The sequence below is a fragment of the Talpa europaea genome (assembly GCF_964194135.1).
Source record: "Talpa europaea genome assembly, chromosome: X".
Classification (NCBI taxonomy): domain Eukaryota; kingdom Metazoa; phylum Chordata; class Mammalia; order Eulipotyphla; family Talpidae; genus Talpa; species Talpa europaea.
The window spans coordinates 70640595-70712683 of record NC_140081.1 but is presented as its reverse complement, the minus strand read 5'-3'; the positions used below and the strand labels follow the sequence as shown (position 1 = coordinate 70712683).

The following is a 72089-nucleotide window of genomic DNA, read 5'->3' as shown; positions in this document are numbered from 1 at the left end:
GGGGCAAGAAGGGGCAGGCTGGGGCCGGGGGGAGAAGGGAGGGCTTCTCGCCGAGCTGCTACCTGGATGGGGGCCTGCTGGGAATAGCAAGCAGGAGGCGAAGGGAAAGCAAGGAGCGCTGCTCCTTCCTGCCTTATTTTAAGCCGGCCTTGCTAGAAGCGGCTTTTCGGCGTTTCTATTTGTTTTGCTTCCTGCCGCGGTGGGGCTGGGAGCCGCACTGGCTCTCCCACGCGACTCCGCTCCGCTGTTGGCGTAGATCATGACTGTAACCTTTGCGCAACTCTCCCCTTCCTCCCAGCCAGTCCCTGAATAGACTCGCGGGGCTACTGTAACCGCGTCGTGCCACGCTAGTCGGGCCACGAGAGCGGGTACCCCCTCTCTCGCCAGAGTGGCCGGACCCCGCCAGTTCAATTGTTTGAAACTTCCCCGCCCCCTGGCCCGCCTCTCTTCCGCCCCCGCACCCCCCAGTGTCCAAGCAGGCTCCCTCCCTTCTTTCCCCGCCCTCTACCCCGCCTCTCTCGCTAGTCCACCCCTGCTCCTGGGCGGTCCTAGCCGCTCACCGCCAGGAGAAAAGCCACCCATCGCCCCCTCCCCTACCTCCCATCCTTAGCCCCGGAGCTGCCTTCATCGCAGTCACGCCCCTTCCTTCCGAGGAGCTTTCTGGCTGCTGAAGCTGGTAGACCCCCTGATTTATTCCTCCATCTCTGCTCTCTTTCGCTTCATCCTCTCTTAGTTCTTACCGTCCTCTCCACCCCCGCCTCCAGTCTGTCTCGCTTCTGACCATCCGCTGCTCCACCCTCCGGCCCGGTATCCTGCCTGTCCACTGCCACCAAGAAGAGCGCGGACGGAGCAGCGAGGAGGGGAGCAGCCCGGAGTTGGGGCGTCCCCGGTGCCCATCCCTGGCCGCCGGCCCGGAACCGAAGCCACTTGAAGTCGTCACCTTGTCTGCATTGCCTTCAGGGGTAGGAGACGCGTGGTTACTTTTCGCGGGGAACTGGGGCAGGAATCCATGGTGGCATGAACTTGATTGTGCCCTCGGTGCGAGTGAGTCGATCTAGAATGCGTGTGGGAATGCCCGTGTGTTCTACTTTCTTTGCAGCAGCTGGCCGCGAGTTTTCCGAGATGTGCAGTTAAGTTAAATCAGTTAAAGAGTGTGCGCTCCTTTCCCGTCCTGCGGAGATGCTAGTGGGTACCACTACTTCATGGCACTTACTTTCTCGTCTTCCTGGGGTTCTTGGAAGTCTCTAGGTAACTGAGCACGAAACGAATTTAAACACTCGGGAACTTGTAGTCTACATGAAGCTCAGCAGGAATGTCTGAGCTTATCTCAGATGGCTAGAGGAGTTCCTCCTGCATGCTTAGGGTTGGGGTGGGGGCTCACACTCCCCTCCCCCGGGGCCCAATTCTTAAAGTGTTGGTGGGCGTGGGAGGTGTGAGGAAGGGGTTGCCCCTTCTCAGCTTTACAGATGTTAGTAACTCCTTTTGCCAGCTCCTCCTTGACGGTCCCAACCTATTCTCTGTAAGTGAATGTTTCAGCAGCAAGTTGGACTTTATAGATACATGAGAGTGAACAGAAGGAAAATGAGAGGGAAAGTGACAGTCTTGGTGCTGTGTGAGCAGTCCTTGGTAAGTTGCCACGGATAATAGAATAATAGTAATTTGCAGCAAGGGGCTAAGTACAAGTCAATGAAGGAAGAAGAGGAAAGCTTGTGAGAAATAGCATCTCCTGCCTCTAGCATATATTTTAGAAAGAATTCTCCAAAGCTTTGGAGTGTCTAATTTAGCTCTCCTCCCTCACCTGCTCCATACCCCCTTCCCCATGAGGACTGGAAGTTAGGAAGCAGTTTAAAACTTTTTTGACTATACCCCTTTTCTCCTATTCAGAGAAGAAGATAATTAGTCACCATAATCTTCAATAATGGAGGGCTAAGGGTATTGAAGTCTCCTTGAACTAGGCTTTGTGAAAAGTCCTTTCTTAGGCCAGTCTTTGTGAAGCCGCCTCAGTTAAAACCTTTCAGCACCCTCATTTAGTAGCTAAGAATAGTTTGAAATGCCATTTTGGACACTGGATAAATCTCTGCTCATCTCCCACCTATCTCCAGTTGGGCAAGCATGGCGAACTAATAAAAATGGTGGTGGTCAAATACCTGTTACCAAGATCTTCCCAAGCCATTGGTTATTTGGGAACACATTATTACTTATATTTTCAAATAATTTTGTTCACTGATGTTAATGGGAAAGCAGGAAGGGAGAGAAGGAACGTTACAGGGTGACAATTTTAAAGGCTATCGTGTTTCAGATCTGCTGGAAGGGAAAATTTGGCCTGACCAAATTACATTTTATAACTGGCCTGGGACATTTTAATAGCCAGGTGGTTGTAGAGTAGTGGCATCTATTTACAGATGATAACTCAGGTTCCAGCTATTCTGTATGGGTTTATCCGGTGTCATTTACAGACACTTTCTGGCACTACATCATACTTCATTTTAAGATACTTCTTTCTTTGGAAAAGTTTGTGACTCTGTAAAGTCATAGTGCTTTTCTAACTTAGACCAGATTTGAACGAAATGAAATCTCTCACCATGCTTGTATGTAGAGTAACTTCTACTTGAAAATTTTGTGGACCTGTTGACCTATTTCAGAGATGTGAGAAGGGAATTGTAAAAATCATATTTGATACTGTTTTGGATCTCAACATTAAAATCTCATTTCTGGTTTATGAAGTAGAATTTATTAGGTTAATACATAGCCGTAGCATTTTTTAAAGATTTATTTATTTATGCATACAAGAGCTGGGGTACAGACCAGAGATGCAGGGGGTGAGAGAATTCACCAGAGACAGAGTGGGGAACAGAACAGGCAGATTGACCTAAGTACACTGCTGAGGGAAGCAGCGGGCAAGACAGGAGAGGTCTGCTGCGCCATATGGGTTGCTCCCTGGCTGGCCCGGGGATCGAACTTGTGCTGCGGAGGCTGCGGATTGCTTCATAGTGCTGTGCTTAACCCCTTGTGCCACCAGGGAGGCCCCCATAGCCGTGGCATTTTGTGGGAAGTTTTCTGAAGGTTTGTAAAGAACAGATCAGCTTCTTTCTAGAATGCTTTAATAACCATCTATTGAGAAAGCAGAGGGTTGGATGTTATGACCTTGAGATCCCATTGAGTGCCAGAATTCTAAGTGGGTGCATCTGCTGTGGTGACTCTCCTGAGAGCCCTCTACCAGGGCCTTGCCTTCTTTAAACAGGGTGTCTTTGTAATTAAGCAGTCCTTCTCCCCCACCCCCTTTCTTCCTTTGATCCATCTTTTTCAGGCCTCCCCCCGACCCATTTGGAGACAAGCGGAGTTTCTCACACTCTTCTATTCCTCTCTGAAGATTCCTTTTCCTACCCCCCCAAAAAAGCGCCTGAAGTTGTCAGGATGGTTAGAAGTTGTTTTGTTTTGATGGGGTGGGGGTGTTACCATTGAGGAGGAGTAGAGGATATATTCCCTCTTGGGAAATGCTTGTGACCAGGTAGCCTCCTCCATGGAGACTGAGCATTCGGAATGCATGAGAACAGTCTATTCTTAGGGACTGTCTGGAAGAAATTGTCCTTTGCACCCATTAAGGCCAGCTTAAACCCACTGAAAGGGGTGGAGAGAGGTGCGTGTGGTCGTGATTGAGCCTTTTAGGATGGTAAATGGGTAAATGTTCCAAAATCTCCTATTACATCACCTCTTTCCCCCCTGGATTCAGTGGGTTTGGAGATCTGCTTGACAAGTTAATTAGCTTGGGACTAAACCAATTTGTTTAGAATTGTGCTCCATTGATTTCCTGTCCCCAGGAATTTTTGTTGGTCGTTTACTATGACGTGTTGTCTTTTGACTTGCTTACTTCTTCGTTCCTTGCTGCCTTTTGTGGACTTTGGTCCAAAATCTAGGGTCCCACCCCCAAGTCAAAGGTTAGAATTTGGTCCCAGGAAATAAGGGGGCATTAAACAGGCTGCCCATATTGCATTACTCTCTTCCATGGTGGGCTTCTGACCCCTTTTAACCCACAGAACACACAACACAACACACACAAAATGTGAACTAAAAAAAGGAAAAAGAGGAAAAAGTGGAGGCAATTTGCTTTATAAAAGAATCCAATACAGTTTCTTTACAGGAATTTGCTTTGCTGCTTAGTGCTTTTAAACTATGACTTGGCTATAAAAACTTGATATAACTGAACCTTTACAGAAACATATTTATTGCACAAAGGAAGACATTAGAATTTTCTCCTAATGATTATTGCTTGAATTAAGCAAGGCCATTATTTGGCCTTTGCAATCTTTTTTGTTATGTGGGATGGATTTAATTGTCTACATCACTCTGGCCTGTAAATAAAGTTGTTCATGTTTAGCCTCTACTTGTAACAATGGAGTTTGTTTTGCTCTCAGAGATTTGGTAGATCTCAGAATAGGACTATCTATTTCATATAGGTAAAAGATTTTATTTTCAGTTATTTTATTTGACTAAGCCAAGTATCCAGAAAATTGGTTCTGGTAATGAATGGCAACTGGTACCATTTTTAATCTAAGAATGGATCATAAACCTTCCTAGTGAGCTTGGTAAGAGGGACATGGGCTCTAGGCACACCTCCAACTCATTTGACTATCCTTGGCAGGTTTCTTCCTTTGCAAATTGTGGCAGGTCACACAGGGTGATTTTGAGAACCAGTTCTAAAAGTTTATGATTCTCTTGCTAGGTCTTAATTTCTGCTGTGAATGCAAATGATTCTTAGTAGAACGAGGTGCAACTGTTATAAATACAATCATGTAGTCTTCAGGGTGTGAAAACCAAACCTGTAAGGATATATCAACATAAATGTCTGTGTTTGCATCTTAACCTATGAGATTAAAAAGCTAAGACCCTGCCCAAAACTTCATCAATAACCCCGTCACCCTAACAGATCACCCGCTTTGATTTTTCCTCATTCCTTTCAAGTTCTGTTTTTGTACTTAGATGAATTTTACCTCATTAGGGTCACAGGACTGTACGATGCTGCTTTTAAATAAGAGCCACCTAAGACTTAGCTTTGTAAACCTGTGTGGAGGAGTGAAGTCAGAACCTGACTAAGATACGCTTGAAGAATTACATACGTCTGTTCCTCGAATGCCAGGAGAGGCTAACAGATTAATAAGTAATCCCTAAGCCCTTTCTGTGATTTAGGGTTGTACATGTGTCTAGCAAGGCAGTTAATTCTGTTTCCCTTGACCTCATGTTACACCTCCCCTATTCTTTTTAAGCAAAAAATCTAGGGTTTACTGCTTAGTTTTCATTAGCAGTGATTTTTTTTTAAGTCACTGTCTCATGATATCTCACCAAGAGGCTACAAATTTGGATAGACTGTAAAATCTCACAAATGAGAAAGAAAGCAGTCAATCACAGATGTTTTGTTTTATAGCTTTGAAATATGTTTAATTTAGACAAAAGTTGTATAGAAACTAAGGATTTTAGACAATGAAATAAAAGACACGTAGGGATAGAATGGGTTCTTCTATTTGAGGCCTTCACTGTCTAGTGAAAGTTCACTTACATGGTCCCTTAAATTTCCTTTGATGGTGAACATAAAGTATACATGTAATCTCCAATTTTGGACAGATTCATTTCTGGAAACCAGTGGCTCATCATAAATTACATTCAGTTCCTTTGACCAGCACAGAAAAGTGAAGTATGGGTTTTAGTACTTAGAAAGAACCAAGTTATTAAGTACAGGAACATTTTTGTAATATGTGTTCATGGGGAAAATGCAGATGGATATATTTGGTAATATCTCCTAAGGTAATTTTTTAGAAATCTTTAACTCTATAGGCTGCCCTTGACATTTGTAAAGTCACTTTCACTGCTACCCCAACTCCATGAAATATCGTTGGACTGGGCGACTTGAAACCGGGATCTGGGTTTCTCTGCCCAACCCTCTCTGACTTGCCATGTGACCAAGGGTAAATGAATTAGTTGCTCTGAGCTTCGGTTACCCTTCTGGGAAGTGAGGATATTAATACTTCACAGAGGTGTTTAGGTATGCTTCATATTGGGCACATGCTTTGAGGTCATTGGATGAAAGGTGTTTGTATGATGGTGGAGCAGGCTTATTATAGGGTCCTGAGCAGGTGTTCACGTTTAATGAGCTTTGCTCCCTTATAACATACAGTGCCCTTTGGTGCCACATTGCCTTACTAACTATAATTAAGATTGTCCCAACACTTATATTACTGACCCTCTGTGCCTAAAAAAAAAATTAAACATTTTCGTTCTATATGGTAAGTTGGAGTTCAAGTAAGAGGACGCTAGCATCTGCCAGGGTGATGAAAAATCACTTCAGAAATAGGCATTAGTTGGAATGTGCCATAGAGATCAGTGAGTTCTTCAAAGCTCTTGCAAAAGATTAAGAAGAATAAAGCAAATTTCTGTGTGTGAGTGAGTGTGTGTGTTTTAAGGGAGAAAGTTTCGAGTAATATTTGCTTGTGACACATACTGATGATAGCCAGTAACTGAAACCCAGCCATTGTGTTTTATACACAGCTGGCTTTTATTAATGATGGACTATTTATGCTTGCTGTACAATTCGTGGCTCATTTCCATGCGTATGTCAGAACTTAAATACCCCCCAAAGCAACATTAAGATAACATTAAATATAAATGTGGCCAAGCTAGAAAAGGTGGAATGGGGTGGAGGGGAGGTGTTCTCCCCCTTATTCTTATTGGTTTTGCTACAGATCACAGTAACTGCCCCCCTCCCCACTTTAGGCATTGATGCTGATCTTTTCTCCCCCTTTATGTATCCCATAGCGAACTTCACATTTTGATCCTTTCGATAATGACAAATGATCTACCCCCCCCCATAATGCAGATGAAACTGATGTATGTGTTTTTTAAGAGCATATTTTCCCTGCACATGCTTCTCATTATCCAAGAGGCCTGGACTCAATCAGTAAAGAAGCAGAGAAACCACATAATTGAAAGGAGAATGACGGTGGTGCATACTTGGAATATTTGTGGGAAGGGGATTGCTGACATCAGAAAATGTAGTGGCCTGAGTGTTAACAGCATTGAAGAGAAGTAAGCTTGCTGTGTTTCTGTGTATTGAGAATTATTTTTAAGGGGATAAAAATATGGGCCAGGTTTGACATCCTTTTATGAAGTTGCCCTGGAAACTTTGATGAAGGTTGTTATGGAATAGTTCAATTAAAACCTTCCCCATTAGGAAGCTAATTAGTACATCACTTACCCATTTTGGTTGTTTTCAAGGGGCACAGATTTGCATTGAATTAATGACATTTTTTCCATATGATAGCAAACTAAGATAAAAATCACAGATGGGGAAAATTATTTAGATTGCCTATTTTGAAGAAATCTAATTTCCTCTTTATTACATTTAGGTTTTCAGTTTAGATTTTTGTTTCACTCTGTTTATATATAGTGATCACATTTTAGTTTAGTAGCCAGTTTTACTTTCTGGATTGTGGACTGTAAACAAAAGCTTATTAATTTGGCTTTCCCATATGAATTGGAGAAGCACAATGAATGACAATAAACCATTTTATTAAGGTAACATTTGGGTTTTTTTTATTCTACAATTAGTTTCTTTTTGGGGTGTGTGTGTATGTGAGAGAGTGTGTGTGTGTGTGTGTGTGTTTGGGTAGGCAAATTGTTTTGGTAAAAGCCAACAATTTTTGGAGCTAAGAAAATTTTCATGACCCTTTACCCTCGAGAACATTCCGTCGGCCTCAGGCTCTCAGTAAGCCTTCCATTAGGGCAATGTAATGACATTTCTTACCTGGTGCTTTTTGTAGATTAAGTATTTCTCAAGACTGGATTAAATATTTCTCCTTAGCAGCCTGAAAGAGGGGTTATGACGGGAACCCCAGTGCAGGATTCTAGCACATTCTTTCTTATTTCATCTATTTTAAGGGAATGAATACTTGTTCATGAGGTTTCAGGGCCGTTTGCCCTAGGGTAGGTGCTCTCTGGCTACATATGCAATATGGCTGTGTGGTGCTCCACCTTTCCCCCATAATGTGCAGGGAACAGTCATTCTGCACATACATTCCCTGACACTATGCCTGGGGCGCATTCATTTCTAAGTGTGGGAAATTTGGCTGGGTTATAGGATTTGCAGTTTAACTGATTTCACTCTAACCCTTTCTGGGAAGACCGGGTCTAGTTTAAGTTTTGCAAAGGCAACTCTGTCAAGACAGGTTCTTGGGGCTTGCAAGTAGGCAGGAGGAGGAGGGGCTGCCTTTGGGGAGTGACTCAGGCCCTTTGGTATGAAGATATGAAACGCTGGCTCCTGTCCATGCACCTGCTGAATGCCACACCTGCAGTCTGCACCTGAGCCCCACTCAGACACAAAACCAGACTGAAGGCAGATGGGGTTCCCTTCCAAAGGGGTACAGCAAAACCGGGAGCACCCAGTTACGTTAGTAGAGCCCCATTGTGAATTACATTTAGCCCTTCCAGTGTTGGTATGGAGAAGGGGCTCAGACCTTTCCTTAAAGGTGCAACACTCTCACTTATTCAAGAGTATTTTGGGATGCAGAGGGACTTTGCTTTCCTAATGTATTTCTCTTGTGCATTGTCTTCTTTAAGAAAAAAACAAACAAACAGCTGGAGAGTCAGTTCTGTAGAGGTTAGTTTCTGGCAACAGAGTACAGGGCAGGAAGTCACAAGACCTGGGTTCTGATCCTGGACCCATCAGTGAGCCATAGCGAAAACCTTGGCTGAATTAGTTATCGTTAGCTATCTGTCCTGGACTTGAGCGTCTCCAGTTGTAAAATGGAATTAATCACAGCTGCCTTTATTTCCTCACAGAGCTGCTGAGAAGGACAAATAAGATAACAGAAGTGAAAGAGCTTTTGTCTGCTTAGAAGACTTAGACACTAAAGGTAATGATATTACTATTATTGCTATTCTGTCTTTCATTCCCTTCCTTCTTTTTCTGTGGCCTCTAGCAAAGTCTTTGGGAAGTTGTTATTTATTCAGTATGCAATTATTAAGCATATTTTATCTACCAGTTAATGGTTCAGGTGTAGGGAAAGGTACAGTGAAAAATCATGTACCCAGCTCATGTTCTCAAAGATCTCATATTTTAGCAATTTCCATCTCTGGAATTCATTCCTGAAATTTCTGCCTGGTTACTTAGAGGCTTGAAAGACAAGAATTGACCTTTATTTTTACCTCTCTGCATTGCAACTGGGGGCTTCTGTCCCTGGAGCAGTGTATTACAAAGTCTAGATTAAAGGTACATGTGGGGAAAAGCCACAGGGTAAATAAAGGAATTTTCTCTCTCACATTTGTGAAGTACCCGCTGCTCGAGTGATCACCTTTTTCAGGAGTCCAATCTTAGTATCATTCTTGGTCCTTTGCTCTACATATTCTTATAGGAGCCAACCCATTCTGACCTTAGCTGTCCTTATGTTAGTGACTCCCCAAGAAAGGTACAGCTCAGTCTATCTTTGATTCCTCCTTTTCCCACTTCCCTAATATCAGTTGGATATCAGATTCCATGTCTCTTAACCGGCTCATAGGTCTTTTCCTCTGGGAAGCTTTGCTTAAGTGGCCCAGAGTATTTTTTTTTTTTTTTTTTGCAGAGTCCTCTGCATTGCCAGAGCTGTCTGTTCACACCTCTGGTTTCCTGTTGGATTGTGTCCCCTCTGCTTGACTGGGAGCTCCTGGAGGACTGGATTCTGTTTTATTTCCCTTTTACTATCCCCTCCCCCCCAGCCTATTCAGTGCCTGGCTATAGTAAGTGCCCAATAAATAATTATGGAAAATATGGTGTGCTAAGTGCTGTAATAGACATGTGTACAAAATCCATTAGGGACAATGACAATAGAGGGTGAATTTTCCATACTGAGAATATTTGGAGCATGGAGAAAGATGCAGAAGAATCAGGGAAAAAACTTCAAGGGCAGAAGTGGAAAGCAGAACTGCCCTCTTCTGAGATTTTTACCTAAGAAGCCCAGGGAGAGATGCCTATTATGTCTACCTGTGCTAGGCTAGGGGCTTCCTGGCTTATTGCTTCCCCAGCCTCAGAGCTGGATGAGTTTTATGGTTGAGTCTGTAAATAAAACTGTGTCTATTGGCGTATTGGCCATTTAAGACAGGTGCCATTTAGTCATATAATATTAACAGGGCTGCCCTATCATGTGCCACTTTAACCATGGCTGAAAACTAGAGGTACACATACAGGCTCACTGGTCATATATGCTTAGTTCTCTATAGCAAAATGCCCTTCAAAATATACTGAAGGATGGTCTCCTGAAGCTAACAAATTTAATTTTCAGAATGCAGCAGGGTCACTAGAACTGAATGTCTTTAAGCTGACTGTCAGATTGTTCCAAGGGCAAAAATGAAACATGATATAAGCCATTACAGGCCATGAACCTGTTCTCACCCACCTGATGCTTTTACTAATTAGCCTCTTGGCCGGGTGGCAATTTGGGGCAAGTGCATGCAAGCTGGATTCACAGGGGAGCCCACATTCCACTCTGCCATTTCGCAAGCCACTGGGATACTACACTGCTTCTCTTGGCTTTTTTCCCTCCCAGAAGTCCTGCTCTGCCCTGGTGGAAAAATGGGAGCAGAAGAACGTTTCATTAAATGAGGGAGAGGTTTCATGGTGCTTTGGTGTTGCTAGTTTTATTTTTTAGTGGGTTGTCTAAAAACATTCATGCTGCTTGACCTATTAATTTCACTTCTGGGATTCTATCATTAGGAAACAGTCCAAAATATTGAAAAAGGCTAAATCACAAAGATGTTTTTGTAGCATTTAAGTAGCAAAAAATTGGAAGTGATTTAAATGTCTTAATAATTGGAGAATGGGTAAGTGAATCTTAACACACTCATTTAATGGACTACTATACCGTTATTATAATGTTTGTTATGAAGTCTGTACTGCAACATGGAGAAAGTACTTATGATAATATGAAAAGTAGGATCCAGAGTTATATGTACGCTGTTTCATTGCTTTGTATAAACACAAATGTACAACATACTAAAGGAAGTATTCTATAATGCTAAAAATGTTTGATTTGAAGTCCTGAGATTATGGGTGATTTTTTTTTTTTGGTCTCATAAATATTTGCAAGTTGTGCTTGTATTTCTTGTAAATTAAAGTAAAAATGAAAATCAATGTGGGCAGTAGTCCACCAGAGGTAGGCGATTGGCAAAACAGTCAATTTCTAGATATATTCTTAAGCTTACCAGTTTATTCTCAATCTCATTTCATGGACTGCTTATTCTTTTTCTGAGGCAAGATGAAAGAGACTGTGATAATGTGATCTATTCTCTTGGAGTGGGTGTGTGTGGAGGGATGTGGAGGGGTGGTGGCAACAGGATTCTCATTACTCAATATTTCAATGGCCTGTGCCCTTTAGGGTTAATCATCTCTGTGGCCTTGTAAACATGGGCACATTCATTGCTGTGGAGTGCAATGAAGTAAAACTGGGATCAAAAATGACCATACCTTTCACTTACCATCTCAGAAGCAGAAAACTGACCCTGATCCTCAGTAAGATTTAGAAATGCCAAAGCCTTACCATGGGTCTTAAAATAATTTTGTAATCTAATCTAGATAAAGATAGAGATAGAAGCAAAGAGGTGGGGCCAACTCAAAACCTTTTCTTAAGCTAGTGTTAGACTTGAGTAACAGCAAATGCCAAGTTGATATGATGTTGACAAGACCTAGAACAGGGGCCTGGAAACATTGATCGGTGGAGGTTCATGTTACTTTCCAATTCACCTGCATGTCTTGGCCTAAGTGGGAGAGATTTTGTGAGATCCTTCAGTCATACTTCCGGCTTAACCATGTACCTCTTACTTCCTTGAATTTTCCCTCCTGACATTAACAATTTTACCTCCAATGGTTGAAAAATGGGCGGTTGCCTTAAGCCAGGTTTTAAGGTCTTCGAAAACCAGTCAATGCGACCTAGTAAATATTTTAAGCATCTCGTATGTACAATATAATGATGCTAAATAAGGTGTTGTAGTAGAAGGTCTGTTGCCCTAGCAGTAATAAAACCTACATTCTGGTCCTGACTCTGACCATTTGTCAGCCCTGGCATATTCAAGGGTAGGAAGATGGGATTGGAAACTAGATGGTATCACAAGAGTCCTTCCAGTTTTGACCTTTGCTGATACAAAGTCCCCTGTACAATGCTGAGTTGAAAATAAAGATTTTAAAAAACTCAACCTACGTAGAATTGCTACAGCCTTCTAGAAAAAGGCCCCTTTGAAATATCAATAAAAAATTACAACTAACTTTTTTTTTGAGTGTTTGCTATGTGCCAGTTTCTGTGCTTAGCACTTTACATGGCTCACCTCCTTAGTCTTTAAAACAGCCCTGTAAAGTAGGAGAACCTTTATCTCTAATTTGCACATGATGAAATTGAGATTGGGGAGGTTAAGGATTGTCAACATGTGTGAGGTCAGTTAGTAAGCAGTTGATCCAGGATTTGAACTTGGGGGCCAGTGTGACTTCTAGGCTGTAGCACTTGACCCTGGTACTTCTACCGCCTGCTCATTGCCTGTTCACAGTTCAGGGATGACCTGCAAAGCAACCACTGTTTCTGACCAAGGAAGTGAATTAATATTCTGGGGTGCAAGACTATCGGGAAAGGTATTCTCTAGGACATGTCAGGTCACAATATGGAACAATCTAGAGACATGAGTGAATTCAGTGGGTCATTTTGCCTATCTCTTTGTGTGTGTGTCTGTGTGTGTGTGTGTGTGTGTATGTGTGTATTTAATGCATAAATATGTGCCTGTAGATATAGGGAAAACTCTAAACTGGCTCTTTTCCATATAGCTGGAAGTAAAATCATATGAAACAAGTTGACCAAGATTTAGCAGAGGAACAGGTTTCCTAGAATTAGATTCTTTATTCTGGTTGGTGGAGTGAGGGGTGGGGGCAGAAAGGGAGGATGATGTCGAAGGGATAGTAAGAAGATCTTATAAGCGTATTTCAGCATGTATTTGAAGATGGGCTTTCTGTCTGCCCTGACCACCTTGCAATCTTGATTTTGTTGGACTTGGCTTTGGAAACATCTGGGGTCTCTCTAAAGTGTTTTGGATCAAACTCCCAGGTGTATACTGGGAGAGCCCAGTGACTGCAAATGGAGTAAGAATTTGACTTAGCCTTGCTGCCCTGTTGTTGTTATTGGAGAGTTAAACATATAGATTCAATTTGCATTTTAAAAGAGCGAACCACAGAAATCTTTTCTTCCCCTATTAAGTATCCTTAGGTCAGCCCAGGAGAAACGAGGTTATTTTATTGATTGAAGATGATGTCAGACCCCTGGCAGTGGCGTGGTTAAAGCTGTGGGCAGATTAAAGGTTGCAGAGTTCATACCATTTTAGTTCTTGTACACGAGACAAGAATCTTTTCCTTTCCTTTCTCGAATAAATGGAGTAGTGTTTTCCTCCTTATTCGACTCTTGACATGTAGCTGAGCATAAGTTCTTTAAGAAAAAAAAAAACAAACAAACAGTAAACTGGAGAGGAATACCAAAGCTTTTTTTCTTAGGCTGACTTCTTTTCCTCTTTTAAACAGAAGCAAAAAAAGGCCAGCGGGTGGGGTGGTGGGGAGGGAGGATCTGTGTCCGGTTGACAAAAGTGATTTGGGTTTTGAAAAGGATATGGTAGAGCGAGGACCAAATTAAGGGAAGAGAGTAAGACTTTGGACAAGTAAAGTTTTCTTGGTCAGGAGCTGGGTGTGAGGCTCAAGCCAGTCAAAATCAGCATGAAGAATCTAAATAGTACTGGAAAAGAATTGTATGGTGATTTCTTGCCAGGGACTCAAGTTTAAAAGCCTGGGGCTGTTTTTTGTGTGTTTCAGTTGAAAAAAAAAGACAACTGTTTTGTATGGTATTGGACAATAGAAGTGCGGTGGTTATTTACCATAGCAGCTGTATTAACAGTCCAGATTTGATTCCAATTAGCAGCTGTTCCTCTGCTTTGAAATTGGGGGAGAAACCCTAAAATAATTACCTTGCAGATTGAAGATGATTTTTCTTTTGATTGTGATTATGTGTTGGGCCGAAATAAGATGGAAAGACAAATTTCCTTGTTTGTTCACTCTATATCTGTTCACTTTATTTTTGGCAACATTGCAAGGAAATAATGTTAAATTAATCACTGTGCGGTTTGGTGGATTTTTTTAAAAACACAAATGTTTTGGACCTGCTCCCAAAATACAGAGACGCTTGTGTGCTTCCTTTGCGTTGCCTTCCTCCTCAAATGGCATCTCTGGTGTGGATTAAAGCCTTTCCTTTAAGTGATAGGAATGAGGCATGGCTAGGCCGGGATAGAAAATATGAATGTGGATCTTGTGACCACCAACTCCTCACTTTTATAACATTTTGATTGGACCTATGGGGTTTTTCCAAGTGTCAAGAAGAAGTTAGAAATGAGGACTATCTCAAGTCCCTCTGTAGTAGGCATTTGCATCTAATCTATAATGGAGTCTAGTAGTTTCCATTTGCTGAGATACTAGGGCAGTGGCAGTGCTAAGAAAACAAGTGGCGGCATCTTCTCTTTGCAGAACAGGTGCTGCTGTGTATTTAGATGGGACGTCACCATTGTTACTCCAGTGAGACTGGCGGTCAATCAGATTGTAAGCTCTGTGAGGGCAGGAACTCCATGTCGTTTGTCTTTTGTACCCCACATTGTCTCTAGCATGAGGCTGGCAAGGGACTGGAATAGTCGGGATGCAATGAATCCTTACTCACTTGGTTGAAATGACATTTTGCTTTGCTTCTACCCATCTGAAGTTGGGGCAGTTAAAGTGGGAACTTCACTGAGCACTTTTTATGACCCTAAACCTACCTCCTGGTGTTGCCTTCCCTTCTGGGGTGTAAGGCTGTGAGCCTTACTAACCTGCTCCACTGCTGAAGGCAGTTTAAAAGTCGCACCCTAATGGTGACAGTGGTTATGACTTGTGTCATCACTTACCACTTCAACTCAGAATGGAAGCAGTAGCATTTTAGGGCTGTGTGGCCAGAGCAGGGCAATCTGTTCCTGTCTCAGACCTGAACATTTCCATCCCTGGGACACTGGGGACCTCCTGAACACAGCTGCTGGCCTGTGAGGTTTCCTTCTGCCCTGGTAGAAACGAAACGATTCTGCCACACATACAAAGGCAAGCACATGGGAGGACAAATCATTCCCTTGGAGGGACTGGTTTGCTTAACTGTTGGCCATTGGTGGCAAAATAGAAACGACGTTTTTATTTCTTTTCCCTCCCCATCCCGAACATTTCAGAGTGACCAGTGCTTGGACTCTTGGCGGCGCTTACCCTGAACCTGAGTGTTAGGGGAGAGGGAATCTGCCGTTGCGGTTTCTGGAGCTGCTCATAAGCAAGAATTCCCTATCCTGATCAAGGCTTTAAGCCTAAAAGAAAGCAGAAATAGGTATGGACCATCAGTGTGTGTGTGTGCGTGTGCGTGTGTGTGTGAGTCTGTGTGCGTGCACATGCCCATGTGTAAGGGTGTGTTCATGCTGGGTGGGTGGGTGTGGAATGGGAGGGGGTGGTATACTCTTCAGGGTCTGGGGCAGCTCTGTCTCTGAAATGCCTTGCTTTGCAGGAAGGGTTTCTAAGAGATTTTGCTTTAACATACATGCTCCTGTATTACGTTTTTGAGAGAGGAAAAGCAGCTGGCTAGTCATCTTTCCAGTTTCAGGCACCAAAAGAGATTATGTTATACTTGTCAGCCTTTCACAAAAGAGTCACCGGGAGGAGGGAGGCAATGGGAAAGGGGTCCAGAGGGCTGATTGCTCAGCCTTATATTATGCACGCCCCTAGAGAATATGAAAGGGGTTTAAAAAGAGCCTTTGGAAGGTTAACTCTGGAGTCAAAATGCTCAGTAGAACAACTGGCAATCAGGTAGCAGTAACCATGTGAGAAGTGTGGAAAGAGAGAAGATGACCTTTCTCCATCTACCATATACATCTCCGGGGTCACCCCCCTGCAAAACTAAAAGGAAAAGGGATCGTGTTTCCACAGATTGAAGGATACTTTCTAATATAGAAATCAGGGCCTGGGAGCTGGGACTGCAGAGTTCTCACCCAGGAACCCAAGGCTGGTGAGGTTGACCTTTATTGTGATTTGTGTAGCATAATGTCTATCCTCTAACATGACTTAAGATCTTTAGAGTGAAAGTTTCATTACTGAATCTCAGTAATGAATTGCAGTACTCAACATGACAGATTCTGGCCCAAATGAATTATGAGCTCTAATGAGAGTGACATCACGTCTAATTTTCAGACAGGAGAACAGAAGTCAAGGGAAGAGGAATCAACTGTTTAGGTTACCCTGTAAATCTGTAGCACAGAATTTGAATCTTGAGTTGTCTTACTGTTGATACCTGTTTCACTCAACCCATATTACTTAAGAAGTGGTGGTGGTGATGAGGGGGTTATTGATATCACACCCTTTCTTCAAGGAGAACCTTTTTATTTTTCAATTTCTAAATGTTATCAGAGGCACACGTAGAATGAAAGAATGCTTCCCCTTTAAACTTCCATCCAACAACAACAAAAATCTCCATAGCTATTCCTGGATGACTGAAAGAGAAACTTTGTCAGTAACAATTATCCCAAGCCCTTCATTTATTAAGCCAAGGAGCATCCCAAATGGACAATACAAAAAGGATTTTTAAGAAAATCTATTTCAGAGATTTATGAGAGCAGAGAAAACGAGTGGTGTCAAGCAGGGATCATTTCTATCTGATGCAAGTCAAGCTCTGTTTACCTTTTATTTATTTTAGTTATTATTTGGAATTTTTAGCTTCCTTCACATACTGCACTGCTTTACAGATATTGTCTATGGGGTAACTTCTCCGTACTATCCTGCCCCCACTGCCACATTTGGATTTTTCATTTAAATTGAATATAGAGAGGTGACTCTTGTAAGTAAGGACCTAGGAAAATTCCTCTCTCTGGTCATTCTGAATGACTGCTCCTGATTTTCCCCATTCCTCTTAGGAGTTAAGTCAAGATTGACTATTAAATTCATGCTAAAAAGTGAAAGAGGAAATAGCTTTTATGACTACAAATTTCTCATCATATCAGTGTTAGACCCAGGAGTTTCCAATAATGAATCTATCAATTCTTGAGTCAATTCTCTACTTCTCTGCAATGGAATCCTCGCCCCCAAATATCCATTTTTCTCCCCCTTTAGGGGACTGATTAATCCATCAACTGGGTGTTAAGATTCCTGTTTCCCCTCCCCAGGTCAAGGGCAGCCCAGGTGCCCAATTTCTCTCTCTCTTCACAAGGCACCGCCAGCAATAGAGATGAGAAATTCTGAAGAACAGCCAAGTGGAGGAACCACGGTATTGCAGCGTCTGCTACAAGAGCAGCTTCGCTATGGCAATCCCAGTGAGAATCGCAACCTGCTTGCCATACACCAGCAAGCCACAGGGAACGGCCCTCCTTTTCCCAGTGGCAGTGGGAACCCTGGCCCTCAGAGTGATGTGCTGAGTCCCCAAGACCACCACCAACAGCTTGTGGCTCATGCTGCTCGGCAAGAACCCCAGGGGCAGGAAATCCAGTCAGAAAACATCATCATGGAGAAGCAGCTTTCTCCTCGGATGCAGAACAATGAAGAACTCCCAACCTATGAAGAAGCCAAGGTCCAGTCCCAGTACTTCCGGGGACAACAGCATGCCAGTGTTGGCGCTGCCTTCTACGTCACGGGAGTCACCAACCAGAAGATGAGAACTGAGGGACGCCCATCAGTTCAGCGCCTTAATCCTGGGAAGATGCACCAGGACGAAGGACTCAGAGACCTTAAGCAAGGACATGTCCGCTCCTTGAGTGAACGCCTGATGCAGATGTCACTGGCCACCAGTGGGGTTAAGGCGCATCCGCCGGTTACCAGCGCTCCCCTCTCCCCACCACAGCCCAATGACCTCTACAAGAATCCCACGAGTTCCAGTGAATTCTACAAGGCTCAAGGGCCACCTCCCAGCCAGCATAGCCTGAAGGGCATGGAACACCGAGGCCCCCCACCAGAGTATCCCTTCAAGGGCATGCCACCCCAGTCTGTAGTGTGCAAGCCCCAAGAGCCAGGGCTCTTCTATAGTGAGCATCGTCTGAACCAGCCAGGGAGAACAGAGGGGCAACTGATGAGGTATCAGCATCCCCCTGAGTATGGAGCAGCCAGGTAAGAGAGTTCCCTTTCTGTCATTTCCTGACCTCATCCCCAGGCAGCTTCTGCTGTGTTGGGACTCTTAAGGGAAGGAATGGGTAGGCATTCGGTATAACAAACTCTGAAATGCATGGTTGGGCCCAGGCTTAGTAAATTTCCCGCCAACCTAAATTTCCAACCTCTTCAGCCATAATTAGCACCATGTTAACATTCCCTTGACTTTTTTGGCTGAACGTGGCCTCAGCTATCTAGTAGATCAGCAGTAGTACAAGTCTTGATTTTAGCAGCTATTCATTGTCCTGTCTCCTCGGATAGTGAAGGGTCAGTGTTCGTCTTCTATTATGTGTTAAGACCTTCCTTGAGGAGCAGAAGCAAATGATGTTGGACTTTAGTCTGGAACATCCTATCATACCCATTTATTCCCTTCTATGCAACTGCCATCACTTATTTTTGCTATGAATATTTTTGTAGAAATACTGTGATTCTTTCTGACACTGAACAAATACCCAGCTACTATTGTGTGTGTGGTGGTGGGGGGTGAGGAAGTATGTATGTGGAGGGTCAGAACATTATTTGCCTTGTATGTTCTTGCAGTTCATGGAGTTTGGGTTGCTTCATTTTTCTGTTGTATATATGTGAGTTTATATATGTGAGTTGTATATATGTTTGTGAGTTTCCTGTGTAATTTTTCTAAACATCTAAGTTAAATTCATATCATATCATATCATATATCAAAGTTTTGGCCAGATGTTAAAATGCAGAATGAAAAGTATTCCTGTGATTTCTGTACCACTTGCCATTAATTCAGGAAGAGTGTGCCATATATTCATTTCTTCTTAATTATACTTCTTAGTGATTCAGGGTTCATTCTCTTGTTGCTGTATTAACCAGCCTTAGGATTCTGTGATTGTATTTGTTCTGTTGTTACTATTGTGCCGAGTCTCTGCTCAGAAGTATTTCAGCATCTGGGGCCTCCCCTGGTGGCGCAGCGGTTGATTGCTGGGCTGTGAAGCTGCCCGCAGCCTCTGTAGTGCCGGTTCCATCTCCGGCCACCTGCGAGGGTTCCACATGGTGCACAGACCTGTCCTGCCGCGCCCGCTGCTCCCCTCAGCGGTGTACTTCGGTCCTTCTGCCTGTTCTGCTTCCTGCTCTGGCTCTGGTGAATTCTCTCGCCCTCGTGTGCTTCTGACTGTACCCAGTGCTTGTATAAATAAATAAATAAATCTTAAAAAAAAAAAGAAGTAATTCAGCATCTGTCATAATGATGGCAGTTATCTGTGATATTTCTGTCCTATTACCATGGGGAATTATGAAATTATGGATGGCAAAGAGGTTTGAAATTCCTGGACCTATGCTGGTCTTTTTCCATATTGGTGCCCAGACTTACGATCTCTTTGATATCCAAATCTGTGCCTCCTCTCCTGTCCCTGTCTCACTCATTTGGGAAAGAGCCTGTTGGTTTGAAGTTCATTGGGTGACACAGGAGAGAAGGCAGTCTGTGGGCGGAGTAGGGTGAAGGTAAGAGAATACACCTGGTATTTCCTGGTATTTTATCCCCCCCCACCCCCACCCCAGGTCCTGTTTTTCAGCCAGAGGCAATTCACTTTGGGCTCCACCCCTAACTTTGCCAGTTTAGGACTTTTTTCCTCAACCCAGGTTGATTTCCTAACCCTTTTCAACCTCCACTCAGCAGCTTTCAAAGGGCTCCTGCTTAAGTTCTGATAAGTGACTTGGAACAGGAAATGGGGTGACAGGGCCCTTCCGGTTTAAAAGAGAGCAAGAACCCGATTCCCATCTGCCCAATGAAACGGAAGACCCAGGGAGGGGTTGGTTTTTGGACTGCTTAGCTTAGTGGAAACCTGTCCAAGCCAACAAAATATCAATGAAGCTGGCAATTTTTTTTTCCCTCTTTCCATCAGTATGGAAGAGTCTGAGGGACTCCCTCCCACATGTGGATGGGCTAATGTCTGTTGTCTTGTGGGAGAGGAGTGTGTCGGCTAGGGTGTGGAGCAGAATCCAAAGCCCCGCTCAGCACATGGCCCGCCTTCCCAGGAAAGCTATTTTCAGAACTCATTCACCAGTATTGTTTGTGATCTGAAATGACTCCCACAGTGTTTGAAGCTAGATGGAAAAGCCTTTTGATCTGCCTAAATAAATAATAAGGAGCCCAGAGAGGGATTTTTTTCCTTCCCATACTGATTACACTATCAGAGACATTTAGCTGCATATATTTTACAAGAAGATATTTGCATTTTTTCCTTCCTCTTAAGTAATCTGTGGATCGTTCTCTCGTTCTCTCTCCAGAACGTAGAGCCCGTGCTGATACCCTCTCTCGAGCAGCATTTTATTTTTTATTTTTATTTATTTATGCCTACAAGAGCTGGGGTGTAGGCCAGAGGTGCAGGGGGTGAAAGGATTCACCAGAGACAGAGCGGGGAGCAGAACAGGCAGACTGACTGAAATACACTGCTGAGGGGAGCAGCGGGCGAGTCAGGAGAGGTCTGCTGCGCCATGTGCGTCACCTCCCTGGCCGGAGATTGAACTTCTGTTGCCGATAGCATCACAGTGCTGAGCCTTAACTTCTTGCGCCACCAGGGAGGCCCCTGGAGAAGTATTTTAACAAACAGTTTTGCTTGGGCTTTTTTTTCCTCTATAGGAGAGGAACAGGGTGCTTGGTGTTCAATGAATAAGCAAAATGACACTAATCAGAAGATACTGTGTGAAGTTTGGGTCTGCATCAAATTCTGGCAATAATTTTTTTGTTGGACCCTTGAATGAGGGAGTGGCACTTATTGACAAATTACTGGCAAGGGGAGGTAGTTGAACTGCTTTTCAGAATTATACTGCTTTTAAGTAGCGATATTTTTTTTCCTTCTTTATTTCCTTTAACCAACGAGGTGGACAGTTTGTGAGTACCTTTCCAACTAACTCCTGCTGGCATCAAACAATCAGAAGACTAAATTCTTAGTTCTTAATCCATAAATTGTAGATCAGGATGCAAAGCAAACTCTTTGAACAAATTGCTCTTCAAAATAAAAAAAAATACCTGTTTGCTTTTAAAGGTACAGTGAAATGCTAGAGAGTTGCTGTTAAAATGAACAAAATGGTATAAACAATCTTTTTATTACATCATCTTCCCTATGCCCTCCTCTCCAATTAAAAAAAAATAAATATCCTGAATGCTCCGAACTCCAGATGGGAAGCAAGGCCAAGGCATCTGAAGAATTAAAAATGTTGTGAATCTTTGTCTTTCTAAATGCTGAGCCTTTTCTGCATCTTGGGTTTATGCATTTATTAACTGCTTTTAAAAATGTAATCATTTCTGTTTATAAAGCAGCCACCTCCTTTCAATTGTTGAAATCATGCCCAGATCTGAGGTTTCTTGAAATCCTTGTTTAGTGGAATCTAAGGGTGACCTAACTCTGTAGCTCAGAGCAGAGCTGGTTGTGCAAGAGAAACAATCAGGAATTTGCAGCCTTCTCCAGGACTCAGATTCACCATCTCAGAACCTGGGAAAAGCACAGTTTCTGTGTGGAGAATAAGTTGAATTCCAGGCTCTTGGTGGCACCTGCTCTGGTGAGTGTGCGTGTGTGGACTTGCACACGTGTGGGACAGGATGGAGTGTGTGGGTGGGTGGGGAGGGCGGGGTCTCCCAGTCAGTGAGGTGGCTGCGTGGAAGGTGCTGTGTCAGCTCGAAGGACGGCAGGCTTTTGCTTTCTCTTTGTGTCCACACAAGCTGTCTCTTGGCTGGAGCTGCCTGGTTTGGGGGCGGGGGAGAATGCTGATTTTGGTCGTTGGCCTCTGTCCCGCATGTCTGCCATGTCCCCTTTTCTGCAGAGTACCCGGGGCCCAGTTTGTCTTAGGAAGGGGCAGGATGAAGGAAGGGAAGGGGCAGAGAGGCAGTTCGGGGTTTCCATGAGATCATGTGATTCTATTGTCTGCAGGAGGCTTCTTGTTCCCTGCTAATGTGTGAGTAGGCAGCTTTTCGGCTGCTGTACAGTGGGAGGCCTTAGGGATTGTGCTGCCCTGCCAGCTGCCACCTTTATTATTACTCTTACTGTATTGTTATTTAACCTTGAGTGTATTTTTGCCTATCTCTGACAGCCCCTCGTTTGTCCCCCACCCTTGTCATTCCTCAGCGCCCTTCTTTTAGCGGGAACTATGCAGGATTAATACTGTCCCCCTTTTCTCCTTCTGGTGAGTGAATGCTGAAGCCCAGAGGAGTTGATTGGCTGGAGGACTTTCTCTCCTTTTCGAACTGCTCAGGCCTTGCTTTGCGTTTGCCAACCTGCCAGGGACACACGGTCTTGGTTTTCCCAACGTCGCGGTGCATTGAAATCTGTTCCTTTTCCAGCCTGGGAAACCCGGGGCGGGCAGTGGTCATTCTCCATTTACCTCTAGGCAGAGCCCAGAGTGATGACCAAGGCCACTGCCCTCTTGGGCTGATCCAACCGAGTCCTTCTGGTGACCTCGGGGTCTCCTCTTTCTGGAAGCCCTTGGGAGGCTGTGTGCTGTCCGGGGCATGGAGGAGACTCTCAGTCCCCAGGCAGGGAGGAAGGCCAGTGGCTAACTCTGTTTCGGAGAGATGCCTGGGTCACTGGTGGGGCTGAGGCCGGCTACGGGGAGGAACCCCAGGCCAGAGCTGAGTATTTAGTCTTTAAAGGACTATCTTTGGGTTTCCAAATCCTGCCAAAAGGAAGATGGTTAATATGGTCATTTTTTTCCCCTTAAAATTTAAAAATTGGTTTGGAGAACATGAAATTTAAGTCCTTTTTTTCCTGCCATGGATCTCCAAACGCCCCAGCAGATCCCAGGGCAGTATATTTTAACTTCAGGGGTATATAAAAATCATGATAACTCTTACTCAAAAAGGAGGAAGGTACATGGTCAGTTTTACCTCTGAGGAAACTGAAGATTCATAGTATGGAAAATGGGGAAAGACTACTCTCAGTAAGTTTGTACACACAGCTCCCAGACTTAATTGGATGAGTGCTTTAAGTTCTAGGAAGGAAAGGTTTATGTGTGGTAGAAACTTTCCAGTTTAACCATGAGAACTATGTAAATTCTCTCCACAAGCAGTTCGCATGCCCTCATTAATATTCAGCAATTATTTATAGTGACACGTGTATGAAATTGCGAGATTGTGGGATGAACAATCAATGGAGCCGAGAGACAGATCTAAGGCTTAAGCAGGTTTGAGGGCTCCGGGGAATATCTGGGTTATTGGTATCCATGAGCAAATGTTTGGAATGATTTTGAAACCACAGAAAGCTTCAATCGTGAGATTCTCTTATAGGGATAGATAAATGAAATCTAATGATAACTGGAGTGTGTGTAGGAAGAATGTGTAATGCCAGTTAAAAGCTAATTGCTCCTGGTGATTTGCCCCAGTTTCACTATGAATTTTATACAATTTAGTGAAAATATTAAATGGATAGCCCCTAATTAAAGTCACTAACAGGGTCAAGCTATCTCTTTGGGAGGTAGATAAGAGGACGTTTGTAATTCCTACTGAGCTCAAAAATGAGAAGCGCGCAGTATTTTTGTAATTCCTTTCTGACCCCAGGAATGAAACAAGCTCATGCAGATTAGGTAATTTGAGCAAGGTTACACAGTTAGTAAGTAGTAGAAAAGGTCTCCAAACTCTGTTGGGCTGCAGATCTCATGCTCTTAGCCATCTGTCTTCCCGGGATTGAGAAATACCAACTGTACTACAAGCATCCCCAGGATGTGGGAGTATATGAGGTTAGTTGGGCTTGGGCTGGGGGTGAAAATGCTTTTTGTCTTCTGGGTACACTGATTGATACTTTTGGTAGTGATGATGGTAGAAGTAATCGATTTGATTCCTATGCTCTAGTTATTCCCTTAACGACTAATAGTCTGGTATTAGGTACAGAAATGGGAGAGCCGCTTTAAGTATTGTGCCAAAGTTGTGTTTCTGGGACTTTCTATAAGCGGTAGGCTGGAAATCTGAACATTGATGCATGGAAATCAATGCATTGTGGTGGTGGAAGGAGCCCGGAAAAGGGGACTCTGGAAACAAGGCCTCCCCCCGCATTAGCTCTAACTCGCTCTATATTATTTGGCACTCACTTCTCCGGTCAGAACCCGGTTTCCCTCTCTGTCCAGTGACAGAGTTGGACTAAATTATTTCCTTAAGGCCTTCTCAGTCCTTCCACTTTGTGATTCGGTAGATTAGATAAAGTATGATACTGTTGCCTATTATTCTCTACAAATCTTGGTATCCTTCCTACTAATAGGCATCATTAAATTATTAATAACTGTAATCAACAATAATTATTTGCTGTCTCTAATGTAATAAGCATGTACATAGCCTCAGGTAATGTTTATGAATAGATAAATTATCAAAGGGAATTGCAGATTGCAAGATGAGGGGTGATTTTGATTGTGGTTTGTGGTTGTCTTCTGGGTAAATGGCATGTATTTTCTAAATTTGACTCTGTATGCTGGACCATATATAGGATGTCAGAAAAAGTCTGTTTAAAATAAAAAGGTGAAAATTATCTTGTAGGACAATCAGTTATAATGCTCGGACTTGAACAAACGGTGAATAGGCATAGATCATTTCGACTTTCACAAGGCAAGCTTTGCGGTCATCTGGTTCGCTCCCCATGGGATCACACCTCTGTCTGTTGGGCCGTCACAGAAGGTCAGAGACCCTGTAATGTAGCCCTGCCTGCTCCTCATTTTGAGGGTGTCCTGGGGGCACCAGAAATCTCCTCAAGTTCTTGTTTGCGTCTCCCCCAGGGCCAACCCAGAAGGCTTAACCTGAGCATGTCTTTCTTGTTTTACAGGCCACCTCAAGACCTCTCTTTGCCACTGTCGGCTAGGAATTCTCAGCCTCACAGCCCTACGCCTTCTCTCACTTCTGGGGGTTCCATGCCCTTGTTGCAGTCTCCACCGTCCACTAGATTGTCTCCTGCCCAACACGCCCTGGTCCCAAACCAAGGAGACCACTCAGCTCACCTGCCCAGGCCGCAGCAGCACTTCCTTCCCGGTCAGGCTCACCAGGGCGATCACTACCGTCTCACCCAGCCCGGCCTCAGCCAGCAGCAGCAGCACCACCACCACCATCACCATCAGCAGCAGCCGCCGCAGCAGCCGCCGCCGCAGCAACCGGGAGAAGCCTATTCAGTGATGCCTCGGGCTCAGCAGTCTGCTTCTTACCCACCCATGCCTGCAGACCCCTTCGCCATTGTCTCCAGAGCGCAGCAGATGGTTGAGATCCTCTCAGATGAGAACCGCAACTTGCGGCAGGAGTTGGAAGGGTGTTATGAGAAGGTGGCAAGACTGCAGAAGGTAAGACCTCCATAGGGAGACAGTAGGGACTCCTTTAAATCTTCTTTGTTAAATATTCATGTAAAAGTTCCCACCTGTCATTGCCTGCATGACTGATGGGCAGGTTTTCGGGATTTTTCTATATGAAGGTTGAACTGTGAAAAAAACCTCCCGCCTGTCTTTCCAGAAGTACCAATTTACATTAATGTGAGGAGGGAAAAAACATTTATATGCTTTTCCCAGACACCCTGGCCCAATTAAGAAAACTTAATTGAGTGTTTTACCATCCCAAAGGCAGAAACACTTCTTCATAAGGTCAAGAACACTGATGATGTCTGTGTAGGTGAAGAACTACCAGCATTTTATTTATTTTTTAAAGATTTATTTATTTATTTATACAAGAACCGGGGTACAGGCCAGATGCGCGGGAGGGGGAGAGGATTCACCAGAGACAGAGTGGGGAACAGAACAAGCAGACTGACGAAATACACTGCTGGGGGGAGCAGCGGGCAAGACAGGAGAGGTCTGCCGCTCCATGTGGGACCCTCGCTGGCCGGCCGGGAGCAAACTCCTGCTGCAGAGGTTGTGGACAGCTTCACAGCGCTGCGCTCAACTGCCTGTGCCATTAGGGGAGGGCCCAGCATTTTATTTTTAAATGCATTTTTGATGATGCATTTTCTTCTTTTTTTAAAAGATTTATTCTATGTATTTATGAATACAAGAGCTGGGGTGCAGGCCAGAGGTGCGGGGGGTGAGATGATTCACCAGAGATAGAGCGGGGAACAGAACAGGCAGACTGACTGAAATACACTGCTGAGAGGACCAGCGGGTGAGACGGGAGAGGTCTGCTGTGCCTTGTAGGTCAGCTCCCTGGACTGGGATCGATCTTGTACTGCAGTGCCTGCCTATAGCTTCATAGTGCCTGGACTTTACCCCTTGCGCCACCAGAGAGGCCCACTACCAGCATTTTAAGATTTTTCTCTTGAGTATCTTTTCCCCAATACTGAACTGGAATCATAAATACATAGCCACAGTTGCTAGAAAAATCTCACCACTGAAGATAGATCTACCCAACCCTGTCTTGTTCGGCAAAGGACTTAGAGTACTTTCCTGGTGGGAGTTCTCAGAATAACTCTTTTTTAACATCCAGGCCTTTCCCCCTTTCAACTTTGGTCCTTCCCTGCAGCTGAAATTCAACATCTGCTCTCTTTCTCTGGTGTGTGTGGGGGGCAGGAGGGGCTTAGCACCACAGCTGGGTGACAGGTGACAGCCCTAGGCTGAGGAACTCGAAAAAGGAGTGTATGTTCCAGTGTATGTTCCGAGTTCACATTCTTCCCTGGGCCCCTCCTGTCTTTTGCAGCTGGAACTTTAGCTCTCTAGCGCCCTGAGCTAGGAACCTTAGCTTTTGGCTTCCAGTGGCTATTGGTGAATAGGGTTATGCCTTTGGCAGCCTCTTTGCAGCTTTTGTCATTGTGGAGCTCATGTGGTTTGATCTCCCTACAATGTGAACTGTTCAGGGAGGTGAGGTTGAAGGTGGGGGAGGGAGGGGAGGTTGCCTTTTATTGTTCAGCAGCTCTGTCCTTAGGAGACACCCGGGAGTGGAAATTTCAGGGGCCTGAATGAAGCTGAGAATTTATAAACACCAGACCTAGTTCTAAAGGAGAGAGGAGGGCTAAGTGTTTTTATGTAGCTAAAAATCTCCCTCCCACCCCCACCCCCCATGTTTCCAAATCTGTATGGGAGTTGTTGGGGTCCAGTGCAAACTGTTTTTCCCTGGCTTTACCCTCAATTCTTAATTTTCTCCTTCCTCTCATTTTAACTTCAATGACCCACCCCCTGCATGTAGGTACAAGGAAGGAAATATACACATCAGAAGCACACAGACTAGGTTTGGCCGATTACCTATAACAATTGGCCCCTCTGCCCCAAGTCTCCGTTCAGGGTGGCCCCGGCCCCTCTTTCATGCAGTAACCGAAGGATGAACCCAGATCTTTTCTAGGCCTTTTTTTGCCAAGGGAATCATGGTGAATTTTCTTTCTGAGGGTAGGGTGAGTCACGGGAGGAGGAGCAGTATGGGACGTGCATGTTGTTTGTTCCTCAGGATGGGGAAAGACGCCTCAAACAAGTGTAAGTGGCACAGCTTGAGTGTTGGGGGAACTGAACGCCAACCCAGTGCTGCCAACCCAGTAGAGTTGAAGCACAGCTGGGGGAGATGTGGCAAAGGAAAGTGGGGGAGAATAAAAAAAAGTGCTGGAGCTTCGAGAAGGCGTGAGGCTGGAGGGGGAATAGTCAGAGTAAGTCTGGAAACCCACAGCCACCCTCCCTTTCCCCTACCCCCACCATTACTTAGGCAAACCAGCCAATATGGTCTCCTGTGATTTCTTTTCCTGGAAGGTCCTGTTGATGGATGTATGGCTTGCTCTTTTGGAGGGTACACGGGAGTGGGGAAAGGCTTGGGACAGGATTTGGAAACAGTACTCTGAACAACTTGAGTAAAGGGACTGCCTTCCAGGTGTGGCTTGCTGTGGATAAGGGAAAGCCTTGCCCTGGAAAGGCTGCCAGAGAAGACCCACACCGAGCCTGCTTTTTCAAATGGAAATGTTTATTTTCTCTATCCAGCACTTGAATTTCATGCGAAAGCTTTATCAGGCTCAGGCCTTGCAGATCTTGTCTTTAAATGCCATTCACCAATTTTCACCTTCTGTGCTGCTATCTTGGTGCCATCTGCAAGGAGAAAAACACCCTGGAGTCTGCTCTTTTCTGTGGTGTAAGCCTCATTTGTTTGCAGGCAGTCCTGCCTCAGGCATAATTTTGGAGCTGGGGCCAGGTGGAATCCGAGTTGTTTGGTAAATGCACCTTTCCCCCAGTCTCCCACTGGGGGCCTGGTATTTCTCTCCATAAAATATCCCGAGCTTTGTTAAAGAGAAGAGTAGAAAACTGAGCTGGAATACACAATGGTTGGAGGAGTCAAATTTAATGTGAACATTTCTTAATAAGCCACGGGGTTTATTTGTCTTATACAAATTTTATGCAAATATCTCTGCTATTATCACATGTACAAGGAAGCTGTACTGGTTGCAGAAAGACTCTGGAGTCTGATTTCTTGTTTTCTTCCTGATTTGGGCCGACACAAGGGCAAGACCCTTTCTCTTGGAGGTTTTATCCTTTCCTTTTTCCCATTTTGCGAGATTTGCAGGGGTGTCATAAAACACTACGCTGGTCATGAATTCTGTTCAAAAATCCATATTGGTTTCCTTCTGACTATGGGATGAAGTTCAGATGCCTGGCATTATAGCCCTTTTATGATCTGATTCCAGTCTATCTTTGCAGCCAGGTCGTACCAGCTTCCCTCTGTGTACCCCACAGTGTCCAGCCAAGCCAGACTACTGGTCATTCTGGGAATGCATTAGCTCACTCAGAATAGAACACCCTTCCCCTCACCTCTGCTCATTGAAATCTGACCCAGCGATCAGGATCTGACTGTAAATGCAACCTCCTCCCTGAAATTGTTCCCTGCTCCCCTCACCCCCAACCAGAAATAACTTCTTCCTCCCCTACACTTGATAGCACTACTCATACTTTTCAGAGTAATGTATCTTTCCCTATATTCTTTTACTTGATTAGATTGAAATCTCCTTGAGGGCAGCAATAATGTGTTTTCATGTTTATATTCCCCACAGTACTTTTAAAGAGTTCTTGTAAATAGGGGGGCCCTTAGTAAATGTTTGCTAAATTGAACTGAACTCCCACATGAGGCAGAGACTTAGCGAGTCTAGGCTTCATCTCTGCCACTGATTTGATCTCAGAAAAGGTAATGTAAACTTTCTGCTACAATGGGGAGAGGGATTCTTGAGTAGACAGATATCATTAGGGTGAATGGAAATAAACCTGTGAGAGCCCTTTGAATGCTTTGAAATAACATTAGCCATGTACTACATATATTAATAGTTTCAAAATTAAGAAAATTCTTATTCATAAATGGAAATCATTAATAATTGTATTTATGACTTTTATTCTTTTTTACCACTTTCTCTGAAAGTAGAATCTGTAATTTTTTTAATCTGAGGAAAGCTCATGACCCCATGAATTATTGAGCTTAAGGTTGAGATTCTTTGAATTTAAGGTGAAACTTAGTAATCCTTCAGGAACATTTCTCACCTGTCTGTGGTATGCTTGCCTCCTGGCCACCTGTAAAGCCCCAGGAGAACTGTCAGTAAGGATTTGTATTTATGGTTTCCAATCCAATCATCTTTCCAGTCTAGCTCATCTCATTGCCATTGTCTTCCTTTTTTTCCCTTTTTTAATTCAGGTGGAGACAGAAATCCAGCGTGTCTCGGAGGCGTACGAGAACCTTGTGAAGTCATCATCCAAAAGAGAGGCCCTGGAGAAAGCCATGAGAAACAAGCTTGAAGGCGAGATTCGCAGGATGCATGATTTCAACAGGGATCTCAGAGGTGAGGGAATCACCTCTGATGTTCCTTCTGAGACATCAGCCAGCATGGCTTAGGAAGGGGCTGAGGAGCAGACAGTAAGGCTCCGAAGCCTGCTCAGCCCACTAGTATGGTCAGCAAATTGCAGGGCATCTGTTCTGTGCCTATAGGAGTACTTGGTCCCAAACATGTAGACTCGAAGCAGGGATGGGCTGATGCCTTGATCAGTCAGTATCCTCCCGGGAATCTGGGACCCGCCAGGTCTGCCCCTGCAATCCTTGCTGCCTCTATTCCTTTATTGGCTTTGCAGAGGCCTGTGTCTGGGCTGTGCAAGCTCCATTGTTCCTAGGACTCCCTCCTTATATTTTTATTTTAACATGATAATGTTGAAGATGGCGACAAGTAACATCTTTAACACCTTCAAAACTGATGACTTTGACGATTCGTTTTTCTGTCTTTGGGGTTAGACTATTCTATCTATAAAAGGAGGAAACGTAAATAGATGCTACCCATGGTTCTCTCCCAGCTTTGACATTACATGATTTTAAAGGCTTTATAATAACTTTGATGCTCTTTTTCCATAGCAAATGAAAGATAAATTTATATATATACATTCAGGGACAGATTCCTTTATTGAAATTGAGAATTCTGCACCTAGATTTTGCAGTGATGGGTGAACTCATTCCTTCACTACCAGGTAGTATTGTTGTGGGACTTCACATTTGCAAACCCCTCTCCATGTCATCCATTCTTGTGTAACAAGAACAAACAGGCTTGTTTTGCCCAAGATCTGTGTTTAGACGGCAAACAGCATGTGCTTGGGAGTTTGTATTGAGGCCCTGTTGATTGTCTCCAAATTCCACAGAGCGTCTAGAGACTGCCAACAAGCAGCTTGCAGAGAAGGAATACGAGGGGTCAGAAGATACCAGAAAAACCATCTCCCAGCTCTTTGCAAAAAGTAAGTCCTAAAGCTTCAGCAGCAGGTGTACATGTGTGCATGGGAGTGAGCTCTGTGAACAGGCTGCCCAGTTGTATTAAGTCTACTCAAACAGTCAGGGCAGTGTGAATGTATTCTAGGGATTCTTTTTCCTGTTTGGGCTTGAAGTTGGGGGGGTTGTTCTGTTTTTTTCCTCTTAGGCCAAGAAGGATGCTGGGCCACAACACCTGCTCACATCAACATGGCTTCTTCTGTATTAAGCCAGAGAAGCCCCTTGAAAGACCTACTTTCATCATGGCTAGCAGAAGAAAGGCCTTAGTAAATGTGGGGTCCCTCCATGTTGTAGGAATTTATTGCTGAAGGCTCCATGGTGCTGACTCTGGGAGAGACTGGATTAACATGCAGATTGATGATTAGAGTTTGGAATCCCTCAGCTGCACCTGGGGCTCCCCTAGTTAAATACCCTGTGTGATATCATAGCATCACACTGACAGGCTGCAACCGGTGCTAGCGGGGGAGCACTGCTATGGCCTGAACAAGTGACTCTGGCTGTGAAGCTGGATGGTGGGGGGAGGGCAATGCCAAGTCTTCCTTTGTCTGGAAATACTGCTAAGACCGTGACAATGAATTAATCCTCTTCTTTATCGGTCCCTAATGGACTCCACCCAGCTAGACAATGCCTCATTCTTTCCAATTGCCACAATAAAACCAGCAATAAAAACTACAGTGGATTGAGTCCCTATGAAGACTGAGTTGGGGTGGGGAGGGGAAACAGATGAAACACCCTTACTTCTGCAGATGCCCAAAGTTGGTATCCTCTACCCGCAGCCTCTGTCAGGGTGGCTCCCAGCTGGAGTAGTGCCTGATGGGGACTTGTCAGGCCCATCTTTGCAGGGCCTCCTCATGACCCTTTCAAGTCATTCCATGCAGCTTCCAGTCAGCTTTTACAAGTGTTTTTGACTTTCCATTATAATATTCCCCTCCCTTCCTGGGTTGCTCTGTTGTGCGCTGGCTTCAGAACTGGGGCTTTTTTTTCTTCCTCCTTTCCCTGAGCTCCTGTTCCTTTGTCAGTATGTTTTAGAAGAAGGAATGTCGTTTTTCTGGTGTCATCAATGCCTAGTGTAAATTGTTGTGAAGTTGCTTTTGTGGTGTCACGGTTACCCAGGAAGCTAGTTCCCTGGTGAAAAGAGGGTGGCAGCCACCCAGAATAAAACAGAACAAAATAAAACAGAAAATGTATGGATTTTTGCCTTGGATCTGCTAATTCTCACTCCTATCTGTGTGGAGTTGGTATTTCAGGTGTTCTGTGAGTTATGCTGTTGGTTTATAAAATGTGGTCATTTAGTAGATCAAATTGCATTTACAGCAGGGTGAAAGACTGTTAAAATTGTTCCAGAAGGGGAAAGTGGACTAAGGCTAGAGGGCAAGAAAGAGGGCATGGGCTGTGGTCCCTTGACTTCCTTGGCCTTTGAATATCCTCTGGACACTGTGAGGTTGGAATTGTGGTAGGAGCCAAGAAAGCCCTCTAGAAAAACTTCCTTGGGGAATGTATTCCAGCTATCCTAGAAAGGCCAAACCACCTCCACCCTGGGACAAGGTAGTTTGGGGGCAGTGCAAAGAGTTTAAAACAACCTGTCTTTTTAAGTACACTGGCACCATTACTTTTTTTTTTACCAATTGAGGGATCTTGTGCAGGCTACCTGAGTCTCGATTTTCTCAAATGCAAAATGGAGAAGAGAATTATATCTCCCTTGTATGTTGTTCTGACGATTAAGTTAGGACAATAGTTGGTATGCACTATGTATTCGACAATTGTTCATTTATTTCCATGGTACATCTAACCAGATACAGAGTGGGAAGAAAGGCGAGGCTGCCCTATTAAAATTTTCTCCTATACGCTTAAGTATAAAGGTATTGAGAGGAAAGACATTCTACCCCAATATGAGAATCAAGACTGCTCACTTGAGTTTCTGCTGTGAGGCCTGTCCTAGTTAAAAGGAGAGGGCATGGGGCATTTCTACATGTGTCATGGTCATCTAGGTATAATGCAGTGCTGTCTTCAGAAACAGAATTGCTATTTTTATAGACCAAGCAAGTCATCTTTTCATTCTGAACACTAGTATTACTGTACACAATCTGACGATCATCATTCTCTCTTTATGCAGTAAACTCCTTTGGTTTTTTATTGTGCTGTCTAGTACTTCTTCTCTTTAAATAAGTCCATTATCTCATTTATTTCTTTGAAAAATTGAGAAATTAAATAAGGTGATGATTTTCACCTCTACTTTAATCTCTAGCATCTCTTGATTCTTTCTTAGGTTTTCTATCTCTGCTTAGATCACCTGTCTGTTCTTATATATGGCTTGTTTTTTCCATTAGAAACCTTAGAATATTAATCACAGTTTTAAATTCACAATCAAATTGTTTTAGCCGCCCTGCCATATTTGGTTTTGGTTCTGTTGCTTGCTGTGTCTCTTCAAACTGTATTTTTTTACCTTTTATTAGGCTTTGTCATTTTCCATTGTAAGGCAGACGTGATAGAGTGGGTAGAAGAACAACTATGAGTAGGCCTTCACTAAAATGGTGGTAAGAAGGGACGTGTTCTATAGTCCTATGAGTAGATCTCACTCTTTCAGTAACTGAACTTCACAAATAACTTTGAGATTTTTTTTTATACCTTCATTGATGCAGAGGGGCTGGAGTTGAGTATCTCACTTCCCCTAGATCAGTTAGGATTTGGTCCAACCCCAATAATTTAGATCCTTGTAAAACAGTTTCTCTAGAGAGTGGTGTTTTTAAGAACAGAATGCTCTAGTATTTTAAAAAATGGTTCCATTTCCCCTCTCTCTGCCAGAAGCACAAAGGGATTTTTCTCCAACATATTCTGCAAGAACTAGGTTGAATTCCTAAAGGTAAAACAAAAGTGTGGGGGTCCCACTATGTCCCGTTTCCCAGGAGTTTTTAGTTCTTAGACTTTCCACACTGAGCTGCCAGTAATTCATCAATTGCAGTTCAGGATTTCCTACTCTTGTACAGGTTTCTGCACATGTTTCTTTCCCCCCAAATTATGATTCTCTGTATTTGCCTGTCTCTCCAATCTTGGGGGCAGTGGTTTGCCCTGTGACCTCATTTCTCTACGAGATCTAACAAGAGTTGTTGATTTTTCGCTTTTCAGCTATTTAATTGTTGTTAGGATCGAGTGGCAACTTTTAATCTCCTTACATGCCCACCAAAAATGGAAGTCCTATTTTATGTCTATGGAGTTAAATACCTGGTGGGGGATGGGTTAACTGATGTGTTCAGGTCAACAACAACTCAAGTCAGGGCAAGGACTGGAATCACAGTCCTGTTACAACTGCTCCAGACAGATCCAGACCTGTGATATTCACCCATCCTTGCATGCCTGAGGTAAATGCCATTGTATTTTGTATGTTATCTCTTCTGATAAAAATTTTGGGAGATTATATATTACCAGGAAAAAAAAAACATTTTAGCTGGGTATTCAATTTTATCTGGATAGACATTTCAAAAAACTTTTAGGATTATTTTACTCTTCTCTATCATTGTGGTTTTTTGCCATTGTTCAATGTAACTACCTTTATTTATCCGCCAGCTTTTTTTCTTGCTGAATTGCCTAAGTAGTTTCTCTCCTCAGTTTTTATTGTATGTGTACTGCTTTTGAATTTGTTACAAGGGAACTAGTAGGATTGACTTCTTCAGGGTTCTGTGTAATAAACATAGGCACCTAAAACTAGGACCAAACAATGGAATCTTTAAGCAGTCATTGCAAAGGAATAAAAATTACCTCATTGAAATTTAGTGACCATCACTTCAAGTGGAACATTCAGATCTTCTGATCAGCTGAGGAATGGAACAAGGTACAGTCATTATAAGAGTGCAGATTGAGATAAGAATAGTATGTGGACCAAAGTGTAAAGACTGTTTGGAGACCACATATAAGTCTGTAGTAACTTACTGAAATGTTGATTTGTGATATCATCATTCTATTCTCTGGGAAATTATAGGTATGGCTACTGTCCCACACTGATGCTTTCTTTCTCAAACCTTCTGTCTATCTACATATGTATATTGAGTTCTCATTATATAGGTGCTGCTTAACTGAATTTTCTGTAAAATGCAAGCCAGAAAGACCATTACTTGCTCACTAAGAGTTCTTCCAGACTAAGGTCATAGATTATGCCTAGCAATATACACGTACATCTGTATTTGTGTTTAGATACATTTACATGTGTAATATATATATAAGTACACAAAAATATCAAATGACCCTTTTAAAAAATATCCTAAGCTTTTAATAGGCTTGACATTTCTAACTCAGCAGAAAAGGAAATTCTCAAGTAGAAGATGTTTTTCAGGTAAAATTACTGTTTGTATTCCTCTCATCCTGATGTTTTCCCTCTAGCCCTTATCTGTTCTTTCCTGTGCTCCTCCTGCATCCAACCTACCCTGCAGGAGAGGAGCAGGGAAAAGCATAACATGAATTCAGGTTTTACCACATACTCTCTTGAGTTCGCAAGAGAAGCAGATTGTGAGATTAAGTGAGTTATGCTAGATTATGTGGGTCAGATTTTTCCTGCAGAGGACATGTTTAATAGATTTGATCTTAGTCAGAAAATAACCTTCATGAGTAAAGTGTTTTACTTTTTATTCATGTTTCTGAGATTTTTAAGGAGTACCATTTCAAACTCTATTTAATAGACTGTCATTAGGAAACAATGGGAAAACTTTTGGGAGACTCTGTTGCCCTTTTGCCAATATAGGCTTGTTTGAACAAATAAAATTGAGGTGACAATCCTACCTGCTCTTCTGGGGCATGTGTGTGTTCTCCTTCATGTGATACTTATCCATAACACTTTGTATCTATTTTGTCATCACTTCTTGTACAACCATTGTTAAGTGACTTTTCTAAAATCATACAATAAGTTAGTGGCAGAACTGGTGATAAGAGTCCAGATCGCGGAGATCCTGGTTCTTTTAACTGTATGTAGAACCCTAGAATATCTAGTCATGGGCATGGTTGCCTGTCCACTTAGGCGCGGTTTTGGGCCAGCTGCAGAAGTACTGATACTTCATGTCCTAACAGATAAAGAAAGCCAGAGGGAGAAGGAGAAACTGGAAGCAGAGCTGGCCACTGCCCGTTCTACTAACGAGGACCAAAGGCGACACATTGAAATCAGAGACCAGGCTTTGAGCAACGCCCAGGCCAAGGTGGTGAAGTTGGAGGAAGAGGTATGTATGATTTCTTCAGGTAGCAGATGGGGTCGAGGGTAGAAGAGTTGAGAAATGCAGGGCACTGGGGGTACACCATTTTGGTGAACTGGCAACTAGCTGCATAATCCTTCAGTAGGAAGGTAGCATCTGCAACTTCTGCTTAAAGCTGTGGTGATGTCAATAGACTTTGATATCTTTTCTCTTCTCTGTAAGTTTCTTCCTCTTGTTCCAGAATAAAAAGTCACCAAGGTCAAGAAACAACTTCTACTTGCTTTTCCATATAAGTTAACCAGCTCTCACCTCGTTCTTACTATGTACCTAGCCCAACCTTAAGTGTGTATCAGATTTTTTTTTTCAATTCCTGCTTTTACAGGGCTTCACAGTCCTATGTTTATTTTGGAATGACTAGAAAATGATTCCATATACTCTAACAGTCTTGAAACCACAATGTCTTCCTATGCTCAGTGAAAATTTGGTCCTTTCTTGGGTAAAAATAAATGATCTTGATGACTATGCCTCTTGTTTTGGATTTACCTTGCTGATTGGTTTCAGAATACAAACATCTAGTCTCAAACAAAATGGGACTCATCGAGAGTTTATAGTTAATGGCAAACCAAGAACTGTGCCCTGTCTCTTAGTGACTAGGTTCTGGAATGTAGGTATATGCCGGGGTAAAGTTGCAAGTGATTTGGTTATTTGTTTGCAAGAATGGAGCCTTCTCTTGACAAATGCAAGTGCCCCCAAACTACTGAGCATTATGATTAATATGTATCTGATTAGTCTTGATGCAGACTTTACTCAATTGCAACACCAAACTGTGTTCATGTGAAATAGAGGGAACTTTGTTGCTGGCCTGTCATTAATTTTGGATGTCAATTGTCATTGTACTGGAGTATTTCTAACTCTGACATGTTTTGTGCTTCAGGGAATGGGTGTACTTCAGCAAAAACTGATGCTGAAGTATAACTTGGTAAAGAAAACTTCATGTCACTGACTTCTATTCTAAATTTGAATTATTTCAAGAGAAAAAAATAGCCTCCATTATAACAAAAGCTTTCTAAACTTGAGATCCTCATCCCCCCTCCAAGTGCTTAATGACCAAGACCTCAGCATTCTGGCTGTTGTACATGCTGTGTCTTTCCTGCTTCATTTATTGGGTTTCATCTCCTTCGTAAGAATCATTCTAGTTGTGAGAGATCTCCCAACCTCCTGCTGTCCTCGGCTTTCTTTTTTGGGTATTAAAATGCTTGTCGGATCTGGGTTGTGGGTTTATACAAGATAATGTCATCTAACCTATGTTGTCCTTTAACTTGATTTGCTTACTTGTTCAATTTCGGGTTGTATAAATTCAGGTTAACGCCCTGCTTCATCCCATGTCTACATTAGAAATATTGTTAGATTGCTTTATTGAAAATGAAGATTACTTGTATTTTCCTGGTTTCTAGGACTAAGGAGCTTAAATGCCCTTTATAGCCTTTTGCTGTACCTCATATATTCCCTTATACCCCCTTTTTGCAAGGAAATCGCAGAGGAAATTACAGGATGAGCATCAGACTGTATTCTTTCAAAGCAAGGAAAATGGAGAGACCCACTGAGAAGTAGCTCTCTGGTCACATGGCAACTCTTCTTAGAGCCAGGAATAAAACTGGAATCTCATGACTCTTCATTCCCTAGATTCTGCTGCCTGTCTCCGTGTCTGAATCATCCTTTGGTTCAACTCCCAAAAAGAAAATGTGGGCGGGTGTTCAGATTTAGTAAATGCTGCATCATTTAATTAGAAAGAAATAGCTCTTCCTATTGGGCTCCTTTATTTCATCAGACTATGAAGACCTTGTCCAGTCTGCTTTGAGATTGGGGTGCATGGACAGTCCCACTGCCCTCCAGGGAGGTGCTCATCCAGTTGGAGATAAGTGGGGGGCAATGTTTCTGCAGTCGTCTTGCTGTACACTCTCTAAGGGCTCAATGGTTACTAATTGTTAATCATGAAAATAATAGATATAGATGGAGAAGATGTTAATCTACAGTTCCTCCTGGCAGCCTTCACTGAAACAATTGCCTGAAGTACATATATTTCTGGCTTCAGACTTCTGAGAATTTTCTGGGCATTTGTTCCAGAGATTTTTAGTTTTTGTCCAGAGCTCTGCCCCCAACTATGTATGATACACAATTTAAAAAATATTGTAAATACTGAGCTAGGATTAAATGATGGCATCTAGTGATAAGATACCGCAAATGAGCTCATCAATTATTGTTAATGTTTTTAGACCACGTCCAGCTTGTACTTTTGCATGGAAGCTAATGTTGGGAAATTCTGAGTTGCTGTAGCTAACGGAGGTGAATGTTTGATAGGGAGAGCTGGCTATCAAACCTGTGGAATCCTAGAGGCCTTGTAATGTCTTCCAGATTTTCATGCAAGGTCACCTCTGGCACATACAGACTCTTGAAACCATGTCACCCCCGGGCTGAGTCTTACTTCCCTTTTTGTTTCAGCAGCATATTAGTGCTGGATTTTTTCTGGCTCTATGATATTCAAAGGAAAATGTTTGTTGCCCTTATCATCAAATATAGGAGTTGATCATTGAAACTGAACTTTTCTTCTGTGACTCAGCCCCCATTAGGGCCTTGTCTTTCTGGGTAAAATTCTTCAAGTATGGAAAATTTGAAGATTTTTAAGGTGAGCAGGTAGCTTCATAACTCATCTAGTAAGGAGTCTTCTTGGTGATTCCTTCGCAAAATTAGTCACCAATTTTAAATCAAGAAGGATATTCATGAATAAAAAATGTATCCCTTTATCTGTTGGAGGTGATTCAAATAAGGTCATGTTTGAAATTAAAAGGAAATGAATGCTAGGTGACCTGCATATGTCTCCTATAAACAAATAACTTAGTGTGGCTTACAAATGGAGCTGTGAATTTTCCTTAGAAGTTCTTCCCAGGAAATCCTCTCTAGTCTACTTAGCAAATGAGTATTAGGGAAACTTCCTCAAATAAAGCCTTTTGTCCTTAGCCTACTAAGTGCAAGGTCACTCAGTTAACTCTTTCATATTGTATCAAATTAGTCAGGGAAAGATTATGACTATTTTAATGGACTGAGGACCCTTGTATGCATTTATATCTTTCTACAAAGTCCTCATTGAGATTTTTTTCTCTGAAGTCCATTCCATCTTTCTAATGCCAGTAAGTCTTGCCTATGACACACATTCACTCTGCTTTAAGCTCTATACAAAAATGATGCCTCAGGCCTATAGAGAACTTTCTCCCGTAATCACAACTTCCTTCCTCTTTCAAGTTTAGCACAGATTCTCTTGCAGACCCTGCTCTGCCCACATGCAGGCAGCTATCTTGCTGGGTAGGAGATAACACACTAAAGATCAAACCTGTTTTCTTAGTGAATCACTGTGACCCAGGTCTTGCCAGCAATCTGCAGCATCTGCCTCAGGCAACTGGTTGAGGTAAATGTTGCCTTTCCACCCTTGCCCTTGTCTTTCGGGACACGTAGGTTCTATTGAAGTGGAGACTCATTAAAATCCAAGTCAAAAGAACTCTGTGTTCTACAGCAACCATGGTATTCTCCCATTCAAAGAGAAGTCCCCCTGCCCCCCACTAATTTGACCTCACTGGAGAATTTCGACAGATGCCTGGCATATCCACTCACAAGGCTCAAGGCAGCCTGGCTTCTGGCTGGCTGCTGTCTTATGATGATCCAGAGCTGAGCCACCGCTTGGGTAATTGTTTCAGGGATGGTGGGAAAAAGGCTCTGGCAACATCAAAGAGCGAAGATGCTGCGGGTGGGCTGCTTGCTGTGCAGAGTACACAGGAAGGGGCAGAGCGGAATGTGGGAGGGCTGGCAGAAAGAGCCAGTAAGCCTTGTTCTTTGGCTTTAGGCTAGAACGACAGCCACAGAAATTCAAGGAAAAGGGGCCCAAGTTTTAACCTGTTCTGAACTGCAGTGACTGGTGATGATTTAGACATTGCAGTGATGGTGGCAATACAGTTTCCAGAGTTCTCTTGCCACTCCACTCAGTTCTCCAAAATTGGATTCATATTTTCACTCCATTTCCATCACTGTTCATCATAGTTCTTATATTCTCTTATTTCTAGATCCCTTGCTATTTTTTTGATTTGGCTTTTTGAGATGCATAATTTTCTGCTATCATACCCACCTACACAGTACCATAACTAACCTCTTCCTTTCCCAATATTAGAGGCCTAGGTATAGACTTTTACTATCTAATCCAAAGTAATCTTAAAAAAATAGGATTTGTTGGTGTAGGTAAAACTCACACAATGGATATGATGAATTGTAAATATGAATGGAAGATTTGACGGTATGAATTATGTACACACATAAGAGTATTGATAGGAATACAGATATACTAAATATCCACCCAGAAATTTTCCAGAGTGTTCTGTTGATGAATTGTTGACCTATCTGAAGAGCATTTCATTTACGGATGACATACCCCATATTTATGACAGAATTATTTTTCTTGCAGTAGGTGTTGCTTCAGCCAATATGCTAAGACATTGTCTCCATCCCAAATGGAGATGGAGTGACCCCTCAGAGTTCAGTTTTCTCATTTTTCTTGATTTTTTGCTCTTGAAATTTCCAAATTGGAAGTCTTAAAAATTTTTCTTTTGACTCCTTTACAGCATGAGCTCTACTCCCTTAGTAGCAAGTTTCTAGAGGTGGTTTTCTACTCTTCAATTCTTTTAATATCCACCAGTGGACCACAACCTCTTGGCAATGGACAGAGGTAGCTTACTAATACCAGGGTAGTGTTACTGAATTGCTTCAGAGGGAACTCTTACTTGGAGCCAGGGGCTCCCGGGGAGGCTAAATCAAATCAAACAGAAGTCACTGAAGGCTCATGGAGCAATATATACTAGTTGTATGAAGGAGAAGAGCAAAGAAAGTACACTTTCACTGTGACATTTGTGATACAGTGTGTTTGGAAGTTGTAGACAACAGAAGGGAAAAGAAAATCAGACAGAATGAAGGATGTTTTCTGTGGCACTGGACTAAGTTTTTTTTTAATAATGTTTTATTGATTTACCATCGGTTTATGATATTATGTGAGTTTAAGGAGTATAGCCACAACCCTCAATGTCTGTGTATACCTGACTGCACCCACCACCGAAGTTCTAGTGCCATTCACATGATCACATTCACTCCTTCTACCCTTTCCTCCTCCCATTTTTTCCCTCCCTCTGTGTTAACCACATTTTTTTCACACAATCTAAGAGGTATTTTTGATATGTTATGTTATTTTGTTTCCTTTGGTTATTTCTATTCCACTTATGATAGAAACCATTTGGTAACTTTCTTTCATTTTCTGACTCATTTTGCTTAGCCTGATCACTTCAGGTTCCATCTATATTTTCAGAAAAGACATGATTTCATCTTTTTTTAAGTAGCTGGAAGGTGTTCCATTATTTACATATACCACAAGTTCTTTATCTAGTCATCTATTGATGGGCCTTTAGGTTGTTTCCATGTTGGACTAAAAGTTTTGTATTATTTTCAATGTCCTTTTAGCCAATGGTGGTATGTATGTGTTGAGGTTCACCCAGCTAGTGCTAATAGTCTGCCTCCTCCTTCTATTCATTTTTATATTTTTTTATTTATTCAGACTTTATTTCTTTAGAGCCCCTACATATGCATAGCTTCCCCCATCAGAATGGTACATTTCTTACAGTTGATCAACCTACATGGACACATAATCATCTGAAACCCCATACTTTACATTAGGGTTCACTCTTGGTATGGTGCAAGGGTCCACAAGGATTCACCAGGGTTCACTTTGGGTTTAGACGACTGTATCTATTATTATGGTATCACACATAGTATTTTCACTGCTCTAAAAATCCTATAGTCTGCCTCTTTGTTCTTATTTCCACCAATGTGTTTTCTAACACTTAGAAAATATTTCTGACTTTTATCCATTTTTTGATACATTATGAAATTAAAATGCAGACAGATTAGAAATACACATAGTATTTTCATTGCCCTAAAAATAGTGTATTCTGCCTATTTGTTCTTATTTCCACCTATGTACTTTCTAACACTTAGAAAATATTTTCAACTTTTATCCATTTTTGATAGATTATAAAATTAAAATGCAGACAGATTAGGTATTACAGTTAGTGTTATACCTAGGAGAAAATCCAGATCTCTTAATTCCAAAATATCCCACCCTATGTTTTATGCACAGGTGAATAAATGGGGACTAATCATTGTTAATTCACTTCCTTGCAGATGACTGAGAGATATGGGTGGCTTTAGGGACCCCAGAAGTAATTTTATATATAACCATTCTTTAAAAAATAATTTTGAAAGACATCCACAGTTGTTGGAAGGAGGGCAGAGATGCCATCACGTGGTATTCATTTGCAGGGATCAGATTTTCCTGAGTCAGAAAGCGGGGGGGGGGGGGTGTCAGGAAATGTGCCAAATGCTTGGGAAGGGGTTCAAATTATTGCAGAAATGCAATGGAAAAATATGAATGCGGTCAATAGTTTGCCTTTCTGCTGTGCTTTCTTCTGATTTTATATTTCCCATTGAAAATCTTATCTCTGAGTAGGAATGATTTGAAACCATTATCTTGACTTGCCAAGCAAAGTAAGTACATTTATGAATATGTTTACTGTTTATATTTGTAGTATTATGGCTAAGATATGCTATGCTCATTTTTATTCTTGTATTAGAGAGTTATTTAATAGTAACTGGTTACCAAGAATGTAGTGAACAATAAACTATAACTAGAACCTAGGAGAGATATAAAGGAAAACAGAAGGGCCTTGCCCTTAAGTGACTATGGGATACTGCCCTACAATGGGGCAGGGACTTTGTCTTATTTCCCATTACATCATTACTGCTCTTAGATGTGGAATAAGACCTGTCACATGATAAAAATTCAATAAATACCTCTTGAATGAATGAAAGAATCCACATATGAATTAAATCATACAAAATCACTGCTAATAGGGTAAACATTAGGAACTATGAGTATAGAGGCAAAAGAGTAGATTACAATAGATTGGACCTTGGGTGCAGCAGGACATGGGATGTGAGGGAATTTCAAGACCAAAATTAAAAGTGATTTAAGGAACGGCATTTGGAGAACATAGACTTAGGCTTAAGGAAGCCATGGGAAGGAAGTTTTAACAATTTTTGAAAATCGATATTTGGAAAGAAAACTTTTCCTCCATTCACTGAATATCCAGGGAAATTTGAGTAAATAATGGATTTACCTGACTTCTTCTAGAGGCACGTGGTACTAATCTCCAGCCTGAGCTGCTATCTTGGCTTTGGAAACTTTTCAAGTGGACTTTCATTTTCTAGAACACTAAAGACAGAAAAATAAATCATCTCGGTTCCTATAGAGAGTACACACATTATATGTTCAATCTTTTGGATGTACATATACACAAATTAAAGCAGTACTTGCATAGCAGTGTAATATACATCTGAAGAAGTATGAATCTATATCCCCAAATCATATACAATGTTGTAAAGCATAATTACCTCAAAAAATAACACAATAGGGGCCTCCCTGGTGGCACAGGCGTTAAAGTCTCAGCACTGGCTAGGGAAATACCCACATAGTGCTGCAGACCTCTGCTCTCACCCACTGCTCTCCTCAGCAGTGTATTTCAGTAGATCTGCCTTTTCTGCTCCCCATTCTGTCTCTGGTGAGTACTCTCAGCCCCCTGCACCTCTGGCCAACACCCCAGTTCTTCTATGCATAAAGTAAATAAAATAAATCTTTAAAAAACACACAATGAAAGAGAAAGACTACTAGAGATGGTCTGCAATTTTCTGTCTAGCCCAATGTTGTTGTTTTTAACTTAAACTAGTGGGCAGAGTGTTCCTAGAGAGGGATGCATGCCCAAAGGTATGCAGGGTGATCAGCAAGGGGTCCTCGGAAACCTTACATTACTTAACCCTGCTGAAGTGTCAGGTGTTGATAGATGATGGAACCGAGGTAAGAGGGTTTTCTAACTCCTAAACCACCCTTCATTTTTTCTTTAAACAAATGGGGGATCTGAGACTAAGAACAAGAAAGCAAGTTACCATTTAGAACAGAGCTAGGACTAGAATCAAAATTTTCTGATTACCATCTTGTCCCCTTACTTTTCATTTTGCTCTCAAATACAATTTCTAATTTGTGTATCTTTGTGCTTATGTGTATGTGAAGGGGTGAGCTCTTTCTAAGGGTCTTTAGGTAAACAATATGCATGATCATAAGTATTTCTTATAAAGTGGAAATGACCACAAGTCACGTCATTTTGATAGCGCGAATAGGAAGATAGAGGCCTCCATATCCCAGAAAAGAAAGGTGCTTGCTTCTAATTGTATCTCCAATGATACAGTGAAGTCTTTGTACCATAAAGATATCCATAGCTCTGTTTGGGGCTTAGCATTACTTTGTCTTCCTGGGGCAGATAGCTCTGTTTTCATGTCTTAGGTAGATATTGATGTAATAGTTTGTGGTATTGAGAGCATGAGAACCATGTCAAGGCTATCCTGGAGTGAATGTTCAAAGTTAAGAGGGCTAGAACGTATGTGACTTGGCATTAACTTTTTCTTGAAAAGAAAAACAACTTTGAGTACTGTTTGTACCAGACATTCTATTAAGGATTTTATGTGTTACCTCATTTGATCAGTATAGAGATAGAACATAGCATTATTATCTCCATGTTATAGATGAATGAATAAATGGAAGCACAGGGAGATTAAACAGCCTGGCTAAGTTTGCATACTTAGCGAGTAGGAGACAGCCAGGATTTGCCATCCTGGCTTCGGCATTCTGAGGCCAGAGCTAATGACCTTAATCATTTTACTGTCTCTGTCTTCACCTAAGGAAGGACAGCTGACATTTTTAATGGCATTGGAGGTGACGGTGGGGACCCAGGGTATCCTAACCTAACATTTGAGGATCTTAGCACAGAGGAGAGTTTATACAGGAGAAGCAGAAAAGGGTTGTATCATGATGAAGGTAAAAGTGAAGCATATAATAGAGGAATCAATAAACTACATAGACTTTTGTTCCTTTGCATAGCTAGATGGGATGTAAAAAGCATAGTTATGTAGAAGGTATCTGATTTTGTTGGTTGCGTCTATAGGGTCTTGCTTTGGTAGCACCCAAAAGCTGTCCTTTCCTACCCAATTTAAGAATTAAGCATTTACTTCAGGTGATCATGGTGTTTATGGGTGAACATCATTCTTTCTTCTTTTGAGGGAGGTTGGAGAATTTTGCCAGCAACAGCAGTTCTGGTATCTTGTAGAAAGTCATCCCAGGGGCAAAGCACAATGGGATTTTTCTTGACCTGCATATCTATCTACAGCCAAGTCACAAAACTCCCTGGGCTTTTTTTTTTTTTTTATTGTTTTTCCCTTCCAGAAGGTTGGCTCGGTGACTTCTATTGCCGGCGGTGCTTTTGCTAAGATATTAAGATTTTTCTTTCTCAAGAAAGGCCGAGTATGGAGAAATCCACCTGGCCCTGGACTGCTTGTTTTTCTGTTCTTGGAGCTTGCATTGCAGTACTTTGCCATCAAGGCAAGAACTGCATGCTATCTAAGTTTAATTGCCTTTAAGTATAACTGCTGTAAGCCTCAGTAATTATAGTTAGCATTCTCTGCATTAACATTGCAATGCTCCCCTAGGGTTTTCAGAGCTATTCTCAAATAAATGCATTCAACTTTAAATAGCTCATGAGGATTATAGAATCCAAAAGGTGAAGAAGGATAGAGGATATTTCCTCCTCTCCAATTATTCAAAGCTTAGCACATAAGACAGCAGAGGCCTCCATTGCCTAAAAGTTTCGATTGCCCTGGTCCATGTTGTTACAGATCGTCACATAGTCCAGGAGAGAATATGTGAGAGAAAGAGAATAATATTAAATCTATTGAGAGAAAGAGAATAATAATTTTGTGTGTTTGTTTCCTAGGAAAATATCTAAGGGATAAAAACTTTTAGCCTCACCTGGTTTATAAAACTAGATTGAACTAGAGGGCCTTGGACTGAGAGGAATTGTCAAGGAGGTATAGACAAAAATTGAAAGATTTCTTCTCCTAGTTACCTATGTAAAATATAGCACAGGTCTGATAGGAAAATATAATATAGGCTTTCTCCCCTGGAGAAAGTCCAGTAATTCTAATTTGGGAAGAGTATATTTATAAGACAAGGAATGTTTTTCTGTCAGTACATGCCAGTGCTCTCTGACTTGGATATTCTAGATAGCAGTGATTTGGACTCATTGCCATTAAAGAGTTACCTGACTTCTGCAATAGGGGAGTCAGGTGGCTTGACCCAGCTAAGTAGGTGCGGGCCATGTTGGTAGACAGGGCACCGTCTTACATTCCCACTATCTATCCACATAGATCAAGGGCTTAGGAATTTGTTGAAAAGTTAGAGTTGAGCTGAATTTCTGAATTTTCCTTTGATTTGATTGTGAGTATTTTCAGATTTCAATCTTAGTAGTGAAAATATTCCTAATCTCAGCTAACATAAAAGTGATAACAACAGACTTGGAAGAATGTGACCAACTTGGAAGAATTTCTGCCTTAGGAAGAGTATACGGGTTGATGTTTCTTAGCAAAGAGGTGCCCTCATGTATTCTGAGGAACATAATCTGCTCATTTACTAACTGGTTGGGAAAGCTGCCCTTTTCCCTATCTGCTCGGGTTCAGGGTGTAGGCCTTCTTTAAAGAGCTCCGAGCTCTTCCTCATTCCTTCAATCCCAAGGAGCCAGGATTTGCTTATAAATTACAAGAGAATAAAAGAATTCAAATATTTAGTCCCACTGTGCATCCACCTTTGCTTTTGGATGTGGCTCATGTTTAACTCATTCAGTCTTAGATTTGATTCATTCAGTTGCAGTCTTTAGGGATCATTAAAGGTCCTAGAAGGAAAATTGAGAAATTATAGTCCCATCTTGTCAACTTAGGCCCATGAGTGAGGCAGAAATGGCAAATAAGCTGTGATCTTTTAGTAAAGAACCAGCAAGGCAGTGCTCGTCACGAGACTAAACCATTACTTGGCTCCTGTAATCTTGAGGAGCAGAGACTTTCCAGCAGAGCAGTATTTGATTATATTAGGTAATTACCAGGGTCACAGATTTCAAAAAGACGATGTTAAGCTCCTTGTACCTTCAGCAGCAGTCCAGCCATTTTCTCTCACTTAGAGAAGAGGCAGCTGTATAGGGAGGTGGGCTTCCTTTCTGTATCAAATGAAATTTTTGATTTTTGAGCTAGAGAGTCCCTCTTTTTTAAATTAACATTTCCCTACTGCAACGACCAAAATTAAGATATACCTACTCCCAGAACATTCTAGTTTAGAGTGAAGAAGAACAGAGATAAAGATATTCATTAATGGAAACCTTAAAAATCTTCTCTTAAAAGTTTGCCATCCAAGACAGACACTACTGATGGGAATGTCATTGGGGGACAGAAGAGGCGATTAAAAGGGCGCTCCAATGCCTAGGCTGGTCACGTCTATGTATGATACTATAAGACAGTGTGTTAGTCATCGTGAAGGACCTTCTCACCATTCATTTTTTTAAAGCTGGCCAGGAAGAAATGAAATGCACCTTGGATTGGGGGTGGGGGGATGCATAAGCCTCCTTATTGTTCTCTTTCCTTCCATCTCCCAACTGTCCCAATTTGGATTTTCAGCTGAAAAAGAAGCAGGTGTATGTCGATAAGGTGGAGAAGATGCAGCAGGCCCTTGTACAGCTCCAGGCAGCCTGTGAAAAACGTGAGCAGTTGGAGCACCGTCTCCGGACACGACTGGAGAGGGAACTGGAATCCCTCAGAATTCAGCAGGTAAGGAGAACTTAAAGAAAATGAGATTATTTTCAGTTGCTTGTTTTTCAGTTGGTGTTTGACACGACACAAAAACCACAGTCTTGCTCATCTTTAGTTTTTTTTTTTAAAGATTTATTTATTTATTCATACAAGAACTGGGGTACAGGCCAGAGGTGTGGGAGGTGAGAGGATTCACCAGAGACAGAGTGGAGAACAGAACAGGCAGACTGACCGAAACACACTGTTGAGGGGAGCAGTGGGCAAGTCAGGAGAGTTCTGCTGCACCATGTGGATATCTCCCTGGCCGGGAATCGAACTCGTGCTGCAGTGGCTGCGAATAGCTTCATAGGTTGCATCTCAACCCCTTTAGTTTTTTGCCTCACCCGATCATGCTCCAAAGTGCCTCCCACTTGTAGACGAAGCCTACTTCCTTAGCTTTCTATCCCAGCCAAATCCTCAATGCCTCTTTTTAAAAATATTTATTTATTTAGCATAGAAAAACTGGACTGGGGTGTTACCAGAGATAGGGTGTGTGTGTGTATGTGTGTGAGTGAAAGGAGTCACCAGAGAGAGAGTGGGGAGCAGAACAGTCAGATGTACTGAAATACACTGCTAAGGGGAGCAGTGGGCAAGACAGGAGTGGTCTGCTGCACCATATGTGGGTTAGCTCCCCAGCTGAACTCAGGCCTTCATGGTGATAGTGCTGAGACTTAACCCCTAGGCCACCAAGGAGGCCCCCCTCAATGCCTCTTATCTTGCAACTTTTCTTTTCCTATGAATCCCGGAAACAGTAGACTCTGTAAGAAGTGAACATGGTAAGACAGAATCCTAGTATTTTAGAAGTGGAAATGGCCTTTAGAATCATGTAGCCATCTCCCACTTCATTCTTACATTCTTACATTCAAGACCCCGAGAAGGTGGTCTGATTCAGTTAAGGACATACAATTCTGGGGCAAGACTGGAACCAAATCGTAGCTTTCAAATCCCATTTCTATTGTGTACCAGGCAGGCAGGTGGGGACAGAGGTTTTTAAACCCTTGATTCACTTTCCGAGCTGAGTCACAATTTGATGTGGCATCTGTCCTGATCAAGGGCGTCTGCAATTCCAGCTCATGATAGTAAGTCCTGTGGCCTTCGGAGGAATCAGAAGTCAAACTGAAGTAACTCGGGCAGACATCCTTTCCAAGAATGGGGACTGTCTGAATGGGACTCGGTCCCCGCGGTTCTAACATGGGGTGTCTTGACATCTCCCCCAACAGCGCCAGGGCAACTCTCAGCCCACCAACATTTCAGAATACAATGCTGCTGCACTGATGGAGCTCCTGCGTGAGAAGGAGGAGAGGATCCTCGCCCTGGAAGCTGATATGACCAAGTGGGAGCAGAAGTACTTGGAGGAGAATGTGATGAGACATTTTGCTTTGGATGCTGCTGCCACCGTAGCTGCTCAGCGGTGAGTGGTTGGTTGGTGGAGTGTCACAGCCAGAAGAGCCTGTGCAGGGTGGAGAACAGAAAGGCAGCTGCTACTATTCAGAAATGATTGACAAATTAATTATTATTATTAATAGATTTTCAGTGTTTTTTTTTCTGTAATATTCTGTTATTCTCCCAGTTTTGGCTTAAGTGTGTTTTTTCCCCACTTAGTTATGGGGGGATTGAAAACTGTGGAGACACACGGTCAGGGATTTGAAAATTCATCTTGCTTTTGAACTTAATGGAATTATAGGTCAGCTTTCTCTAGAAGCCAGGCTGATTACAGATGGGGTCCACTGGACATCTGCACACCTCCCTCACCAAGGCCACCAATTCTTTCAGTCACATATGTAGGTGGTGTTGTTTAGCCCAGGACTGGAGTGTAAGCCTTTCCAGAGAAATGCCACTTAGAAACTAAATGTCACTCAGGGGCGGCTGCTGCCATTTGCTACGTCTGGCTTGTGCAAGGGAGGCTGAGGTGGTGCTGAACATGAATCCATCCCTGCCCTTAGAGAAGGTCTGTATTTGAAGGCCGCATTCTCTGTGCCCATGAGTTCACTTATGAGTTCATATGTAAGCGACCATTTTCCACCTGGCAAGGGAGAGGAAGTGGCAGGGGGTGGTCACCTTTTTTTTTTTTTTTTTAAATTTTAGGGCCTCCCTGGTGGCGCAGCGGTTGAGCGCTGGGTTGCGAAGCTGCCCGCAGCCTCTGCAGCACCGGTTCGATCCCCGGCTGCTCCCCGGCCACTGGAGGAGGGTCCCACATGGCGCTCAGACCTCTCCTGCCGCCCGCTGCTCCCCTCAGCAGTGTGCTTCGGTCCCTCTGCCTGCTCTGCTCCCCGCTCTGGCTCTGGCTCTGGTGAGTTCTCTCACCCTCCCGCGCTTCTGACTGTACCCAGTGCTTGTATAAATAAATAAATATTAAAAAAAAAAAAAGACATAGCACTTTAAAAAAAAAATAAAAAAAAATAAATTTTAGAGTTTTTTTTTTTTAAAGATTTTATTTATTTATTTATTCAAGCACTGGGTACAGTCAGAGGCACGGGAGGGTGAGAGGATTCACCAGAGCCAGAGTGGAGAACAGGACAGGTAGACTGATGAAGTACACTGCTGAGGGGAGCAGCCGGCGGCAGGAGAGGTCTGCGCACCATGTGGGACCCTCGGCGTTGGCCAGGGATTGAACCGCTGCACCACCAGGGAGGCCTGGGGTGTTCACCTTTTGCTTCTTCTTTGTTCCCCTTTCGACATTGTGAACGTGAATTATTGAACTTTGGAGGAAATGGTGTTCTTATCCAGTTTGTTTGTGGGACTGCCATTCAGAATCATCAGTTGGGAAGGGAAGAAACAACAAAAAGAAGTAAATTCAGATCAGAAGGTGATATAGTTTGCTGGCCATCCAGACTGCCTGGGTCTGGAATTGGGGATCTAAGGTGGGCTCTAGCATATTGCACCCAGATAGATCTCTCTCTAGAGAGTCATTAAACACCGCCATGTTATTTTTACCATTCTAAATTTGGTGAGCCAGCAGATCCTGGAAGTGCTTGTCAGACTGTCAGTTGGGATGTGAGTGTGGAGGGGTTGGCAGATACCTTTACCTTTGAGTGCTCGTACCAAATCAGAGGGAGGTCACTGCTTAGGAGGTAGCCTGGTGGTTTCTCCAGGAAGACATTGTCCATTACTTGATTGTGTTCTGCTTGTCTCCAGCTATCCCCTGTAAATCTGAAATAGATTGAAGTCGCTTGTGCCTTGATTTTGAGGTCCTCATGGGTGTAGGCCTACCAGTCTTTGTTTTCTGAGAAATGTGGGCTCACTGCATCCCCGTACACTACCAGAGTGCAACGAGAGCCAGCCCTGCTAGATGATGGTCAAGGAGTTAGTAGGCAGATTAAGTTGAATTAAGTGTAACTTTAGCTGCTAGCTCCTACGAAAACACCTGTCCTCACTGTTTGCTCAGAGGTAATTCATGAAACCCTAGCACTGAAAAGGAGATGCGGGGGGAATTTTGTCATCTTTGGGCAGAAACTTAGAAAGATGCAGCTCATGAAGAGGTGTAATCTGAGAAAACGTCAGAAAGCCAGGGTTCCTGGAGCTGGGAAGTTCCTGCTGAAATTCTCTTTAGAATAGACTCTAGGTCAAAATGCAGGAAAGAAACGGTCCCCTTTGTTCCTTCCTGGAAGGGTTTCAGTTTTGGGGGACCCCCCCTTTCAGATGAATTTATTTCCAGCATCTATTGTCTCCCATAAGATAGGTTTAATGTAAATCATATTTCTTTAAATCAGCAGGTAGAAATTTTCCATGCAATCACTGTTTTCAGTAAACTGTTCATGCTTATCATTTAATATGATAAACAGCAGCCAGTTCCCACCTAGTGGGAACACTTTATGATTGTCCCTTAGGCAAACATTCTGTGTCTGGATAGTGTACCCTTTGCATGCCTGTTAGTCCACCCCACAGGAGAAATTGAGAGATTGAGAAATTGTGTTCAAATTCCTATAAAATGAGAGAATTGGCCTTTTCTAGAATGTTATTTAAAAGGAGTCATATAGCATATAATCTTTGTTTGACCTCTGTAGCTTACCATAATTATTTTGAGGCTCATCTAATTTGATGCAACAATGTATTCCCTTTTATTGCTGAGTGGTGTTCCATGGTATGGCTTTTCCACAGTTTGCTTACCTATTCACTTGATCGTGGGTATTCTAATTGTTTCCGGTTTGGGGCCATTGTGAATAATAAAATACAGATTTTTAAATGTAAGAAAGGGCCATGGTCTGTCTTTTCTCAGGCGAGAAGACCTATTAGGTGATCTATTTATATACCCTTTCCAGCTCTTTGATTCAAAGAGCTCCTCTTGTCAGAGGGAAAGCTGTCAATGGAAGAAATCATTGCTATTCAAATGAAGACAAGATCAGGGTATGAAAAGCTAGAGTTGGCTTTAAAGGGTCTGGGATAGGTATTTTAATCAATATGGAAACTGCTGGTGTTGCCCTCTATCCTCAGATGCACCTAGACATCAGATAGGTCAGTGCTGTGTTTCTGGTCAGTTGTGTGGCTACGTGAATTTTACTCATTGATGAAAAGTTAAGAGGGCCCATATAGAAAATGAACTGATGACTGTTGGACTTATTTAAAATAAATATATGATACTTCAAATGTTTGTTTTGGTCAAAAGGCTGAGAATGTTCTCAAGCACATGTAGTGCTTACTATAAAAGGTACTCTGCTCTTCTAAGCAATTGACATTTATTGTTTATCCTCACAAAAGTTCTTTAAGTATTATTCAACATTCTACAGATGAAGGACCTGACACAGTGACAATTTAAATAGTTTGTACAAAATCACACACAGTTGCCAATGGCAGAAGAAGCAGGATTTAAATCTACATTTTTGACCTCTTAACCACTAATCTCTGCTGCTCTCAGATATAATGATTTCAAAAGTGGTGGCATAGGTCTTATTAACTGTACATGAGATGCTTTTTGAGACTTATTGTTTAGTCACTGAGATATATTAAAAGTAATCACAATAATATGGCCTGAATTAGAGCTCCACACTAATTGTTTTCCTAGATAGCCCTTTCTAGATGCTTAATATAGATGAGGAAAATTACTATCAAGTAGGAGTTCAGTCCCAGAAGAACGGATCTGACAATGCAGATTTTTAGTTTCAGCTCATAAATGGTGAATTTATTTCTGAAGAGCAGCAAGTAGATAAAAAAAGATAACACACACGATGGTCAGTTTGCATTTACTGTGTCAGGTTGCTGCTTTTCTCGGAATGTACAATGTTTTGTTTTGGGGGGGACAGAGGTAATTGAGAAAAAAGGAAGAAAGGGAAATAGGAAGACAGAAGCTGATCACCTCCTCAGCTTTTGTATTTTATGTTCTGTCTCAGTTATCTTATTCTCTACTATAGCTTCAGGCAATAATTCTGAGAGGAGGTTAGAATTTTCAACATATTTCAGATGTCACATAACCATTCATAAGACACTTTGACTCCATTGTAAGTAAAAGCAAAACCCATTATATTTCCCCCCAAATCTCCTTGGTTTCCTATCACAGAAAACGAGCAGTCTGCCATCTTTTCCAGACATTTGAATTAGAAACAACAAAGTTCTAATTCATTCTTCCCTCTCCCTAATGTCCACATTTAAATAGGTTCCAAGTTCCAGTGATTCTCCCTCCTGTAGCCTGTTTTCATTTCCCTAGCCACTTCACCGGTTCATTTTATCATTATCTCTTGCTGGGATGATTACAATAACCTCTCTGACTGGTTTGCCTGATTCCAGTGTACTGCCCTGCTAATCCCCCCATCACATTTCAGCAAGAGATAATGCTATCTTCCTAAAACACAGCTTGGATCATTTCATCCCCCTTCAAAAGCTTTAATAATTTGCAGTGCCTATTGGAATAAAGTCCAAACTCATTTCTGTAATAGTTAATTATTTACTCTTTTTGTCTCTTCTTATGAGTTTGCTGCAGTCGGGGACTAGTTTTATCCATGTCTCTCCACTCTGCAGCCTCTCAGTAACTTCAAACATGGTGCTCTGCTCATGGTTGAGTTCACATATTAAATAAACAAGAGAATGCCACCTATAGGAAAAGATGGACTTGAAGTTTAAAAGGCCACTAGATATTTTAATTAAGAGGTCATGGGCGACATTCTAGAAAGCCGTGTAAGTAATGTGATAGGAATAACCTTGTTGGAGAAAGGAGGAAGAGAGAGAAGCTGATTGTTGCCAGAAACTGTTTACTTAAGAATTTGAGATGGAGGATGTCAAATTCAGGGATATATGGTTTGGGGGTTGCAAGTCGTGCTTTCAGGCCTAGCATCCTTCTGATGAGCTTAAGGGTAGACTCAGATTGTTGGAAGTGAGCGGGTCAAGTTGATCCTTCAAACTGCTTTCTTGCTTTTGCTCAAGCCATTGGCTTAGCAACCCCAGCCTGCAAGAAGGAATATTGATACTGAAGGCCATCCTGGCATTTCTGTAGGAATTCACTAAGTGCCCCACATTCAGGCTCCATTCCTGAGGAGCTCACGGTTTCCATATCAATTAGCTGGCAGGGCTGAGTCCCCAAAACGGTCTTTTATGCAATGAAATTGGCAGGAAGCCAGCACTGGCTCCCCCAGTGACAACCTTATGCTCAAGTCCCCAGTAGCCATAGACACCATGCACTTTTGAGCGAGGCCTGGCTCCAAAGCCTCAGCCATCACTTTGCAACTCTGCACTACAGGAGTTGCCTCCATCATGATACCGAGAGCTGGAATTCTTTCAAATTATATTCTCTTGTATGTTATTCTTTCTGCCTATACATTTCTCTCTTAATAATGACTTTATTGACTGTTTTTACTGTGCCTGGCACTGTGTGTTTTACCTGCATATTTTTATTTTACCCCATGAGGTACAAGGTACAAGGACTATTACCCTTTCCAGTTTGCATATGAGGAGACGGAGGCTTAGCACAGTTAACTGACTTCCTGGACTCAGAGTTTGTTAGAGGCAGAGAACTTGGGCAAGCTGGGCTATGACTGCCTTGTAGATCATAGGATCACAGGATATGTCCTGTGCTCTTAGCACTACTCCGTATTGCTTCCTCTTGGTTACTCTGCAGCACAGAAGTTATCCCTAGTAGGACTGCAAGCCAGTGAGCTGCCCCAGGGGAAGCATAGAATTCTGAGAAACTGAAGTATTTTGAACACAGCACATGCTGAGAACCACTATAGTCCTTTCTCTTCTTGCTGTCCAGCTAGTGCACTGTTCACATAAATTATTTCAGCCTTGCATATAAGGTGCAAACATTTTGGGAAATGGTAATTTTGCAGAAGTTCATCAGAATTCTCCAGCTTTAATACCAATTTTTCACCTCTTCATTCCCCTGCCCCTTCACCCTCCTCAGTACTGGTCACAGTCTGTAAGTGGTCACAGACTCTAAGCTAAGAGAACAAAGCTAGCTGCCAGCAGAAAATATGCCTGGAGTTCTTCCACAGATCCTCGTTCTCATAGGAAGTATAACGAAGCAGTGCCAGTTCATTGTTTTCTAGGCCCATTGTCTGATTTCCTTTAAGAGCAATATAATTACATCAATATTCTCCCTAATCCTTTTTTTTTCTTTCGGTCTAAGTTACTCAAATAGGATCCAGTTTTCTCCATTCTCTTCCCTCTTAGTTGTAAATGAGCTAAATGAAAGAAGCATGACCTGAGTTATCAGGAAAATATAGGATTCCCATATTTCCTTTTCCTGTGCTGTGTAGACAGCCACCTTGCCCATGAGCTAGACACTCCCCTCCCCTCCTCTCCCCTCCTCTCCCCTCCCCTCCCCTCCCCTCTTCTCTGTTCACCTCTCCTTTCCCTTCCCCTCCCACACTCAGTCCTCTCCTCATTAATTAATCTTTGACTTAATGTCCTGAGACATGTTTAGTTGAAACATGATGGTCCCTCATGCAGTTGGAACTCTGGCCGAGAATAGTCACTTATTTGGAGTAGACTCATTAACTTGGTGCTAGAATGTTCCAGATGTAGGTTAGATAGGAACCAGGTGGCTTTGACGCAAAGTTCCTGCTTCTCACTCAGCTCACATGCCCTATCTGGTGCTACCTGTTGACATATCTACAGTTTGTTTCTAGTACTCAGATATAGCTACTATTGTCTGTAACAATACATTTGCTGATTTCCTTATCCCCTTCATGACTGTCATAAGAATAAAGTGGAAATCTAATATAAATAATAATATAAAATATAAAATAAATATCTTCCTACTGCCTGGTCATGATCTGAAAACTTGAAGGGACTCTGCCAGCAGGCTTTGGGAGAATGTCTGTCTAGTTCTGAAGGCAAACCTGTCTGCATCTCATAGAACTTCACTGACTTTTACAACTATGTCCATATCAGTAATCTCTTCTAGAATTGAAAGCTGAACCCTTTTGATCTTGGAAGCTCTTATCAGGATGTCACTTAGAAACCAATGTTCCTGATGAGTTTGCTCCCAGGTTAGGGTATTCCAGCAATACCTTTGACACAGGAGGGAACTAGGATTCATTGATTTTGCTGCCTTCCCATCATTATTGCTGCTATTTTCTTTCTCAGGGACACAACAGTCATCAGCCACTCTCCTAACACCAGCTATGATACAGCTCTAGAGGCTCGCATCCAGAAGGAAGAGGAAGAAATCTTGATGGCCAACAAGCGTTGCCTTGACATGGAGGGCAGGTAAAATGTTGATCTAGTCTATGGTTGATCTAAAAAATTGGTATAGAGACCAGATATGCCAGCAGAGAAAGGTACACATTTTCACTCAGGGCTGGGAAACCTGATACTGCAGCCATCCCCAACCTCTGCACCCCTGCACTCCTGCCAATCTGTTACTTAGGATTTGAGTTGTGACGACTTTTGCCTTGCTGATTCCTATGAACTCTGGAATTCTGAGTAGCATTACTTTCCCCATTGACCTTGGTGATTTTTTTCCATCTGCTCTGTGCCAGAACCGAATTGTTGGCATTTACACTCTAGGATTTTCTTTCTAGCACTGCACCTCAACTCTGTGATACAGCAGAGTGCTCCACAAAGGAACATTCATTCAAATAGGGGAGTAGGATACCTGATGTCTCTTGTAAACTCATGAACGTTTATTTAAACCTGAAAGTTGTGCCCCATTCATAAAAGTACTCATGTTCTCATTGAGTCCATCACTTCCAGTGACTCAGATTCTTCACTTATAGCACCCACTGTGGTCTTTCTTTTTGCTGATATTTTACTTTGGCCTCTTAAGATTTAAGCAACAACGTCTGGATGCTCTTGCATCCGTTGAAGTGTGCAGAAATGCATTTTAAAAATGTACTACACTCATCCTGTGTCTTCCAGCTCAGAAATAAGGAGACCACCCTTTAGTTGGAACGGTAATGGAAGTTCAAGTTCATGTCAGCAGTGAGAATTGAACATGAGGTGACAATCGGTCTTTATATGTTCTTTGTCATTGCCTCCTAGGATTAAGACCCTTCACGCCCAGATTATTGAGAAGGATGCCATGATCAAAGTGCTCCAGCAGCGTTCCCGGAAAGAGCCAAGTAAGACAGAGCAGCTCTCGTCCATGCGCCCAGCAAAGTCTCTGATGTCCATTTCCAATGCTGGATCAGGCTTGCTCTCCCACTCTTCCACCCTGACTGGCACGCCCATCATGGAGGAGAAGAGGGATGACAAGAGCTGGAAGGGAAGCCTGGGTAATGACAGTGAATAAGGAAAATTCAAGCGACACGTTTATTATTTTTTTTAAACATTTATTTATTTATTTATACAAGCACTGGGTACAGTCAGAAGCGCGGGAGGGTGAGAGGATTCACCAGACCCAGAGCGGGGAGCAGAACGGGCAGACTGACGAAGTACACTGCTGAGGGGAGCAGCGGGCGGCAGGAGAGGTCTGCGCGCCATGTGGGACCCTCGCCGGTGGCCAGGGATTGAACCGGCGCTGCAGAGGCTGCAGGCAGCTTCGCAGCCCAGCACTGAACTGCTGCGCCACCGGGGAGGCCCTAAAGTGACACGTTTAAAGGGAACCCTGATTGGGCCTCCCCTGGTGGCGCAGCGGTTGAGCGCTGGGCTGCGAAGCTGCCCGCAGCCTCTGCAGCGCCGGTTCAATCCCTGGCCACCGGCGAGGGTCCCACATGGCGCGCAGACCTCTCCTGCCGCCCGCTGCTCCCCTCAGCAGTGTACTTCGTCAGTCTGCCCGTTCTGCTCCCCGCTCTGGCTCTGGTGAATTCTCTCACCCTCCCGCGCTTCTGACTGTACCCAGTGCTTGAATAAATAAATAAATTAAAAAAAATAATAAAGGGAACCCCTATTTAGATAGCCGTCCATGTAGCAAGGAAAGGGGTTAATAATACAGATTCCAGAGAGGAAGACACACTAGATCAGGTTTTGTCCTCCTGAGAGGAAAACTGCACACTAAGCAGCTCCTCCACACTCAATTTTCATTGATGCTGAGAGAACATTGATAGAAGCCAAGGCTTTAGAAGAATCCTGAGTTCTCTTTGGTTGGGAAGAAAGACAGCTTCAGTTTTCTCTAATCATTTCTCAGATTTGACCTTTGTCCTGGCGGGACCTTTTTGTCTTTGTCCAAAGCCCATGCACCATTCATGTCATTCAAAATGCCAAAATTCCCAATTTTTTCTGTGTTCCTTCCTCCCATATAATAGGAGGACTGGGAGTTCCAGGGAAGCTAACTAGAGCCGGGTGGCAGGTTTTTGTGACCAGAATGTTCTGAGATGAGAACAGAATGTACTTTTTCTTTCCATTCGTTCTCCACTCATCAAAAGCCCAGAAGTATTGTGGCTACCACAAGGCACATTTTTCAAGTCTGAGGAAGCAAGCTATATATTTTTTTTATTTTCCATCTTTTTGTTCCAAATACCTTTCTTGGCCCTCTGGCACTTGCACTGTCCTTTGACTAGAGGAGGCGTTTGGGGGACCATGATCGTGTTTCGAACCTTAGATTACACAGTTATTATCATGTTCATCTATGACCACAGACTTCTTTCCCTCTGATCCTTTCTACCTGTCTGATAGTGGATGGTATTGGTTATAAGTGAAACTGTGGAGAAGTGTTCTGACGACTTGGTAGAAATCAATCACTTTTGGGAAAATACATGAAAACAGATACCAGGACACTTAAAGCTTTAATACATTGATTCATTGTGCTGGGGGTTGGAATGAGAACCAAAGGAATCCACTAAATTTGAAAGGAACTTTTAGCTGTGATAGGAGGCTCCTGACCACTGGATTCTTGCATGATAAGGATTTTAGACTTGAGTCCAGTGCAGAATTCTCCTGAATCTCCAGCAAGGAAGAAGGAAATCAGAGGTCTGTATTTGTATAACCTACAGTTTTCTAACCTCTTTCACTCTTTTCTTTTGCAGGGATCCTTCTGGGTGGAGACTACCGTGGGGAATCTATCCCTTCTACACCCTCACCGGTGCCGCCCTCAACTCCCCTGCTCTCAGCTCACTCTAAGACGGGCAGCCGAGACTGCAGCACCCAAACAGAACGGGGAACGGAACCGAACAAAACCACAGCTGTTGCTCACATCTCTGTTCCTGCTCCAGTTGCTGCTGCCGCCACTGCTGCTGCCATCACTGCCAATGCTGCCACCAATACTGCCACCGCTGCCACCAACACCACCACCATGGTAGCTGCTCCAGTTGCTGCTGCTGCACCAGCTGTTGCTGCTGCCACTGCCACCCCACCGCCAGCAACTGCTGCTCTTGCTGCTGCTGTTTCTCCAGCTGCTGCTGCTCAGATTCCAGCTGCTGCCTCTGCTGTTGCTCCTGCTGCTCCTGCTCCTACTCCTGCTCCTGCTGCTGCTGCCGCTGCTGTTGCCGTCGCTGCTGCTGCTGCTGCCGCTGCTGCTGTTCAGGTTGCTCCAGCTGCTTCGGCTCCGGTTCCAGCTCCAGCTTCAACTCCGGTTCCGGCTCCAGCAGCGGCTCAAGCTTCTGCTCCAGCTCCGACTCAGGCACCAACTCCAGCTCCGACTGTGGCTGCTACTCCATCTCCGGCTTCAGCTCCAGCTGTGGGTCCGTCTGAGGCTCCTGCAAGTCCAGCTGCCGGTTCTGGACCACGTCGTTTGTCTATACCAAGTCTGACCTGCAATCCAGACAAGACGGGTAATGTTTCTTCCTCCCTGACAGGGGACTTTCAGTCCCGTCTGCAATGATCGATCTGTTTGCTGGCGCCTGCTCTCCCGCCACAGTGGGTCAATGGGAAAGGGTTTCTCATGTTGTAAAGGGAACTAATCTGAAGAGATAATGGCAGAGTCTGGAAATGACTCTTGGGCATGGCGTGGGAATGGGAATGAGTAAAGGTGGTTCTCCCAGCAGAAGTCCGTGCTCAGGTGAATAATGGGGGGTGGCAGGCATCATCCCCTCTGCCGTTGGCTTCATGGGGGCTCTAAAGCTATTTCTAGAAATCTGAGTTTTTACCTTGTCCCTAAATCCTTTCCAACCCTTTATTTCCTTTCAGATGGCCCTGTTTTCCACTGCAATACTCTGGAAAGAAAAGCTGCCATTCAGATCCTGGGACAGGAGCCTGATGCAGAGATGGTGGAATATCTCATCTGAAGGGCCTAGTCAAGAGTTGCAGTTTATCAGCAAGAATGCTTTTAATCATTTTTCCCTTTTGTTGTTCTTATGTTGAGGGTGAAGACAAGGGTGGGGGGATGTTTTTTAAGGACCTTTTTACTGAAACAACATAGTACTTAAGTAATACCATACGAGTTCCAGCCTCTTCTGGTACACTTAGTGTGTACTTTTAAAGACAAATTAATCAGAATGTGCTCTAAGGTTTATTGTGGGGATTTATAAAAATACTGGGACTTGTGATAGCTGGATATATGCCAATAATTTCAATCTTCTTAAATTTGTCTAGCATTTCCATACTTCAGATCATTTTTCATTGAAGAGCACAGTATGTTTGAAAGACAGTTTGTAACATGTAGTTCAGAAGCGGGAAGCCGAAGAGAATTTGTGTGCGTGCTGTTTTGCATTGTTACCATCTAGACAGCATCCAGAGAGAGCTCTCACCTTGGGCTCATGAAAGGAAATAGTTTTAGGAGCTAGATAAGCTGGAGAAAAGGCAAGGGGTACTAGAATGTGGACGGGTGCTGGAGCTAATTTTCCCTTCCAATTCCCAGCTGCCCTGTGCCAGAGAATTGTGTTTATTTCATTTCAGTGGTGCTTTGGAAGTGGATTCTTTTGGTTCCCTCCTGGAGGTTAATACATTCATATATATACTTGGGAGTAATTTATGCATTTGGATAATTAATATATTGCTTTCAGATGCTAGGAAAGTAAGTTAGCTGAGTGATATACAACTTCCTCTCTCTTAGGGGGAGTGAGACCATCAGAGGCCTTAATGGATTGTTGCATGAGTTGCTGTGTGCAGACTTTTGTGGTCAGTTTGTAGCCAGGAACACAGCTCACTGACTTTTCCTGAGACCAGTCTGCCTTGTGTTCATTTCTTCTCCAGCACAGATTCACTGGCTAGGTCACCAGTCTCAAATTGCCAATCATTTGCAAAATGAGGAAGCATTTTTGGTGACCGGTCAAATGCTTTGAATTTCTGGTGACTTCTTTGAAATTACTTCTCTTTTCCCAAATTCTTAGCATGACATCTTAAAAGGCATATTTGCCTCGTACCTCCAAGGGAATAGCATCAGAAGCCCAAAGTACTGTGCTGCAGTTGCAGGAGAGGTGGGCTACAGCAGTATACTTAACTACTTCTTCTCACTGCCAGTGACTCCATCTTGGAATACCTTCTGGAGAGCAACAGAAAATGCACGTGCAGGCAAGGACCAAGGAGGCCATGGTTCCAGGCTCTGCCAGAGGGGCTGTCCCCAGAAACAGAAGGGCTGCCTTTTGCCATAGGCCTCTGGTCTGTGTCACCTCTCTGCCCTTCATTAAGGTGACAAATCTACAGACAGTCTCATTAAGATCAGTTTTTTAGGGGTTTGGGAGGGTGAAGGGAGGGGGGGAGTTAGATGAGGGTTGGGGCTTAGAGGTTTGGGGATGTATTAGTTAGAAACCAGATTAATAGAAGAAATAGGCCTGATATATTACATCATGAAGCATAGTGGCTGGAATGAACTTTAGCAATATAGCCCCACCCCCTCATTTTAGTGATGAGGAATCTGAGACCTGGAAATATTTAGTGACTTCAAGATCACAGCTGTCTACTCTGCCAATTACCTTGCTTATTATGGGAAACCATTTTATATTTTCAAAAACCCCAAAAACCTCATTTTAAGAAAAGGCATCTTTGTGATCTGGGCCTGTGTGTATTTTGTAAAATGCCCCTGATTTGAGCAGTTTGTCCAGATTTCTAAATTTTTCTCTTGCCTCTCTTGAAGTGCCTTTGCAAGGTTTTTCCCTTTCCTGATCCTTATTTCAATACTGAGTCACATGAAGGATCCCCTTAAGAATCAACCTCACTTCTCTTGCTGTCTCAGATCATTTTATAGGGTTTTCCTCTGTGAGTATGGGAATGGCACAGTTAACAGCATTGTTATATTTTTCCTAACTATCTTCCCAATGAATTATTTTGTGTGGTGTGTGTATGTGTGTGTATCTAGAGAGAGAGAGAGAAGAGAGGAAGGGTGATGTGATTTTTTAGCCAGTCATGACATTTTCAATAATGACGTGATCATACTACATATTCGTGCTCAGTTATCAAGTGAATCCCAAATAGAGTTAGAGGTGCCGTTGTGTTCATACTCATACCTATTACCTTTTAGTCATAAGGAAAAAAACCTCAACTATTAAAAATAACAACTAGCACATTTCAGGAGAACTACTTTCTATCCACATAAATACATCAAAATAAAAAAAAAACCCATATCCACTCCTTTCATGGTTATAGCACATGGCCAGAATTTTTGCTAGCCCTGGGAACCATGACTTGAACCACATTTTGTAAGGTGACAGTTGTCATACATTCCACACGGTGTGGCAGCCATCTCTTTAGACTTGTATATTTGGGAAAGGAAGAAGTCCTTGCAAAGTATTGTGAACTTTCCACAACATCTCTGCCCCCTCACACCAGAGGCAGTCCTTTTTGGCTGTGTTTAATCCTAGGTAATTTGCTAAAATAATATAGTGCATCTAAGAGATGGAAGAAGTCCATGTCAGTGTATTATGTTTACGAAGAAGATAGATTCAGCCTTTTCATAAAGTCTCTAATAGGTGTCATTTTAAAAATTCAGGTTTATGGGAGAAATCTCAAGTTAGCCACCTTTTCACAATAGTGTGGATGTAACATTTGGGGGATCTTTCCAGGCTCCCACTTATCTATGCATTTTAGTGTCACCTGAGGACATAAGGGTGACCTTGTTGTCTTAACATATATGGCCTGGTGGTCTCTGGGGACCTTCTAAGTCAGTTGCACCCCGATGTCCCCTGTTCAGAAAAACTTCATTAGAACAAACTTTACTTGATATAAAATTCCTCTTAATTTTCTTATTAAATAAATGTAGCTTGAACATGCTTCTAAAATCATGTATTTTGATTATTGTTTTAATGAAGGATTTATTTTCAATGCTGCTCTTGAGTTTCAGGATGACAGGCTAACGGGAACCTGAAATATCTGCCATAGGAATCCTATGAGATCTGTTGCATTCTCTTTTCTTTGTTATGCTGTTGGGTGGGTACAATTATTTGAAATGAACAAACTGTGCAAACTACTTTCTATGAAGAGCTTAAACACTCACATGCATCAACTTTTATAAATTATAATCTCATATGTGTTAGCCATGCACTCTCCTGTTATCTCAATTGCTCGTTCACATATGGAATGTGTTAGTTAAAATGTGTGCATTCTTACTGAACATGTTTTCAAAGGAAGGCATCAGCTATGGGCTAATTGCCACCGATTGCAGCCCGCCATGATCCTTGGAAATATATCTTCCAAGTGCCATCCATCATCAGTAGAACAAGTGTTGGGAGTTTGTTTATTTTTTTCGGGTAGCAACGATGGGTTTACACGCAGCCCTCAAACCTCCTCCTGGCCTCCCTTGTGATTAATGGCATGTGTTTGTAAAATGAATAGGTGGGGTTGGCAGATGTCTGGAGAAGAATTGCCTTTGCTTTGAAATGTATGTGGCCCCCTAATGATTGAGACCCCGTTCTGTAATCAACTGAGCTAGTTCCAATAAAGTTAAGCAGGTTTGAATCCACTTGTGCCTATCTTTTCACTGACAATAAAGTTAGCTATTTTAAAATGCATTAGTGTGTGGGAAATGCTTTGGTGTTTACCCAACAGAGATTTTGTTTGTGCAGTATCAGTGATTACTTCCAATTCAGTATGCAGTGAAATTGCCTTTTAAAGGGCAGCATGCAGCAGAATTTGCATTTGCTTAAAGTATGGAATGTGATTATAAAGCATTAAGACAACACCGCTGGCCACATGCTCTAATCGGTTCCTTTATATATTCAGGCGGCATATATTAAAAGCTTTGCATCTTTTTATCTCCTGGTTCTGAGGGATAAAATGATGGCCACCCAAAGCAGAGGATTCATCCTTTGGTTAGCATTTTGGAAGGCTCCTTGATGTTCTTTTGTACCCTTGTTCTTATGCCAATTCATCAGTTTTGGTTGAGGGAGCTTGTTATTAAAAGCAAATCAAAACCACAAACAAGTTGGCTTTTTTTCTTTTTTCACTGAAAATGTTAAAGCTGCCTTTACACAGCCTTCCCTGAAGGCCCCTTTTTACCACTGAGCCTCAGCCGTCACTGGGGAGGATAAGATCCCGGTGGGCTTTGAAATGACACTTTCACATTTTTACAGTGAAATTGGCTTGATGGGTGTTGAAAAACAGACACAGTATAGGTGGAAAAGGTATATAATTAATTTAACTCTAAACTCCATTTTTTATTAAGTTGGCCTGCATTCTCTACATGTTTATGATGGATGCTTTGAAAAGTATACGTGCGAAAGCCCAGCCTTTTTTTTTTTTAAAGATTTATTTATTTATACAAGAACTGGGGTACAGTCAGAGGCACGGAAGGGTGAGAGAATTCACCAAAGGCAGAGCAGGGAGCAGAACAGGCAGACTAACTTAAATACACTGCTGAGGGGAGCAGCGGGCAAGACAGGAGAGGTCTGCCGTGCCATATGGGTATCTCCCTGGCCAGCCGGGAATCGAACCCTCGCTGCAGAGGCTGTGGACAGCTTCACAGCGCTGCGCTCAACCCGCTGTGCCACCGGGGAGGCCCAGCCTTTTTTTTCAGGACAACGGAGATGGTGTTAAACACACCTTACCAGTTTTGGAATCATTACATTTAGAAACATACCATACCTAGTTCTTAATGACCGCTTATTTGTGGCATGAAAAAGCAAGTGTTCCTTCTACAGTGACCCAAATCAGCATGTTCATCTAAGCAAACATGCTAAACAGGAATATTTTTAAATATTACTAAGTATCAAAGCTGAACTGATGGTCTGTGTGGTACCTTCCATCTTCCATTCCATGGTCCTTACCTACTGTGATAAATGATCTACACAGTTTATAGGAGTTTCCCCCACCCTCCACCTCCATCTTGCTCTGTAGGGTTTTTTTTTTTTAAGATTTATTCATCCATGCATACAAGAGGTACAGGCCAGAGATGCAGGGGGTGAGAGGACTCACCTGAGACAGAGTGGGAAGCAGAACAGGCAGACGGACTGAAATACACTGCTGAGGGGAGCATCAGGCGAGTCAGGAAAGGTCTGCTGCTCCATGTGGGCTGCTCCCTGGCTGGCTGGCGATTGCCTCATAGTGCAGTGCTTAACCCCTTGAGCCAACAGGGAGGCCCCCTGTAGGTTTTCATTGGGGAAAAAAGCTAAGTGATTTGGACTTCTTCGAATACTCTACATTGATTGGCAGTTGTGCTGCTATTTGTTGGTGTCCAAGAAGAAAAGTGTTGTCCACAACACCAAAATTTCACACCACATTACAGGTAATCACTCTTCCCTCAGATGCACAAACTGACCAAGCTCAGGGTATTTATTTTCACCCCCATGTTATTTTTTTTTCCCCGTTTGTCTGTTTCTTCTATCAATGTTTTCTTCAGGCACAGGTGAATTATTGAGCAACTTCTTAAATGTTGCAATTATATAAAAGACTCCCAATTAAAAAAAATAAGGTCCATTGTCGGGAAAACCACACATATACGCACATACACACATTGTTTATTGTGGTACAAGAAATGGAACAAGTTGGAAGATATAAGACTAGCACAAGGGAGATCATAGTGGTGTGGCACAGGGAAAGTAGCTGTGGTCAGGGCAACTATGCTGAGCTTTGCAGGATGTGTATCCCTTAACCTGGTGAACTAGGGGAAGAATTCCATATGAAGAATAGTGTGTGCAAAGGCAGTCTGATTTTGTCAGACCTACAATCAAATGAAGACTGTGTTTCTAAGATCAAAGGCCCTAGAGAAGTGCTCTGAATTTTAACAACCTCTTAATGGAAACATAGCAACTCACTCAATTAGGTGGTAGAACATACCGGTTCAGATGTCAAAAGAACATGGCATTCTAGTCTTAGGTCTGTGGCTAAACAGATGACTACCTGGGACAAATTCTTAATAAGACCAAATTCTTAAAAAGACCAGAGACACATTGTTAATAAGATCAGAGAGGTTTCTCAATAAATGGGGACAAATACCTACTGAGAATATAAAAAGATGCCAATCCAAAAAATGGGCTGAATATACAAAGATGAAATGTTTTAATTAGTTATTGAAGAAAATTTCTGGGGCCTCCCTGGTGGCATAGGGTTAAGTCTCAGCACTATCACCACTGTAGCTTGAGTTCGATCCCCAGTCAGGGTGCTAACCCACATATGGGACAGCAGACCTCTCCTGTCTCACCCGCTGCTCCCCTTAGCAGTGTATTTCAGTAGACCTGTCTGTTCTGCTCCCCACTCTGTCTCTGGTGAATCCTCTCACTCCCCACACCTCTGGCATGCACCCCAGTTCTATGCATGAATAAATAAATCTTTAAAAAATAAAGAAAATTTCATACACATGGAAATAGTGGAAAGCACCTCCATGTAGCCATTATTGGGCATTAAAAATTATTGACACATGGCAAGTCTTGCTTCATTTATCATCCCCACCTTTCCATCCCATATTATTTGAAACACATCCCATGTGTCATAGTATATCATCCATAAATAAGTCAATATACAGGAAGACGAAGTTTTCAATAATGAAAAATGTAAAATTGCCTTATCTGGAGCCAAAATGTATAACCTCTTTGACACTTAAAAGAAGTGGACACCACATGCAATGTGTGCAGCCCTTCCCAACTTGACTATTGCAAATAATGTTGCAGTGAACATAGGAGTGTATATATCCCTCCAAATTAGTGGTTTTTGCAATCTTGGAGTAGATACCTAGGAGTGGAATTGGTGGATCATATGGTAGATCTATTTTTAACTTTTCAGCAAAGGTTATATTATTTTCCACAGGGGCTAGACCAGTCTATATTCCCACCAACAGTGTACGAGGGTTCCTTTTTATCCACACCCTTGCCAACTCTTGCGGTTTCTCATTTTTTTGATGTGGGCCATTTTCACAGAAATGAGGTCATATCTCATTCTGGCTTTGATATGCGTTTTCCTGATGATAAGTGGTGATGAGCATTTTTTCATTGCCTGTTGACCATCCATGTGTCTTCAGTGGAAAAGTGTGTATTTAGCTCTTCTGCTCATTTTTATATTGTGTTTTCTTTTTGTTGATTTGTATGAGTTCTTTTTTTGTAGATCTTGGATATTGGTCCCTGTCAGATGTATGATTCAAGTATCTTCTATGTGGTAGGATGTTTTTTTGCTTTAATGCTAGTTCTTGTTGTTGTTGTTGTCCAGAGCTTTTTGGTTTGATGAATTCCCATTTATTTTTTTTAAAGATTTATTTATTTATACATACAAGACCTGGGGTACAGGCCAGAGACAGAATGGGAAACAGAACAGGCAGATTGACTGAAATACACTGCTGAGGGGAGCAGCGAGCGAGTCAGGAGAGGTCTGCTGTGCCATGTGAGTAGCTTCCTGGCCGGGGCTCGAACTAGTGCTGCAGTGGCTGTGGATAGCTTCATAGGTTGCATCTTAACTCCTTGCACCACCAGGGAGGCCCCTATTCCCATTTATTTTTGCTTTTGTTTACCTTGTTGTTGCATCAAGTTCTCAAAGACATCCCTGATAGCAATGTCATTGAGTGTTTTGCTTATATTTCCTTCTATGTATTTTATGTTTTTAGGTCTTACAGCCAAATTTTTAATTCATTTTGAGTTAATTTTTGTGTATGTTGTGACAGAGTGGTCTAGTTTCTTTCTTTCTTTTTTTTTTTTTTTTGCACTTTCCCTTATCCTGTTGTTTGAGATAATACCTAGGAATTTGCATTTTAACGAGTTTCCCAGGGGAATTTCATGTAGCTTGTCTTGATATTACATACTTTGAAAGACTCTATCCAAGGCTTCACTGGTACCTACCTTACTTCCCTTCCCCACTGCAGTTTCCCTACTACATAATAGATTCCCACCTGCATGGAGTTAAATGAGTAAATCTAGTTTGGACATTAGTTATCCTCAAACACACCCTTTCTTCAGTAAGCAGTTACTTTATTTTCTTCATTCACCGTTAGTATCTATGGTGAAGTGGCCACTTATTCTCTCCAGATATATCAACTCAAGTATTTGGTTTTAGTGCTTTAACCAAATAAGACATTTTGTTGGCTACTTTTGTTATGGGGTTACATGGTTTATAGTCCTTGAGAAAACCACAACCAAATTTATGATTGTGGTCAGTTCATTTATCTCCAATGACCATTTTGTAATACGAGGTCACTGGATTATGATCTCTAATGTGCTTTCTGGCTCTTACATTCCTTGATTCCATGAGACGAAATACTACCACTGAGGTCATAAATTCTTTCACATGGATCCAAAATTGTCTATGTGGCACAGATATTTTAAAATCTGATATTCTACAGGCCTACGATTTATTCAAAAGTTTGACTTTTTCTTTTTATTGGTTCTGTCCACATTTAACATTTTATTCTCCTGTCTTGGTTATATCTATTCTATTCTCACACTCTGCGTGTCATTTTTCAAAGATGACACATCCACAGGAACAGAGAGATCTGAAGAGATCAAAACACAGCTTAAGCAGGATAATTTATGTTTCTTCTAAGTCATGAATCTATGGTAATTTGTATTTATCCAGTTGTAGGGGACTAAGTGGCACAAACAAGGGAGGTTAAAAGGAAATTACTTAAGACATGTGTCATATTGCAGTAGGTGGTAAAGGGAAGGGTGGCAGGCACTGAACCATCATGACACCCATGGAACCAACAAGAGCTAGGAAAAGCAGAAAGGGAAATAGATTTTTGTGACCTGCAAGATGTTAGACACTAGTTGTGTGACAAACACATATGTAATCTATCCAACAACCAAAGTTAAAAGATACAAAACCAAAACTATTGCATCTTTTATTTTTCATAGTTTATTTTTCTTTTAGTGGTAATTTTTTTAATTTAAATTAAAAAATATTTTAAGTTTATTTTCTTACATTGTTCTTCATTTTTGTACAGTAATTGGTTTCTTCCTTCAGGTGTAGTTCCCATAGTTTAATACTCTTTCTTTTCACATCCAGCGGCATAGCTACATGTTGGTTAGTCTTCAAGCTGGACAATTTGGAAGGCTCTCTTTAGGAAAAAGGACTTTTAAAAATTATAAGTGTCTCCCCAGTGGCGCAGCAGATTGAGTGCCACGCTGTGAAGCTGTCTGCAACCTCTGCAGAGCTGGTTCGATTTCCCACCAGCCATGGAGATTCCCACATGGTGCAGCAGACCTCTGCTGTCTCGCCCGCTGCTCCCCTCAGTGGTGTTTTTGGTCCATTTGCCTGTTCTGTTCCCTGCTCTGGCTCTGGTGAATCCTCTCACCCTCCCGCGCATCTGGCCTGTACCCTGGTTCTTGTATAAATAAATAAATCTTAAAAAATAAGTAAAAAGTATAAACATACAACCAGATATTAAAATATTTATTTACAATGAGAAAGTTTGGTAATTACAAAATTTTTAAAGCTGAAAAACAACACAAACATGACAATAAAAAAGAAAACTGCACAGTATTTTAAGTGAATTGACTGCTGAACATACCTCCATAATACTTTTGGCTTCATATTTTTTTTACTTTTTTCATAATGACAATGGTTTTTAAATATATGTTTCTATCGATAGGAAAGGAATAATTCAGTCATTCCAGTAACATTGTTAATCTATAAAAAATAATAGTGTATTGTTATTATTGATAGTTGGAAGGATAAAATGTGCAAGTTCACACACTGGAAATACAATTGATATTTCTAGAACTGGCTCAGGTTTGTGGTCTACAAACATTAGAATTGTGATTAATGATACTCTGTGCAATTCCTATCATAGAATAATAAAAGTACTATTCATAACCATATGCACTGTTATTCATAACAGAAGAAAACTTGTGTTTAGGCATTAGTTAGTGATTGAAGGAATTTCCCACAAATTAGCTTATAGAGCCATACATTTCAAACCTTATTTCAGTACCCACATACTTTTGTGCCAAGTACCGTAAGTATTCATATAGTGATAACACCTCTGGCTTTGTGCCTTTGCATTACCATGCTGGAGAAATCAGCAGCATGAACAACAGAAGAATTTCTGGAAGACATTCCTTTACCAGGATGGTTTAGCAATGATTTATCTTATACACAGGACTAACTGCAAACTACTTAAATATATCTCACTAAACACAAGCTAAATATATCTTCAGTTGAACTTCCTCTTTCCTGACTCTCAAATATGAGAGAAAGCATAATGGAGGAAAATCCGTCGAAAAAGATAGCAGCTGTACTAACCAGGGTTCTCCAGAGAGTCAATATATATATAGTTTATATTTTGTTTATCTATGTATATATTGTTTATACATAATTTGCTCTTTATATAAAATCAGGTAAGAGTGGATGTTGCAACATTGATGTAGAATAGCTTTCACTTTGGGAAATTTCAGTCTTTGCATATAAAGCCTTCAAATGCTTGGACAGAGCCTACCCATACTATGAAAATTAAAGGTGATCTGTTTTACAAAGTCTACCAATTTAAATATTAATCACATTAAATATATTTTACAGCAACATCTAGACTGGTGTTTGAAAAACTGGGTACCATAGCCTAGCCAAGCTGGCATTAAGTTAACCTATCACAGATGTCTTAACTAATTTTAACTAATTAGGTTAAGCTCTCCTGTTTTTGCACACACACACACACACACGCACACACACACATTTTATGGTGATACCATTTGTTTATAATAACTTGTAAGTATGAAGAGTATAGTTCCACACCTTGATAAATGTATCACAGCATACACACCACCAAATGTCTGGTTAACCACAAACCACTATACAATTGACCATTTCTACCTATTCTTCCCGCCTTCCTTCCCCTTCTACTCTGGCAACCACCATTTGGTAAGAGCCTAAGGGTTTGTTTTCTGTTTTAGTTAGTTTGTTTAGATATATTTTTGAAATATACTACCATGTGAACCCACTGCTAGAAATCTTCCCAAGGCATTGGAATGGGACTATGTAACTCATATCCCAATCCAATCCATTAATTTCATCTTCAAAATATACCCAAAATTTGATAAACTCATGCCATGAGCAGCAACATGGATGGCGCTAAAAGGGATTATGTTGAGTGAAATAAGCCAGAGGGAAAAAGAAAAATATCGGATGGCTTCACTTATAGGAGGAATATAGGGGAACCAAATAACGGATCAGGAAAGAAATAACAACAATAAATAGAGAAACAAAATTAACAGGCAATTATGAGTCAGAGACATTCTGCAGGGGAGGAGGAGGGAGAGGAATCAAAACAGGGAAGAGCACAGGGAAGAGGAGGGAAGAGCACAGGGAACTATGGTGATGGTGCAGTGAATTTGGTGGTGGGAATTTTACAGGGACTACACCTGAAAGGAGAAAGCAAATATTGTATGAAAATGAACACTGATGTAATAAATATATAAATAAATTATAGAACTTACCAAAAAAAAAAATTTGGTCAGAATGCTTGGATAAAATTTTCATCTGTTCAATGGCAAATTTTTTGTGTTTGGTTTTTGTTGTACTTTTCCATCTTTCAAAATAGTTTTATTGATTTGCAACTAGTTTATATAACTATGTAATTTTGGGATTA

The 72089-nt window shown here is 42.3% G+C and overlaps 1 protein-coding gene across 1 annotated transcript; it reads left to right on the top strand.

Annotated features, from left to right (window-relative positions):
• Window positions 1-17309: 17309 nt before the first annotated feature.
• AMOT (angiomotin) lies at window positions 17310-60444 on the top strand (the record flags this gene model as incomplete). The annotated part of the gene is made up of 11 exons (XM_084258595.1): window positions 17310-18181; window positions 24982-25486; window positions 29775-29919; window positions 30761-30853; window positions 35937-36082; window positions 47744-47893; window positions 49135-49325; window positions 56429-56551; window positions 57326-57558; window positions 59248-59991; window positions 60347-60444. The coding sequence occupies 11 exons, from the start codon at window positions 17310-17312 to the stop codon at window positions 60442-60444; spliced, it is 3300 nt and encodes a 1099-aa protein (XP_084114721.1).
• Window positions 60445-72089: the final 11645 nt, after the last annotated feature.